This window comes from Microtus pennsylvanicus, chromosome 7 (genome assembly GCF_037038515.1).
Source record: "Microtus pennsylvanicus isolate mMicPen1 chromosome 7, mMicPen1.hap1, whole genome shotgun sequence".
In the NCBI taxonomy this organism is placed as follows: Eukaryota; Metazoa; Chordata; class Mammalia; order Rodentia; family Cricetidae; genus Microtus; species Microtus pennsylvanicus.
This window is the reverse complement of record NC_134585.1, coordinates 79610572-79682660: the sequence shown is the minus strand read 5'-3', so window position 1 is coordinate 79682660 and position 72089 is coordinate 79610572.

Below are 72089 nucleotides of genomic sequence, written 5' to 3'. Positions count from 1 at the left end.
TTGAAGTGATTAAATACTTCTAAATTTATGGTTATGAAAGATAGCCAGGCATATTTGGTAGAACAGGCTTGGAAACGTGGCACGAAAGAAAATGTTTTCTTAAATCACTCTGTGAATGAGGCATTGGCTTAGTGCCTAAACCAGACAAAATATTACAGGAAATAAACATTCTGCTAGGCTAGTTTCTCAAATCTTCAACTATCACTTGAAAATTAAAACATGAAGAAAGCACATAACTAAGTAGAATATCTACCAGATTTTGTTTTAAGTTCTCATGATTTTAATCACAAATAAAACATGCACGTGATCATCTACGTGTTTTTTGGACTGCACAGTTGGTGACTCTGAGTGCCACTGGTGTGTCTTCTTCTACGGTAGCTTTGAGGTTCTTAGAGAAACATCCTCATCACAGAAGGATTCTTTTCAAATCAGCAGCACCTCCAACTTCTTGATGTGGGAACCAGGAATTTCCAGAAGCCACTGGGCAGCATGTGATCTATTTACTTTCTACTCCATAAGCCATGCTGGTGTCAGGTCTGGGTCTTAGATCTTCTCCACACTCTGTTGGTGATATTTCTGGGTTCTGACAGTCACTTAATTTTGACTTATCAGTGTGACTGGTGCCAGATGATCTTCTTAATTTTTTGACCATCTTGAGGGCAACCACAAAGCCATGAAAAGACAGTAGACACTTGGAAGGCAGAGTCAAGAATAAAGAAACTTGACTATCATTATTTTAATACTTATTTTACACACACAAACACATACACACACAAACACATACACACACAAACACATACACACACAAACACATACACACACAAACACATACACACACAAACACATACACACACAAACACATACACACACAAACACATACACACACAAACACATACACACACAAACACGTACACACACAGCATTGAAACATGCAAGAACATGATTCTAGTCATCTAGTTTATCATCTTTATGTAAGTTCATTCAAAGTAGATCATATACTTTAATGTTGGACAAAAAACTCTGGAACTTGCAAAGATAAATTAAGCAAAAACAGGCAATTTTAAGCTTTGGAAATAGCCACTGAAATTCCACGACATGCTTTTCAGAATGACCCAAATCCAAAACACTGCCACTACATAAATCAGAATGAGAGCAATTGGAATTTTCATACATTCCTAATGGGAATGACAGACTAGTTCAGATAATTTAGAAAACTGTTTCTCAATTTCATGCAAAGTTACTCATAATTTTACCATGGCATCAAACAATAACACCCTTTAGGATGTGTTAAAATGATTTGAAACAACAGATGCTTGTAGTAAATTTATCCATATTTATCCAAACTTTGAAGTTGTCAAGGTGTTATTAGGTGAACGGATAAATAAACTAAACCATACCCCCCAAAAAAGCTCCAAAACATGAAAAACATAGGGGAACCCAAATAAGAAAGTAACTAAAAATTGATGCTGTGTTACTAACCTTATGACGTTCTAGAAATAGAAAAATATGGACAGGCTTGTATTGCTGTTTACAGTGAAGGATGGTATATGGTGAGGGACCCAGACACTACACTTATACTATGAGAGTAGAGCAATGTCATGGATTTTCAAAGGAAAATCTTTGAGGATGCAGCCAAGAGTGGCCTGTAACTGTAAAATTCAAACTGAGTTGCAAATAGGTGTCTATAGAATTAGTTAATTGCTACCATGGTGCCAGACCAGAGGGCTACTCTGTTAATCAGAGAAGAGATGTGTCTTAGACAAGAAGTATGCAAGTGACTGTTACATTTTCTTTGTACCAGATTAGCAGTAATGATTTACTTTACAAGGGGAAAAAACAAAAACAAAAAAAACAAGTATAATTACAAATATTTACATTGAGAATATGTTTAGCCATGAAGAAATTCAAGATCTCTACAGTTGAGAACTGTTTTCATTATTATAGACAAGATGGTTTGGAGAAGTACTTAATCCATTTAATAAATTTTAGCTACATTTAAGTGATTTAAGTGTGTGTGTGTGTGTGTGTGTGTGTGTGCAGGGTATATACAAACCATGGTGTGTGGAGGTCAGAGGACACATAGGTCAGTTACTTCTTTCCTTCCATTATGTGAGTACAATGATGATACTTAGGTCATGAGGCTTGACAGCAAGCGCCTTTTCCTGACGAAATGTCTTGCTTACTCCCCTGTAGGCATTTATTCAGTGACAAGGTCTGTGGGTGCTCACACTAAGACCAGACACAGAGAACAGAAGACAGGTATAATATGCTTTCCTTCACGTTTCTGGCTATTAAACAAACTCCTTCTACTCACCCAAAACAACTTTCTGAAGAAACAGGCATAAATTGCCAGGCTATTTGAGTGCCTCCATGATTCTCTTTTTAGGATAAGAAAGGTCTGTCTCATTTTAAAAGGTACTAAAACTACCTTAAATTTTGACATGAGACAGGTTGTTTCCCATTTTCAGTTACTGCTGTTAGCCATGTGACTGAGAAAGTAATAAAACTCTCTTTGTCTCAAATTTTGCATCTTCAGTTGTGTTCGCAGCCTTTCACACACATCTTGGTGAAGGTGTCAATCTTATATTGAACTCTGGATTGCTTGGTTTGCTTTTCTCATCCCTCTCATCCCGTTACCTTCACACTAGGTTCCAATTTACAAATCTCACCAGCGTAGGCAATTTTGCTATCTTTTCACAAGATGACAGTATGCTTGGTTCGATGATGAAGTGTGAAAATTTGTCACTAAAATAATAAACGTGATATAATGTATTGGAGGCTTTCGTTTTAAAACCCCTAACGTAGTTTTTGAGTGTCTGAAAGGTTTTTGAAGGAAATGAACAATTTTGTGCCACTTCCAAAATTTTCAGCTACATTTAATTAAAGAAAATCAAGAAAGAGAACAGGAGAGGGTTTATCTCAAATTAATTTTGCTAACTACAACACACATATGTACTGTTTGCTACACACGTCATTTACATTTTAGGACATTGGAATAATGACAAAACTTGGAACAGATTAACATAGTGAACCATCTAGTGAAAGTACAATGGTTTTACAAATTACAAACATGTAACAGAGTGTGTTTTTATACATTACAAAAACGTTAAAGTTAAGTAATTTTTGGATAACATTACTATACACAAACATCGAGCATTTTCTAAAAGCCTGTAGAGAATGTATATGACCTGTATTATGTAAGCTCTGAAATTATTAAAAACAAATATCTAAGAAGTTTCATCTATAATATTTTTTCAAAATTCTATGGAAAGAAGAAGACAGAGATTTCAGTGATGGTCTAAAGACTATAAAATCTTAGTTTGGCAGAGTAAGTTCAATCAATATAGCAATGTTTTTTCTGAACCTGGCAGTTGGTAGTTTTATTAAAATACTCTTTGTTAGAAAATGTCACAATGGTTTCTAATACTATCTGTGGTAATTTAAAACAAAGTGCTCATCAGAAAGTGAAAATTGTTAAAAGAACAGATTTCATCAACTTCACAGTGTTTAGTACGAGTCAGTTTGTCTGTCTACAAATTCAGATTAAGCCTGGAACTAAGACTACACAGTTCAGAACATGTTTTAGATGATAAAGATATGAAACCATTGCTAAATAATATTTGTATGTTTGAACTGAGGTTATTTTTATTTTCTTTTATTGTGACAAAGCAGGGAGAAGTAACGAGGTTGCAGTGAGGGTACCATTTCATGAAAATATTTCTGGTGAATTTTCTGAAAAATCTTCTGTGAAAAAAGGAATCTCAATCTCTGTGCCTCTAAAGCTTTTGTTTTACTTATTTTCAATGTTCTGCACCTAAGTCTATGTTTCTGTTCTTCCACTCAAGGGAAACCTCATCAAATGGCTTATAAGATTTAGATTCCAACCCTGTCTCCTGTAACAATGCTCAGGACAGCTGTAGTGTGGAAGGAACATGGGGCTGGCAGCTCTGTGCTGTGGGGACCTGCTGGCTCCACAGGAGCATACGCAGGTTGGTTGTTCACATGGGCCAACATTTTCCGTAGGGGTTTTACACATAGTGGTTAGACTTTTTGTCAACTGAACTCTTTAATAACTCAAAATGACTAGGATGAGGTATCACTGGAGAGTAGAAAAAAGCAGAAAGTGGACAAGATAGCCAAGGGGAAGGAGGAAAGAGACACCAAGGAAGAAAAAAAATGAGAGGAAAAGAGAGACAGAGCTGAAGGGAAGGAAGAAATGTAATAAGGGAGGGGACAACTCTGGGTATTCTTTGTCCTCACTACCTCCAAAATAGGTTTTAGATTCAGTTTTGAAATCAAAACATATGGGGTTTAAAAATCCACTCAGTTTTGTGTTCCCAGAGCTACACTGGGCTTAAGTGTTTGCCACATTTCAAAGTACTTAGATTTCTAATAACTTTTATCACCTCTTAATACAAACAATTAGACTAAGAACATCATCTGTCTCTAAAGAGGATGGACATCTGAGTGAACCAAACCGTCATCATGACACCTCTTCCTCATAAAAGGTATCTACACTTTGGAAACAGGAAGTTTATCTTTTCCTGTCTCTACAACTGATTCTCCACTGAAGGAAAAGACCGAGAGTATACCTATTTACAGTGGCATGGCCAGGCACTGTGCAGGCGCTGAAGAGTGGGACACTCCAGAGAGAGGAGAGCCCAGGCAGGCCAGGGCTACCCAGAGAATACCTGTCTGAACACATCTACTTTCCCGAGTCTATCAGCTACTCCTCCTAAATTAAGTCTCTATATTTATAAATGACTCCTCTTTCTATGAATACTGTATGTAACTCAGAAATTTTAAATATGCATCTCAGTTTTCCTCTGACCCAGGCACAAATAGGACCCAAAGACAGCATCAGTGACCATTCCTCATAATTTTGTAGACAGGAGCAGAATATAGCAAATTAATCTTAGAAACTAAGTTTCAGTTAAGTTTTTATAGAAAAAAACAACAACAAAATCAATTTTATTTAGAGAGGAATAGGTTTCTGGTTGTTTATGTTCTGTATATGTGCCTCTGTGAAATAGCAAGACATTATTTGTCTTTTAATGTTACCCCAGAGTAAAAGGGCAGAAGTTTAATCTAGAAGAATCCCTTGTTCAGCCCCTAATTTAATACCTTGACTCATTTTCCCCTAAAGATTTTAATGGTCTCCTTTTGGTTATTCAGTTAAAACTAAAGACTGAACATTTCACTATCACATCTTTGTTTTGTTATTTAAAAGACAAAATCTTTTCATATGTTGCTGAACAACATTCTGTCTCTCAATTGCAGGTCACTTTCTCCAATTGGAAATGTCTAACAAGCAAAGAGAATTCTGGTGAGATGGAGCTTCTTGGTGTGAAATAGGAAAAAGTAGGCCTGTTTCACTCTCCCTGTGCCTAGATAAGTTGTCATCAGATTAGAGACAAAGTGAAAATACTTTAGTTCATTTAATGAAATTAAACCTAATAGGAGCTTTGTTTAATCATCTGAGAGCAGAGAGTGAGACAGCGATGGGTGCTGGGAACATGATGGATCTGCTGAAAGCACTTTAATTCAGTGTTAACCTGCTGGCTCTACTTTTCTTCCCGTGTGTATTAATTGCAGAGGGGAAATTTTATGTATCATTTAGATGGCTCCTTTATAACTCAAGTCTTTTTTTACACAGAGTATAAAATGTATGCTTAGATTTTCCAGGAACACTTGAGGAAAATGCTTTGTAAATGGGTATATAAATTTGCTTAATTAATCAAACAAAAAGGAAAAGCTTTTAGAGAGCAAAATCATGATGGGAACTCTAAAAAAGGGAAATTAAAAAGATAAAGCTTATTACTGCCTTCTAATTTCAATTTATGTTGTAAATAAGATAGGTTTAAAAGCAAAGGCTGTGAAAATATGCCTCTACAGCAGGTTCTCCGGTATAATTGGCCAGAGCCCAAGAATTACCATTGGACTCTAAGTTAATATTGTTCCTTGAATGCCTTTGGACTCTTGGATTTATTACTGGTTTAGATACATTTGAGATATTCTGTAGGCCCACAGTTAGTTTGTGATCTCCAAATATCTAACTACAACGGTTGCCTTCTGATTCACAAGGTTTTTTATGCTTGTATTGGGGAAACATGCAACTTTATAAAAAAAAAAGCAACTAAAAAATTATACTAATTTGGGAAAGGGGTTTTAAATGGCATTCACAAACATATGCTTTAGAATTTGTCCCCTACTTCCAAGATGTGTGCATAATCCTTGTGTGAATCCACTTGAATTAAAGTCCTCAGGCTATGGCATGTGCCGTGGTAAGCTCCACTTTGAATGATCTACAATGAAAGTCCGCCTTCTTGTCTTCAATGTGCCATGCTGGGACAGCAGCGACCTGGACAGTCTGGAATCTGTAGACAAATTCAGAAGCCTGGTGCTCCAGACCGAAGGGTAGGTTTCGGATCTGTGTTTTCAGAGTCTGTTTGCAGAGCACTGTCCGTGCCAATGCAGCTGTGCCACGATAACAAGGACTCTTCCATTACCTCGGGGACGCACATTTTTATTTCTACCTGGCATGATATACTGTCATAATGTTACAGCAAAAGCACATTGTCTTTTTATTGGATATTTTCACAGATCTCTTTCTTTTATTTAATAGCTCATGATAATTTAATGTATTTCAGAAGTAGCAAATGAGAAGCTACTGCTGCCATGGGCATAAGGAGTTCTATGTGAAGATGGTCCAAACGGGGGAAAGCATGGGCTAGAATACTTCTTGACTTGTAAACCTGCAGGTAAACTGTTTTACAGATTATCCCTACTTAAGGAGCTGCCAAGGTGATTTGTTCATGAAACTTTCTAAGTTTTGATTTTCATACAAACAAAATCTAACATATTAGTAGCAATGGTGTGGGTTACATCAAGTTGTCTTGAGTGTAAATTAATTAAAATGTTCTGAAACTGAAAAAGTGATAATCAAAGGCAAAATTTCATTAAGAAAAACAGATTTCAATCCTGGTTGAGTTATTTTAAATTATAATTTTTGAGCTACTTCTTGATTAGAAATTTATCTTTAACTCTATAATACATTTCAGGCATTAACTGTCATTATAATTGTAATTCGAGCTTTTCTGTAGCAATTCTAGAAATAAATTTGTCAGCTATAACCAAAATTGTTGCTAGGAGAGGGCCTGCTTGTTCATCTCAGCCACTCGGCTAGTTTAGCTCCAAAATATCCACACAAAAATTGTACTAATCAAAAGACTGCTTGGCCCATTAGCTCTAGTTTCTTATTTGCTAATTCTTAACTCTTAATTTAACCAGTTTCTTTTAATCTGTATATCTCCACGTAGCAGTGGCTTACCAGAAAAGATTCAACATGTCTGACTCTAGCGGCTCCATGGAAGCTCTCTGACTCTGCTTTCTTCCTCCCAGAATTCAGTTCTATCTTCTCCACCTACCATAATTCTGCACTATCTGTACTAGGCCAAGGCAGTTTCTTTATTCATTAACCAACGAAAACAACATATAAAAAAGAACTTCCTATACTACAAAATAATTGACATTTATTGAGGATTATTACTATTCTACAATTTGGGAATGTTGTAGGTATTTTTTTTAACATTTTTTTTATTGATAAAAGAAGAATAAAGAAAAAAAAACAAATTTCCACCTCCTCCCAGCCTCCCCTTTCCCTCCCCCTCCTCCCACTCTTCTCCCCCTCCTCCCACCCCTCTCCCCTTCCCCCCACTCCTCTCCCCCTCTCTCTCCAGTCCAAAGAGCAGTCAGGGTTCCCTGCCCTGTGGTAAGTCCTAGGTCCTCCCCCCTCCGTCCATATCTAGGAAGGTGAACATCCAAACTGGCTAGGCTCCCACCAAGCCAGCAGATTGCGTAGGATCAAAACTGCGAGCCATTGTCCTTGGCGTCTCATCAGCCCTCACTGTTCGTCATGAACAGAGAGTTCAGTTTTATCCCATGCTTTTTTTGGTAATAGTCCAGCTGGCCTTGGTGAGCTCCCAGTAGATCAGCTCCACTGTCTCAGTGGGTGGGTGCACCCCTCGTGGTCCCGACTTCTTTGCTCATGTTCTCCCTCCTTCTGCTCCTCATTGGGACCTTGGGAGCTCAGTCCAGTGCTCCAGTGTGGGTCTCTGTCTCTATCTCCATCCCTCGCCAGATGAAAGTTCTAAGATGATATGCAAGATATTCGTCAGTATTGCGCTAGGATGGGGTCATTTCAGGTTCCCTATCCTCAGCTGCCCAAGGACCTAACTGGGGACCTCAGCTTGGGCACCTGGGAGCCCCTCTAGGGTCAATTCTCCTGCCCACCCTAAAGTGGGTCCCTTAACTAAGGGTTGTGGTTCCGTGCTCCCCTATCCAACCTTCCTTTATCCCGATCCTCCTATTTCCCCAAGTCCCCCCTCCTTCCCTTCTACCTTTTCTCTCCCCATCTCCCCTTACCCCCTTCCCACCCCACCCCCAAGATCCCACTTTTCTCCCCGGCAATTTTGTCTACTTCCCTTATCCAAGAGGATAACGATATGTTTTTCCTTGTGTTCACCTTCTTACTTAGCTTCTTTAGGTTCGCCAATTGTAGATTCTGTGACCCCTATTTATGGCTAGAAACCAATTATGAGTGAGTACATCCCATGTTCTTCTTTTTGGGTCTGGGATACCTCACTCAGGATAGTGTTTTCTATTTCCATCCATTTGCATGCAAAATTCGAGAAGTCATTGTTTTTTACCGCAGCGTAGTACTCTAGTGTGTATATATTCCATACTTTCTTCATCCATTCTTCCATTGAAGGGCATCTAGGTTGTTTCCAGGTTCTGGCTATTACAAATAATACTGCTATGAACATAGTTGAACAAATGCTTTTGACATGTGATAGAGCATCTCTTGGGTAAATTCCCAAGAGTGGTATTGCTGGGTCCAGGAGTAGGTTGATACCGAATTTCCTGAGAAACCGAAACACTGACTTCCACAGTGGTTGCACAAGATTGCATTCCCACCAGCAATGGATGAGGGTACCCCTTCCTCCACAGCCTCTCCAGCAAAGGCTATCCTTGTTGTTTTTGACTTTAGCCATTCTGACAGGTGTAAGATGGTATCTCAAAGTTGTTTTGATTTGCATTTCCCTGATTGCTAAGGAAATTCCCTTGCTCTTGGATTGGGAGGATCAACATAGTAAAAATGACAATTCTACCAAAGGCAATTTATAGATTCAATGCAATTCCCATCAAGATCCCATCAAAATTCTTCACAGATCTGGAGAGGACAATAATCAACTTTATATGGAAAAACAAAAAACCCAGGATAGCCAAAACAATCCTATACAATAAAGGATCTTCTGGAGGCATTACCATCCCTGACTTCAAACTCTATTACAGAGCTACAGTAATGAAAACAGGGTGGTACTGGCATAAAAACAGAGAAGTCGACCAATGGAATCGTATAGAAGACCCGGATTTTACCCCACAAACCTATGAACACCTCATTTTCGATAAAGGAGCTAAAAGTATACAATGGAAGAAAGAAAGCATCTTCAACAAATGGTGCTGGCACAACTGGATGTCAACCTGTAGAAGAATGAAAATAGACCCATATCTATCACCGTGCACAAAACTCAAATCCAAATGGATTAAAGACCTCATTATCAGCCCGAAAACACTGAACCTGATAGAAGAGAAAGTGGGAAATACCCTACAACAGATGGGCACAGGTGATCGCTTCTTAGGTATAACCCCAGAAGCACAGGCATTAAGGGCAACATTGAATAAATGGGACCTACTAAAACTGAGAAGCTTCTGTAAAGCAAAGGACACTGTCACTAAGACACAAAGGCAACCTACTGACTGGGAGAAGATCTTCACCAACCCCGCAACAGACAAAGGTCTGATCTCCAAAATATATAGAGAACTCAAGAAACTAGACTTTAAAATGCTAATTAACCCAATTAAAAAATGGGGCACTGAACTGAACAGAGAATTCTCAACAGAAGAACTTCAAATGGCCAAAAGATACTTAAGGTTGTTGTAGGTATTTTATATGTGTCAAATAATCAATACACTATTACTATACACAATACCTTATAACAATCTTAATGTGTCATATACTTACACCCATTTTACATTTGTAGAAACTGAGGCACAAAACTGCGTAGTAACTTGGTTGAAATTAAACAGCAAGCTCATGATGTGCCTAGCATATAACTATACTACTCTATATCTAGAGACTAAAATCTTAACTAATAATGTATTCCTATGAACACATATAAATGCCATGACAGAAAATAGTGCTGTAAACTCCTAAGGTCAATGCTCAAATGCCAGTCAAGTCTTAGAATGACATCTGAGCAGCATGGAACAATACTACTAGTCAAGTATTAGTCCAGCTAAATGGCGACCCTGCTGAGTGAGATTGGGAGGCTTCTTGGAAGCCTCCATTGTCTTGAATTGTTGTATGATGAAACCAGAGCCTGTGTTTTCTCATGATCTCTTAGCCAAATATTCTGTCACCTAGTATCTACTTTCTACTCTACTCCAAAGCACGACTCCATGAACTGATCAATCCTTTTCTGCACAGTGGGTAAAAACATGCTTTCTGCAATGAGCACTGGTCCACTACAGTCAGCGCTTCCTCCCACATCCCACAGGAAGGGAATGGGAATTTGCAGGGCTGAAAGATGATTAGGGTCAACTTAATTTTCTTCCTACAAGATCTCACTTTCCACAGTTTTTAAAACCCGTATTACTGTGGAGTTAGCTAAATTATAAATAAAAAAAAATTCGTAGAAAGTCTTCAGTTATCTTTCATGGTAAGTTAATGTAATCAAGGCAGAAACTATTTTGAAATTTGAACTAAAGCCCCTGGTATCTTTTTTTTTTCTTCTGAATATGGTCACTATGTTCTTTTTGTTGGCAACACAATATGATCCATTCACTTTCACATAATTGTGACATTCCTGACTTCCCATCAGTTTATATCTCATACAAACTGCCACCTTGTTAATTAGTACTAAGTTTCAAGGGATATCCTGTTTTCTGCTTGCACCAAAGCCACCCATTGATTCATAGTCATTTCAGGAAACTGCGATGAGGTCAACCTGACAAATGCTAAAGAAACAGGCTTGCTCTTGACAGCAAGGGAGTTAGAGTGCTGTTTGTGGGATGGAGGTTGGGGAATAGGAAGAGATGCAATTTCTGTCACATTATTGACTGGTTCATCTGATCCCTAGATTCACAGGCAAAATAGCTGGAGGCGAGACAGGTACACTGCTCTTTTAAAAGCAGATGGTAGAACTCGCAAGAGATTTGAGCAAAGAGAAAAAAAAAACCTTAACACACAAATAGATTCCTATAAAATGAGCTGTTTTACACATAATACTAGGAATAAAAACACCAAATGCAATCTTTGGTTTTAGGCTATCTTTCTAGAACAGAGCCATGCTATATTTATCAATAAAATGCTTAACCATTGATTTTTAATGTTAATTTGTTAACTTTTATTTTTAAGATCTAATATTGAAAGTGAACTTTCTGAATTTTAGAAATATTTGGATTCATGATGCTTGAATTTATATCTCCTATCTAAGGGCAGCCATTGTCTGGTAAATTCAGGTGTATTTAAAATATTTATCAAATGAAATTGCTGCCTCTATATTGATGTTACATATTTGTTTCATTGTAAAATGTGACATTTGAAACCAGAGTTGAGTTGTAATCTTTGTTCTATTCTGTCTTTATAAATGAAAGATACAAACTTAGCATTTATGTTTTAAAAATATTGTGATATGATGAGGTCAGAGATCAAAACTGGCAACATCATTCTAACTGTATCACTGTAAATTCCTAAGGGAATCCCTTCTGTAAATGGAGACTTCGTTTATTTTCCAGCTACTCATACACAAATAATCACACAAAAGCTATATTGATTACAATACTGTTTGGTCAATGACTCGGGCATATTTCTGGCTAACTCTTACATATTAACTTACCTCATTTCTATTAATCTGTGTATCACCATGAGGCTATTGCCTACCAGTAAGTTTTTAACATCTTTCTCCTTCAGCAACTACATGGCATCTCCCCGAGTCCACCTATTCTCTCTATATACAGCTGTTTGGATTTCCCACCTGGCTATATTCTACCCTGCTGTAGGCCAAAACAGCTTCTTTATTAATCAAGTGTGATAAAACATACTCATTTCATACAGAGGGGAATACTACATCAATATTCATTTTTTAAAGAAAATAACACTTTAAATAAGTCTTGGCCTCTATAAATATGAATATTGCTACTAGTTAATTGGAAAATATTTACTAGAAGTGGATATTCATTTTAAAATCCTTGATTTCTATTGGAAATGCATGTGCTAGAATCCCATTTTAACCTTTGGGCTGCAGATATGAATAGGAGTGAAGTAATCTAATCTTGATAATCAAACACTCAAACATGGATTCATGGCTAGATGTTTGTCAAGAGGATCCAAACAGCTTATCTTTCTTAGTTTGTGTCAGCTTCCTTTTTAGTTAACATTATCATTGTTATGCCCAAATCTGCGGGTCTTCACAGAAGCCCAACAAAGGAGATCGAGTCCCATATGTAAAGAGCCTTTTTAATCAAGTTTGCAAACTTAGTCTCTCTGCAGCATGTCCACACGTATTGGAATAACCAGAGAGCCCCCAGCTCAATTAGAATTGGTTTTTTATAGTAGTAAAAATGGGGGTGAGGGGTCTCTGAGGTTCAGGACCCCTGATTGGCTGACATTTGTCGAGGGGTGTCCTAGTGAGGTGCACTGGCGGGTGATGCATCTACAACTGTTGGAATGTCAGGCATTTCCTTTGAAAGGTCTGCCCTTGGGGTGGGGGGCTTATCACAGCCTGTGATTCTTTTCTGCCACTGGGTATTGCTTCAGGGAAAACCACTGAGACCCAGGCCTCCTATTTAAATTCATCTATGGCCAGAGTCCCAGGTAATAATGGTTGGAAGTAAAGAACTTTCTTTGGGTGACCAATTATCATGGCTGTCCCTCACAATCATGTATTTAATATGTTTAAAAATTGCTGACCATGTAGCAAACAGCCCACTGAACAGCATGGTAGGTTTCTTGTGAGCTCCGTACTATATCTTACCCACAACTCTATCAATGAGAAAGACACTGCCATGATCAAACAAATAAGCTTAAATACTTGAACTATCAGTGATATCTCAGATATTCCATTTTGATTTGGAAATCATGTCATGTCTCTGAGTTTTCCTGTTGATGCACTTTACTCATACCACAAGAGATCTCAAATGTTTTGTCTTTCCCTCACTTTTATTTGAAATGTATTTCTTCTAACAGAAAATAAAGCACAGTTTAGACATGTTGAGCCTGAGTGAGATAAATGCAGTAAGATTGTCACAATGCATTTATTTATCTAGGTAAAGATTACATAAGACAATGGACTTCAGGGCCTCAAGGAAAGCTCCCGTGTGGAGAGTGAAGGGCAAGAGGACATGGTTCCTATCATACAGTAGATATTCAATAAGTAGTTGTTGAGTGAATGAATACATGAATTAAAATTAACTACTGGATGTGAAAGCCTTGAATCAATGAGCCTTTGCCTTGCTTATAGCCTTTTGGTTCATTGCCAAGGCTCCTTGACACAGACCTTTCTCAATAGAGGTGTCTGTTGAATCAGGTTTTCTTTTTCCATTATGTCTTCTTGCTATTCCTTCTTATTTAAAAACCAAGTGACACAGCATTTTCACTTACAGTGAACCACCTGGTTTACCAGGCAACTGTCAAGGATGCAGAGAAACGCTTAAGGCTGTAAAAATTGGTTGCTTTCTGAAAATAAGGGCTCAGTCCACTATTTTTTTTATCCTCTTAGAAGATGCACAACATACAAGAGATTTGAGTTTATTTGAATGGCAATTAGAGATCATATAAATTGTATAAACTCTTAAGAAAATGAATAAGCACATGTATTAAGAACATTTGTAGACAAAGAACACTTGTCTTCAAATATATTCTACAATTACATCTTCTATTTGAGTGGCACAAGTGGAATGAGAAAACTTTTTTCAAGAAGTTCCTTCATCAGTATAATTTTTTAATAACGTATGTAAAAGATCCTTGCCCCCTATGCATCCTTAGGCAGAGGAACCTCAGCTCTATAAGAATAAGATAAGCTTCCTTATCAATAGTTCAATACAGAATCACCAGCCTTTAATCTACATATACAACATCAGCAAAACTTGACTCAAAATGGTATGTGCATATATATAGACATACGTACATTTTTTGTATGTGGCAATATTAATCAAAGGAAAAGAGGCTATAAACTTTACATGGGAAACCTGAGATGGTCTTAAGGAAAAAATGAGAGGGGGATTACTATAATTTTATTTTTATTAAAAACACATTTTTAAAAAGAATATTTCCATATATAATATAATAAAATAGATATAGATAAAAACGAGTTTTAGGGGCAACAATATAGTTAAACGTTATAGTGGTTGCTCAGAATGTACAAGACCCTTGGTTCAATTCTCATAATTGGAAGAAAAATTTAAATGGGAATAGAAAGGAAGGAAGGAAGAAAGGAAGGAAGGAAGAAAGGTAGGAAGGAAAAAAAGAAAGAAGAAAAAGAAGGAGTAGAAAAACAAGCTGAAGTGAATTCTTTTGTCAAGCAGAATGAAACAGCCCCTATCTAATGGCCAGTGTGACCTTGAGGACTCAGTCAAGACAAAGTCTATGCTGATTATAAATAAGCCTCTACTTTTTATTTTATTTTTTTCCCTTTAGTGGCATAGGTATTATTTTAGGAGATTATCTTTTTTTTTTAAATCATACTGAAAATCTAAGTCCGAAAATGATTATAAACTTATTTATATTCTATTTTTGATGGTATAGTGTAATTATAACATTTTCCCATCTCTTCAAACCTTCTCAAGAACCCTCCTTTCTCTTTTTTAAACTCATGCTTCTTTTTTCGTCAATTGCTCTTAATGAACACACACACAGATACACACACACTTAAATACAGCACTCTCATCTTGTAATTCTATGTTATGTATATTTTTTAGGCTAACCATTTAGATAGTCAGAACACTACTATTTAACTTCACAATAAAAACCTTTGGTAGGTTTTAAGTCATTGAATTTTTAGACAGCTGCATAACTTTTATAAAAAGTAACTGATATTTCTAAGAATTTGTATCATAGTCTTCCTTTTTTGCTTTAGATTAATTTAGCAATATACGACAATTTAATTTGTAGCCTAAGCATTTACCATCATAGAAGCAGAGAATTCGATTTCACAATTTTAAACAATTTCTGATTATATGAATTCCTTAATCACCTCAATATTACCACCATACATTCAGGAGATGAATGAGTTTAAGAAGCAGTTGCCTTAAGGACCTGCACTTAATCCCCAGCATCCATATCAAGTATTTCCTTTTTCTTTTCTCTGTGTGGCTGCTTAAGTGGAATGGAAATTTAACATAAAATACACGTAAGGGTCTGGAGAGATGGCTCGGTAGTAAGCAAGACGGTATTTCTGTTCTCAATTTATCTAATTTCTCATTATACATTAATTAAATAATCTGTGGAATCTTTCTTTCTTCACAAATTACATCAGAACAGATAGAGTGCTAAAAGGATCTTACCACATAGTATTCAGTTTACAGTTAGCTCTTAAAAAGATAGACTATGCCTTAAGGCCTCAGAACTAGAAAACAGATTCCAGTTAATACGTAATGGAGAACAGGCAGAGATGGATGGAAGACAAGGGTATGTGTAATGAGTCACCACATTTAATGGAACAGAATGGAGAGCAGAGACCTACATGTCTAATGGAAAGTAAGAGTATAATATAACCTTCCTAATTTCCTGTTTCACCAGTGCAGAATTAATGCCAAGAGAAGAAACAAAATCAGTAAGCCCATGGTTCCCCATTTTGGGAAATCCAGGCATTTCTTTTTTATTAATTATTTTATTGGTTTTATTGAATACATTTTTCTCTGATCCTCTCCCTTCCTCCCATCTCCTTCTACCCTCTCCCAAGGTCTGCATGCTCCCAATATACTCAGAAGATCTTGTCTTTTTCTACTTCCCAAGTAGATTAGATCCATTATGTCTCTCTTAAGGTCCTCACTGTTGTCTAGGTTCTCTGGGATTGTGAACTGTAGACTGATTTTCTTTGCTTTATGCCTCAAAGCCACTTATGAGTGAGTACATATGATATTTGTCTTTCCGGGTTTGGGTTAACTCACTCAGTATGATGTTTTTTAGATCCATCCAGTAGCCAACAAATTTCAATATGTCATTTTTTTCTTCTGTGTAGTACACCATTGTATAAATGTACCACATTTTCCTTATTCATTCTTCAGTCAAGGGTTGTTTTCAGGTTCTGGCTATGACAAACAACGCCACTAAAAACATAGTTGAACACATGTCCTTGGGGTAAAATTGAACATCCTTTGGGTACATACCCAAAAGTGGTATTGCTGGCTTTTGAGGAAGGTTATTTCCTAATTTTCTGAGAAATCGCCATACTGATATTGAAAGGGGCTGTACCAGTTTGCACTTTTACCAGCAATGCAGGAGTGTTGCCTTTACCCCACATCCTCTCCAGCATAAGTTGTCATCAGTGCTTTTTATCTTGGCCATTCTTACAGGTGTAAGATGGAAACTCAGAGTTGTTTTGATTTGCATTTCTCTGATGGCAAAGGATGCCTAGCATTTCCTTAAGTGTCTTTCAACCATTTTAGACTCCTCTGTTTAGGTATATATCATAGTTTTTATTGGATTATTTGTTCTTTTGATGACCAATTTCTTAAGTTCTTTGTATTTTGGAGATCAGCCCTCTGTCTGATGTGGGGTTGGTGAGCGGTGGTGGAAACCCCAGGCATTTGTTAAGGAATAGGGCATATTTCCTGTGGAAATCTTCAAGACAGTACATGTAACTGAATAACAGTTTCAAAATGCTAATCTTTATGTGTATGCCTATCAGGGAGGAAGAAGTGCCTCTGAGTCCTCGTAGATCTAAACACTTTCAGGGTCATTCTCTCCAGCACCTTATCAAATCTGGGATCTCCTTGTTCCCATGCTTTGAGAATATCATATGGCAGCTCAGGGCCTTGTGTGGTCTGTGATTTGGAACAATGTGGGGATCGCAGATAACATGAGTTATGAGCACTGCCCAGCATATCCTCTCATTAACTATACCCCACTTTCCATAAGGATCTGCATCAAGACATGTATTTGAAGCATGTGTTATAGCATGGTGCTGTGTTCTAGAACAATGGTTTACAACCTCCCTAATGCTGAGACCCTTTAATACAGTTCCTTATGTTCTAGTGTCCACCCAACAATAAAATTATTTTGTTGCTACTCTATATCTGTAATTTTGCTTCTGTAATGAATCATAATATGGATATCTGATATGAAAGATATCTGATGTGTAACCCCAAAGGGGTCATGGGCCTTGGGGTGAGAAGCACTTACCTAGAAAGATGGCAAAGAAGCTACCTATTGATTTTTTTTATCATCACTATTTTGTAATCATTACATTGGTAAGTTTAGCTTGCTAAGTTTTCAATGTAAAGCGTACTTCCGCTGATAATAATAGCCATTTAACTGGTGAACTGATTGACTTCTCTATTTAGCAAAAAAATATAACAATGCTGAGGAATATAATTTTAAATTAAACTGAAGTAGCTTTTGACCTCAAGAGCCTGTTTACAGAAATTTCACTTATTCTAAATCTAGGTGAAAACAAATGTTTCTCCTCCTGTGACATTCTTATACTGGGCAAGATATAAAACAGTCCCCAGTTGTGGGTATGAAAGGTGGGTATCCATGAACAATGCTTACTACATACATCTAGGGATACCTCAAAACCGAAATATAGGACTTTCAAAGAAAAACTGCAATGACCTCAAAATATGATGTTAAAGTAAAATATCTTTCCTTGGCTTCTCAGTTAAAATAAAATTAAATGAAACTGTGCAACACAGTGAAAATTGGGCTTTAGGTACAAGTATCCGATTTTTCAAAAGCTTGAGATCCTAAAACTTTGATCTTATTTTTCCAGGAAATTTAGAAATCCAATACTGAGTCAATCAGTGTATTTGTCTTTTTCTACTTAAAAATGAGGTCTTCAAAAATATTTATAATGAAATAACTGTTGCTAGCTAACCCACAGCTGTTGTTGGTTTCCCTCAAAATGACATCATTTTGGGAGCATATTAACATTCCCGAACAATTAAAAGAGACCCGTTCTTAGTGTTGTGTCGTCCTCTGCACGTGTGTGACAGTATATATAATAACTTTACTAAATCATTAATCACTGCTGACCGGGAGACTTAACCATCATTGTCAGTTTAATGCATGATCTTTATTTTCAAGTCTTTTCTTTATTTAAAAAATAGCTAAAATGCAATTACATCTGGCCCCTTGTCGAATAGAGGCACAGGGAAGTATATATGTGACTTATAAATGATTGTGAGCCACTATCTGGTGTAAGAAAACAAATATAAGTCCTGTGCAAAAGCAGCAAGTGCTCTTACCTATTGCATAAACCCCTCCAGCCTTTTGTTAAGTACTTTAAATCCAAAGACTATATTCTAAATCAATTTTTGAGAATTCTGGTGTTAGAAATGGCATTTCTCAATATCATTATCTTCTTAAAATTCCTTTCTGCAAAACATACATTTTTTTAAAAGTATTATTGAATGTATGTTTCCAACATAAAAACATTGCTTTGTTTTTCTAGTTACCATCACTTCAAGTTTTAACTTTGTACAGATAATTTTGAGTCTCTGTATATCCAGTTTGGGATGAGGTTTTTGTGAGAACTGAATGTAAAAAACAAAGATCATGTCATAGAGGCCACTTGATAAATTAATGCTGAAAAGTTTAAAAACTCTATGATGGGCTCCTGGTACTTCACATGTTTTTAGAATAATGTATAAATATAGATGTGCTATTATACATATATGTTGTATGTCGTATATAACACATATGTGTATTGTATATCATATATAACTATATATATATCTTATATCCCTGGACACATTCAAGAATGTCAAGAAATAAAAGAGAAAACATTATTGAAATCTCAGTGTGGTTATGTCATCAGCTGCCACTCAGCAGGTCCTTGGTTTCCTGTTACATTTAGTAACATGTTTGCAACTGGAATTTACTTAAATTTAGACATATAAAACCAACATAAGATAGGTCTAACATGAAATTTTCTTCTCTAATTCCAAATATTCAGATAATCTATTATTAAACCATTTATAACTCTTTAATTAACATACTAGACATGGGTTTGTCTCCTAAATACATGTGTTTGAGTTTGTGACTATTAAGGAAGGATATTAAAAACATCTTACCCTCACTTCCTAATAAATGTGCTCCAAGGCAATCAATAGATATCCAAAACCCCTGTGTTTACAAGACATGGCTTTTTATTATACCAAAACATGACTACCTCCTAACCTACCTTCACCAAAGCTACTGGCACCGCAGTAGTCTGAGTTCAGATGGAATCTCATTCTTTTCAAAGAATGAGAAGAGAAGGAATAGCCACTAGAAGTCTTATTTTCCCTTCATAGCCTGAACTTCTGAAGCATGGCTGCTTCACAGGAGCTGCCCATGCCCTGGTACAGGGCAAATTTAGGCTTCACTGAATTTTAGAAAGCAGATATCCCAAACAAACACAAGAAAAGATATTGTGAGAAATTATGATGACCAAGCATGATGAAAACAGAGATGTCCATGACATCGTAGTGCAGTAAATAAAGCAGATGTTTCCTGTGCAAGGCATAGACAGAAAATCTACACTTATAAAGTATCCATATTTCCCATTTTCCTTTTGCTATGACTGGAAGAAATTAATTACACATCTGCCAATGCAACTTGTTATTTTAAAATAGAAATGACAGTAAAATCTGTGCTTGCCCAGACATAAAATATTTTTCAGTTAATACATATCTACAAGGGGTGCTGTCAGAGGCTTCTATATACTCTTTGATAGTTTTGTTTCAACAATGACTATTTTGCACAACCAGCAAAGTCGTGAAATTTGTTTTTATTGCTATCAAACGTCTCAGATGTTTTGTTAAAAGTCAGCTTTTAATTAAAGTAGGATTGCCTTTTATCCAACCAATTACTTCCAGCTACCCTCCTTTAACACTTTCATATGTGGTTAAGGACTTTAGGGATAGATAAATTCCAATCTTTATGTTAAATACAGAAATAAAGAAAGCAATGATTTTATTTAAGAATGCTTATTTGGATAAACATATTGAGGTTGTGCAATACTTGAATCCTAGCACTCAGATAGGGAGTCAGGGCACAGCTGATCAAGTTCCTACTGCCTGTTTAGTGAGAACCAATCTAAGAAAAACATGGCCTGATAAATAAGGCCTTACTTTTTCATACTCCCCAATATGTCAAAGAATGAAGCCCTGTTTGGTAAATGAAAGCGTATACTTTTAAAATGTAATATACTTTAAAACGATGATTAGTTTAGTATAAAATGTTAAGCTACAATACATTATTAAGTAATGAAAATATACCACACAATTACAAAGCTTAAAAATTTGGTTTTGCTTACAATTTTGAAAGCTTTAATTTTTATCAACTGCCCAAAATGTACAGTGGAAAAGAGGGAATAGATTTGAGGATATGATGGAGGGTGGATAGGAAGCTTGTTTGTTCAAAGATCAGCAGATTTATAATTAAACACTTTTTTAACTATGGTAAAATAATCTTAAGTAAAGAAAACACTAAAGATCTCAAAAGCTGAGATCAACACTGCTTTGGGAAATTGTGTAGGGGAAAATAAAAGTAATCTCAAACAGGTTTCCATTTATAAAACAATGAAAAGGTAAGCATTTCTAATGAGTTTTGTTTTAGACTCCCAGCAGAATACAGAGATCAGAGATCACTAGTGATGGGGCTCTGGAAATGGGAATCTAAATTAGGATACCTCTGAGTGTAAGAAAAATGTAGGAAAGCTGTTCTCATTTCTTCCCTTTTCTGTATACTGCCCCAAAAACTAAATGGTCACCTTCTAACCTACTTTTCAGCTCATGTGTGACACGTTATAAGACCTTCCAACAGGTGATTTTCTCCACATCGCCAAGGAAAGAATCATCTGCATTTCAGAAGACACAGGCTCATAGAGAAAATCTAACAAACAGACTTTGCTATGGTCCACCAACTTCCAGTTTATCATAGGCCCAGATCTCTTTTCTTCAATAATATTTTTAACTACTCATTTCTTAAAAAAAACCTGAAACAAACACACACACACACACACACACACACACACACACACTTTTTTTTTTTGGTACAGCCTTCACTTCTTATAAAGGTGTTTTAGTATAAGATTTTGCTAAATAACTTTCATTTTCTCTGTCATTTGGTACAGTTACCTTATTTATAAGCCGATAATGAGTGATTAAAAAGCTTGTATCAATTTATTAGTTGACCTGATTAATTTCATCATTTATATTGACAAGATAATTAGTATTATATGTTTATATTATGAGCAATGTAAGTTATATATGTTTGTGCACATGTAAAAAAAAAACACCAAAGTGATTTTTTTCAAAAAATAATAGCAGATATTTATGAAGATGAAAAGCTAATAAAAAATTTCAAGAATTAAAAATTACCTTCACTAGTCCTTAAATCATTTTCTTGTCGTGTAAATGTCTAAGATTATTATTTTATATCTTGTCCTTCTAATAGGGAAACTATTTCTTACTATCAGAAATCGTTTTGCTATAAAATTAGCTAGTTGTCTATGTCATGAATTCTAATAGTCTTTCATTTTTATCTATGATATGAAGTTCTTACCTTTAAGCATTAAAACAGACATGTCTTGCTATATCTTCAAAAGGATTCATTAAAGACTTTCATTTTTTTCATGTTACACATTTTCCTCCCCTTCAGCAATATCTAGAAGATTTCCTTAGTTTTGGCTACCATGAACCGTAAATCCTCTAGATTATGCCTTCAGATTCATGAGATTCTTTGAGTTACCAAAAAAAAAAAAATACCTCACCTTCATAGGATGCTACTTCACTGTCCTTGTTTTCCTCTCTCCATCTTCTTGAGAAAACACCACCAAAAACCACTTAAGGGACTTTGGTGATGCATCATCAAAGATTCTTATTGGGAAAGCCTGAGGACCAAAGTTGGAGTCCCTGAAACTAATGAGAAAGGCAGGAACAAATGTGAAGACCTATAATCCAAGTGCCCTGGGACAGGGACTGGATATCTTAAGTCTCATCAATCAGTGATAGAATCAACTAACTCTGTTTTTTTTTTAAATAACCAATCTCAAAAGAGATGAGTGAGATATTAAAGAGGGTATTAATGTCTATATCTCCCCTCCACACACACACATGGAGGAGAAAATGTTAGTGTTCTAGGACTTTCTTCTCATTACTCAACTTTTGTTGAAAGGGGTGTTATCTGTTGAATAACCAATGATGGGGTGCACCTCAGGCAGAGGCTAAAAATTGGTCAGCTCTGAAGCCAAATAGAAAAATAACAAAACAGACTAAGTAGGCTGTATTTATATATTTGTTTATAGTTACACATGCATACACACACACACACACACACCAATAGAACTGTAAAGAAAAGAGTCTATCAGTTTGAGGATATGGAAATATTTGGAAAGAAGAGAATAGGAGAGGTCTGAGAAAGGAAACAAAAGGGGAAAAGTGATATCACAATAATTTTATTTTAAATGTGCATTTGAAATTACATGTAGAAATTTGAAAAACAAACATTTAGAAAGGAAGGGAGATTCAGCACATCCAAAGCTTCCTCGTCTCTATCCAGAGCTTACATGTCAACACCATGTAATCAACACTACTTCAAGAACCTTCTATCAGAAAACTTACTGACAGCATCAAAAGAGAAAAGTCAGATTGTACCATGATCTATAAAAGCCCAGAGACAGATATTGGGGTTCAACCTGAAGGCCAGGAAACCAAAACAGCCAGTCACTGGCTCTTACGTCTACCTCAGTCTGAAATGGTGATCTTGTCTTGAGGAATCTCAGAATGAGGCTCTCTGAGAGCTTTCTCCTCCCATCTTGTACTTTTCTGTAGGGCTGTGTTTAAAGGCATGCACCACTACTTCTCAGTTTCTATGGTTAACTAGCATGGCTACCAGGATTAAAGGTGTGTGCCACCACTGCCTGATCTGTAAGGCTGATCCATGGGTGCTGTTTTCCTCTCTGAACTTCAGGTAAGTTTTATTTATTAATATACAGATAAACTATCACTAAGTCAGACTTTCTGTGATTTAAAAAATAAGAAAGAAGAATGGGTAAGAAGAGAACTCACAAATTCACGACATGAAGAAAGAAGCCAAAATAAAGATAAAATAGGTGTACCAAGACATTTTAGAAAACAAATACATAAGATCAAGAAACTGGTGAGTTCTCCAATACCAGGAAGTATGTTTAATGTAGCTCCCATATTGCTTAGAAATAAATTTAGTAAGTAATTTATGGAAAAAAATTAAGTGCTTCAGCATGAAGACACTCAGTAAGAAAGGCAGGAACAATCTGATACTCGCAAAGAAATCTGAGATGCTTAGTGGTAATTACAGACAGAGTTCGAGTGTAATCACTCCTCTGACTTACAAAAATACGCCTCCTCTCAATAGAAATAGATAAAACTCTTACTCCAGTCTCTATTATGCTTCTGAAACCAATGATGAGACAATTTACTTTCTATTCTGGCTTAAGACTTGGACATCTGAATTTTTTCCTATTCTGCACACAGCAAGGAAAAGATATGGCAATTATTGGTGATATAAGTGATACTAAAATACTTTCTCAAGTCAGATTTTGATAGGACAGTACATTTGGAGACTAATCTGTTGGGCCAACCTGATATCCAGGTTACTTATATCCATATGGATCAGTTGTTAATACTCTTGCATCTCGTATAATAAGATGTAAACAAACTGCTGAAACAGTCCTTGCTTTCTAGCTATTTGTATATTTTCTTAGATCACGGGCACATAAGCATGTGTAACAATGCACAGAATTCTCAGTAATGAAGCCGAGTAAATAAATGAGAGATTTGAGAGCCCTTTTTTATCTTATTTTGATGCTGGAGAATTAGGAATAGTAAAGCTCCACACTACCACTAGAGAAACATTAAATTGTTTTCCTTCATGATGCTAGGTGTCTCATGTTATTATAGTCAAGTTTAGCTTCCATCATCATCATGATTAACAGCAAAAGACTTCTACATGCATCTCTCAAAAACCTCTTAGATATAGAACACAGATTTCTTATCCTCATCAGTACGTTGTGCAATTGGTGCTCTTTTAGTTATTACTACCTTTATTTTATGTTTGTTGACTTAAATATTTTAACATCAAGAGTAGTTTTACTGACCCCGACGTGATAGAAAATTCTGACCATTATAGTCACTATAGTTAGTCTTTCTTCTTCACCCTTCATGGTACCACATGTTCATCTTATACCATTTCTTAAAGCAATGGAGTAAAGAATAATTACCAGACTCAATTGGGTCTATACTCTCATATATCCATTTTTCTGTTCTTAAAATTATTAAAGCTTGCCATGTATAGCAAACAACTGACTTTTATTGAACTGTAATTACTATGAATTTTAAGGGTCACACAGCATACTAAGTGATACTGCAAGTTTACTTTTGTCCAAATAATTAAGTACGCTCTGCTTCTTTGACAATTTTGTAATGACACGGCTATTTTTTAATTTCTTTCAGATGCATATAATCTTCTATACCAAGGCAAAATTTCCTTATATTAAATAATAAATTCTTTTAAAGTATCAGAAATAGGTTTTCTTTTTAAAATCCAAGACCTCACATTTTTTTTTCCTCTCAGTTTTTGCCAGTCTCACAAAAGACTTCCAGGTCCTCTGGCTATTACACTATTTCCAGTGTGCTTCTTCCATGATGGTCTGCAAACCCTAAGTACAGAAATTTTGTTGAAGATGCATCTCTTTGGCCTGACCTCTTCACAGTCTCTTTATATCTACATGTGTTCAGTTGTGATTTTCTGTGATGATCTCAATTAGCTATAATGAGAAACTTCTTTAATGAGAGTGATGGATGTACTTGTTTATGTGTATAAAGATAAATTTTAGAGTGAAGTAGGAAGTATCTGGTGCTGGAAACCAACCAAGAAAGAGTGAGGTCTTTGTAAACAAAGATTACAAAAGCACAAGTAACGTTTCAAAGCTCTTCAAAAGATAAAATATTCTTGCATGAAAGCTAGATGATCCAAAGAAAGCAAGTCTTGAGATCATAGAGGGGAAGAAATGGAATGAGAAAGGAAAAGGAGGAGGCATTATAAGAGTGTAAAGGTAGGAACACCCAAGAGATGATAGATGGGTAGTGAAACATTTGTTGACTAACCATTACAAAGTGTTGGATGTTAAAGTCTACTAAGGTGGGCAATTGAGGAATCTGACATAAACATGGATCACTTCCTCATTTTCTGTCCCTTTTCTCTTATCACTCTTATCCTCCTCTTCTCTCTGTCTTCCTCCACTTTCTTCACCTCCTAATGCAAGTAGTGTCTTCAGCACTGAAACAGCTATGAGCATAACAGAAACATTCTTTTTAAATTTATCAAATGCTGTCTCATTTATGACTGATGAATTTGTAATTATAATGTTCTCTGTATTTTTCACTTTATTAGCAAATATTGGTAAATTGTACTTATATTTCTCTGGGTATATCAGTCTAAAGTATTAATGACACCTCATTAGTTCATATTTTTATATTGTAGTACAAGTTGTTATTTCATTTTTTAAAAAACTCTAAAGCAGGCTTAAAAAAAACAAAATTGGAGGAAGAATGAGTCCTTTTCCATAGCAACTTCTTCTCAGAGCCCAGGAATGTTGACCTCTGTACTTCTATGTTCAGCTAATTGCCATGTTGAGAATAAATTTATTTTTTACATGTACTGATACACACACACACACACACTCACACTATAATTAATGAGAAAAAATATAATTGTGTGTACTCTTCATACATTTCCAAGGATAAATGTTCGAAATTCCTAAAAAGAATAAAAAATGCTTTAAAAGTTTTTTGTTTTGTTTTGTTTGGATTCATAGTTTAGATTCAGTACAATTTTAGGCATCCAATCAAATGCGAATGAGGCAAAGGTCAAGAAGGATGTTACAGAAAATGTAGAAATATTTTTAGTGGTAATTCTTCCTTTGAAAATACATACAGCTGTGCAGTATAATATGATTTCTTCTTTCCAATAAATGTAAAAAGCAATACAATTTTCCTCTGGATTTTTATTTATTATAGCCTTTGGGAAATGTCCTGCTTCTTCAATTTCTTTATCTGTAAAATGAAAATAATGATGTTTGCTGTTATATGAACTGTAGAAGTCACAGAAATGAATGTGTACATAAAACCAATTTAGAGAGGAAATGTCACATATGAATGTGTGTCTTCACTAGTGTTCTTATTATAATAAATTATGATTTTGGCAAAATTGATATTGACACATAAACACTCATGAAAATAATTGATATTATTAAGATTAATTATTATCTATATTTTAAAAGCAAAACCAATTTTTGCCATTAAGCTTTATGTTTTTTAACTTAAGTTTTTAAAAATTACCTACCTTTGTGTACTGCATGCCTATGGCTCATCCATACCCAATCTACTGAGTGCATTATACACCACCATGGGTATCTTGGTGGTCCGTTCATTGTGGTTGCCAGGCTTTATAGCTGGGTAGCATTATTGTTTGTTTTTCTCTTTAGGACGTTTGCTGAGCTCCTTCCTGGTCTTTGAGAGCCAGTTCTCAGCAGCAAGACTTCCTGGTCAGCTCCAGACCAATTCTTCATTCTCTGTCTACAGTGTGTCGGTCTTCACTAATGGTTCTTCCATAATATTTATTATCAATAAATAGGAGTGCCACCCAAAGCTACACTTGTGGATGTTCCAGCAATCCCACATTCTAACTATTTATCTTTAGAGCATCCTTCCATCTGCATGTCTATTCTCCAACATCTAATCCTTGAATAATATCTGGAATTATATATAATTGTTTACTCTGCCTAGAACAGTATCTTTAATTTCTTTTCACTGTCTTTTGGGTAACTTCTAATAATTCTTTGAAACCCAAGTCAAAACACATATCCTTTGTGGGGTTATGTTGTGAATATCTTCAGACAAAAGTAATTTCTTTACTGTTTTTTGAAACTCAAGAGAGTTCTGTCAATCAACAAAGAATAAGAGGCCTCTGACCACAGGGACTTGAGCACTTCCCCTTCTTCCATATGACAAAGTTCATAACCTAGAAATTAGCTTTTCAGTAGATAAAAGAACTAGTAGAAAGAAGTACAAGTTCTGTTACCCAAATAGCTGTAAGCATTCAAAATGATCTCTCAGCATATTGTTATAAAGATTACATTTGTGTTTAAGTGTGTGAGTGTGTGTGATGGTGCATGTGTTTGTCTGTGTGTGTGTTAGTAAAACGTATGCATGGGGTGTGTGCTTGAGTGTATGTGACTGTTAGTGTGTGTATGGGGTTTGTGTGTGGTATGCATGTGTGTTTGAGCATGTATATGTGTGGTGTGTATGTGTGTTTGAGTGTGTTGGTGTGTGTATATTTGAGTGTGTGTCTATCTGTGCACGTGATTAGTACTTGTGTGTTTGAGTGTGTGTGTCTGCATGTGTTTGAGTGTGTCGGCTGTTGATACAGTAGTGTATCCCCATTCATGAACCTTGATTTTCTCACATCACTTGCACTAATGCACAGCAAAACAGATCTCTTCTGGCTTGATGCTCTGACTGGCTCCACTTACTAAAGCTCACAGATCTTCCCTCCCTATCTTTGAGTGACTTCACTGTGGGTTTCTGCTCAAACATCACCTACACAAAAATGAAACTGACAAGTGAAAGAAAGTCAAGTAAATTATACTCCCTGATTTTTACATTGTATTACATCACACTTGTTTTTCTTCTACCATCTCCATCCTGATCTCTCTCTAGTTAGCATGAGGAAAACACCATTACATAGAAAAAATACATATCTTCCTGGCATGGGGAAATTGATATACTAAAGATAATATCTATTAAAAGCTTTAATACATTTTGCCAACTTCCTATCTAGAGGTACTTCATTGCTATCACAATCATTATGTAGCATGTATAATTTTAATACAGATATTTAATTACACCATTTGTTACAGCTATCACTTACTGTGTTCTTACAATATACCAATCATGGTGTTAAGTGCTATAATACATTAAGTGTATCTTTACATGCATTAAGTCTAACAATCTGCACCCCTGCTGGCAGTGTAAGAGTGCCCATTGGAAGGTAATCTCATTTAAAGATCCTTAATCATTGAAAATAATGGTTTTTTTGTGTTCTAATTCAAGGTTTTTAAAAGGAAAGATGATAGAGCAATGATGCATCTTTTTAGTGACCATTTTATTATATTCTAAAAGTATATTCCTATCATTGATGTAGTAAAGTACTACTAACCAGCTGATCCAAACACCAGAAATAGATTCCCTCAGGATTCTGCAGGCAAGTATTCCAAAATAGCTTTGTCAACCAGTCATCATCTTCTAACAAACTCCACAGAAATAAGAGCCCCAGTCCTTTTTCCAGAGGACTAGTAGTTCCTTAATGGTCACTGACAAACTCCAGAGTTCACAGTCTTGCTGCGTTGGCCAGTTCTGTCTCTATGCTGGACTCTGTGCTCAGTCAGCTTAACAAGGACAGCAGTCATGTTGCATTACTTTCCACCTCAAATGTATCATCTTGATTTGATCATCTGCAAAAAACAATGCTATTTTTAAAAGATAACTTTTTTTTTTAATTCACCAGCTCCACTGACCTTCACACTGATGGAACACTCTTTACAATCTGAGAGTGATTTTTGCTTATCTAGTTTTTGCTCAGATGTCACTTTAAAGAAAGGACATGTCACAAAATAAAAATAAATCAAGTAAATGACTTCACACCCCACAAAGATGACAGATATTCCACAGTGACTACCTGTCTGTCACACTGAGACCTCCTGGTATCCTACCATGCTTCCAGTGCTCCAGTTAAGAGTCCTCATGGTCAGGAAGCATTAAAGGGTAGCACCTGAGTGAGAAACTCTGGGTCTCATTTCCTCTATTCACTTGCTCCCTAACCTCCACGTGAGAGCAATCTCAAATTAAAAACCCAGTACACAAGTGTTCTCCTGAAAATAGATCCTCTGCTTATACAATATATCCCGATATAGTGTCTCTTCCCTCTACTCCTCCAAGCTCTTCCCCATCTCTCCTCCCCTTTCTGTATCTCATTAGTAAAGAATAGTTTTCTAAGAGTTAACAACCAAACATGACAAAAGAAATTATAAAAAGATGAAGCAAAAATTATCACATTGAGGCTGAACAAGGTAACCCCACAGAAGACAAACAGCCCCAAGAGTAGACACAAGAATCAAAGACCCACTCCTTGATACATTCACGAATCCCATACAAATGCTACACTGAAAACTACAATATACATAAGGAGGATCTGGTGCAGATCTGTGCGGGCCTCATGCTTTCTTCTTCAGTCTCTGTGAGTTATGAGCCTTGATCAGTTGATTGAGAGGAGCTTGTTATCCTGATGATCAATCATTACCACATTACCATCTAAAACATTCACCTTGCTACAGTGTACTCCAATTCTATCAGACTTTCCATTTAGAATCCTAGACTGTATTTGTGTCTCCTATCTCTTCTTATCTTATTCTGTGTCAGTTTTTCAGACATTCCTTTTTTATCACCTTGAGGTTTTTCAAAGAGAAACTATCAGGAATCACATAGAACAACCATGAGTGTGTATTTATGTGGTATTCTCATAAACAGATTGAGAGACATGATTCCAGAGAGCATGGCCACATAGGGTTGGCATGTCTATATTGTCTGGTGTTAGGAAGGCATCAGGCCAACATCACTTACTTCTATGAACGAAAAGTCTCATAGTCATGGTGTATATGTAAGGTTCTCATACTATATTGTTTCCAGTTTCCCCTGGTCTACTTTACAGAAGTTAATCAGTGATTCTAGATCCCTTCAAAGATATGGAAAGAGAAAATAGCAACTATTATTTTATATATATGTATATATACATATATATATATACATATATACATATACATGTATGTATGTATTTTCAGGTAGGGAAAGGAATTCAGAACGTTGCACATGCTGTAAAATCTCTTAGTCGGAAGAATAGTAGAGGATTTCTTCAGACTGACACAAGTTAAAACAACTACATAATTTTTTAACTGGAGACTTTTGGTGATTTCAAGTATTCAACTTCTCATTTTGTTTCAACTAATTTTTTCATGCACTTGTAAATTTCTATTAGGCTTTGTATTCTGCATTTATTGTTTAGAATTCTGTAAGAGGTATAAATTTCTTTTGCCATGGTTTTATTTAGTCACTTACATGTTTTTTGTACAGATTGTTCATTTTTTTTTTGATTTTTCCTCAAATAATCCCATTTTTGGCTTCTGAAGTTCTTTCAGACTGATGCCTGCATCCAGTTGATGCACTTCATTTCAAACATTTTTGTTTACTTTCTCACTGTCAGTGTGAGATGCTTTGGGCTCATCATGTATTTTCCCTGCTCAATGCAAAAGTAGCCATCCCCACTCCCGCCCAGACCCCTGGTATAAATTAATCTGACTCTTGTCATTATTAGGGAGTACTCCATTATACAGATATTCCTAGTTTGCTAATCCTGTCAGGTTGACAGTCTCTGATATTATTACAATTACTATAAATGTACCTCTAGCTGTTTTTTTTTGGAACATGTTTTATTTAATTAAAAAGTAAACCAAAATAAGATTGTAAGATTTATATAAACTCATGTATAACTCATTGTAACATACCAGACTTTACAAGGTATTTTTTTTTCATGTTCCATTTCCAATACCAATGATCGAAACATTTGCAGAATGTGACTGCAGGAAGATTCAAAACACTCATAAAAGAATGAAAGAACATTTAATCAGCAGAAACATACACAATGTGCATGTAGAGGAAGACATATCAATTTAAGATGACGCCTCTCCTAATTAAATATGCAGTTAGAAAAGTATCCTGTTCCGTATCAGTTCAGCCAATTTGTAGAGACAGTGAATACATTTCTATAATTCACATGGAAGATATAATCATTTAGAGTAGCCAAGATGATTCTAGTTAAGAGGCTCAAAGGAAAAAATTCAAAACCTCTTACAAAGTAATTTAAACTTCATAAGGATAAGTTGAGAGATCAATGAAACATGATGATGTTTATAAACTGCCCTGGAGTGGATCTGAGAGGAGTTAGGGGATAGGAAGTCATAGTCAATTATATGTTATGAAAGAAACTATATTAATTTCCTGTACATGGAGAGAAGAAAACAGGAAGCGTTGAGCTCAGGAGATGGTTCCAACGCGATGGCTGCAGCCAGCACTTCAGTTATACAGTGAGAGACTACCTGAATGAATGCATGAAAGATAGACAAGGATGAGACTTGGGGAGAAACACCTAGTGTTTGTCAGCTTAACTCCAGTGATCTGAAAGAAACTTCTGGTCAGAATTGAAAGAAACAACTCTATAAATAAAACTGTTAAAAAATGTGTCACTGCAGAGAACATCCATTTTCTTGCATTTTGATTAGATTTTAAAGGCACAAAAACCATCACATTGCTTTAAAAGCTATTATGTGCGGCAATACTTAATGACACATTACATTCTAAGTTTCCTTAACCTTCAAACTGCTAGCTCTGCTGTCTTCCTGGTAGGCTAAGCCTCCCTCCCTCCCTCCCTCAGACAGAGGTGAACTCCTTTCCTTAACTAAATTGTTGTCTAGCCAGAAATCTTGACTTTGAGAAAATGGCTGTCTGGAGATTTGCTTGGCAGAGGCCTCAAAAGAGTCTTCATAAGAACAAAGCATGTCATTGGTTCTGAAAGAAATGTATGTTCCTGTTAATCAGAATTTCTGCTGCCAGCATGAGGATCTGCTCCAGAGACATGGAGACTAACAGTCACTACATCCTCTATTTCTTTATGGACGCAGACAAAGAGTACCCAAATAAATTAGATTTGTCAAGGCCTGAGTAGCATTAGGAATGTCATCCAAGTATAAATTAGTCTCATATGGGCAGGAAAGTTTCCATTGCCCTTCCCAGGAGCCTCCTCTGGAAGTGATCTGGCTTTTTTGGGGCTTCTTCCTCACCTGTTTCCCTTAACTGTCTTCTCTGACTACTGTTTCCAGGTAATCTACACCATCTAGTTTATTTTTAAAAGATACAAAGGGACAATCTAGAGAAAGAACAACATATACTGCCTCTCCTATATTGTTTTTGAGTTTTCTCTATCCTTGTAATTCTAAGCAAAACTCACTGTAACAATAGGCAGTCATTATCCCTTAAGTAGGTCAGGAAAGACCTATTTAAATGGATCATCCATTCTTCCTAGTGCAAAGATATTATTAGTGGAATGTCTAAGTCATGTATAAAGTACAAGAATCTTAGAAATCATTATTAATATTACTGACATGCTTTAGATACATAATGTATAAGTTATTAAAATCAATTAAAGCGTCAAGTTGATATTGAAGAAAATGGCTCTCAAAACACAGAAATTAAATTTAACCATAAAAATCTTTCCTTTAGCAATCTTCTGGAACTTACTGTAGACCATGGGAAAATGTCTGGTACATCATGCCACTTAATATGTTGAATACTTGAAATGCAATGTTTAATGAGGGAGTTTTGGATTATAAGTTGGTTTAGAGAAATAGGGTTATGACTTCTACATCACAAACTGTAGAAAGAGTTTTCTATATTTACAGTATAAATTTGTTTTATTATTTGCAAAGCAAAAATTTTAGAACTCTGATGAAACTTTATAAATTAGAAAATGGATTATAAATTTTCAACAATGACATCATTTATTTTTGTAAATCTTTAAATTTAATATATGTACAACCCAAAGAAAATCTGAAAGTATTTATAATATATATAATCTATCTAAAAATCTATAATCTATCTATATATGTATAATATATATATATATATATCTAATATATATAGATAGATACCATCCTACTATGTTTTCTCTCTACTTTTATTTCTCTGTTTTACTTTAATACACCCAGTATTTCTGGGACTATAAAAAGGTATATTGGTCCTGAGGTATATATACAGTGGCTGGAGGCAGGTGAGAAGAAAATGGCAGGGGCATTAAAATTTGCAAAGATTAATTGACTAATAATAGAAGAAGGCAAAGAGAGACCCCATATCCAGAGAGGAGCTAATGCAAGTAAAGTAGAGAAGAAGCCAGGAATAAATACCAGCAATCTCACAATGGAGTAGTTTTTTAAAAAAAGATTTATTCAGACACATAATGAAATCTCAAGCGATATTTTACTAGAAGAGTCCTTTCAGTAACTAAAAAACCCTGTACTTTTGGCCACCGACTAATGTAGCAATGGGTTGGGAACAGGTATTGGGTGCAAATTCAAACACAGTGATGGAAGCTAATATTGTGGGCGATCCATACATGTATGCCTGGCATTTGACTGTCTGAGGTGGGTGAGTCACAAGTTTAAGACCAGTAGGTGGAAAAGAGAATCTACTCCAAAACATAAAGGAAGACCAAGAAAGGGTAGTCAACTTTGCTTTTTGGAGTCTCTCAATATCCATGGATATATAATTATATAATTATATTGCCATGCAAGAGAAGAGAGAAGGAAGGGTATTATCATTGCTGGGCTCCAGGCAGGATTGCTACAAGAGTTATGCCCCGTGAAAGCAGCATTAGGCCTGCTAGGAAGAATACTGCATCCTGTGCTGAGGTCGCAGAAAGACAAATACTCAGACTGAGAAGTTTCAGAAGACTGCAGAGTTCACTGCGATTAGAGAGTAGCAACACTGTGAAAGGAAAGGGCAGTGCAACCTGAGAGCCACAAATAAAACCGAGAGCTTTGCCCTTCACCTTTGCATCTTCTGGAGTTGTCCCTGGGGCACTTGGAGTACAAACGTGGTACCACTGACAGAATAACCAACATTGTGCAGATAGGCAGGCGCTACTTGAATATTTAAAAATGTCCAAGAGAAATTCATCTGTAGCTTTCAGTACCACCAATAACTAGAATGTTTACTAGACCAAAAAGGGACATCGGTGAATCTAATTGACAAGAATAGCAGTCCGTTAGTAGCTTATAGTCTAATGAAGAAGTCAGAAAATGGATTGTAGGATTATATGCAAAACTGTGATAAAAAAAAAGCAGTGTGAAATCCAGTGTAGAGAAGACAAATGGAAGAGCTAAGAAGATTTTAGAAGAATGCTCTGGAAAGGATAACCTGATCAGAGCCAGAAGTGGGGAAGGGGGATCCTTGGGGAGCAGAGGCAGAAGAGTGTGTTGATAGAAAGCAATCTGGTGCCTCTGAGCGCAGAGTCTATGAGTATCATCCAGGGTCATGGGGTGGCCAGAGTACCTGGGGAAACCAGGAAAAGGGAGAGTCTTAGAGACTGTGGTTAAATCTTCAGAAAGACAAAGGATAAAGATATCTATCTTTAATATGAAGGAAAAACAGCACACCTTTCCCAGGAGTATATGATAAACAGCTTTGCAACTGAGAGTTTCAATATTTTAAAGGCATATGTTCTGAGTTTTGCAAATGTGGTACATATTTTCTTTTATGTATGTGCATGTGTGCTATGTGCACCTTGTGTGTGGGTGAATGTGCAAGTGTGTGTGGAAGCCAGAAGACAAGATGAGGTGTCTTCTTTTACTAATTTCTAGCTTATTATTTGAGAAAGGATCTCTCGCTGGCCTTGAAGCTTACCAATTAAGCAAGACCTGATGGCCATCAAGGTTCAGTGAACCCTCGGTACCTCCTCCCCAGCACTGGGATTAAAGGTGGGTGTCACTGATCCCTCATTTTATGGGGCAGCTCAGACTAAAATTCTGGTGCATGTGTTTGTGCAGAAAGCAATTTATTAGTGAAGCCATTTTCATAGCACCTTCTATTTCTTTTATTCTGATCAGATTATGTTGTGTTCATTTGGATGAGCGTTAGAGGATAAAATCAGCCACTTGGGAATTCTTAATGCATTGTCTTGGTGATTCAGTTTTATGAGGAGAACTATTGCTATTTTTGCTGTGATATTATTCATAGTCTATTTTCCCACACAAATACTTTTGATTTATGCTCACCTTAGTAGTGACAGCAAGTTGAAAAGATTGATATTATGGATCTATCATTTCCATATGACTGAACAACACTACACTGATGTGAATTAGATAGGATAAAATGTTAGAGGTTGCTATATATTATAAATCTGTAATATTGCCTCTCATACGGCATAAATACAGAAAGTTAGAAGATATTTCACAAGTAAAGTTTTAAACATCAGATTGTAAGAAACTGTTTAATTACGCAGTTATTTGTAGTTCTTTAATCCATAACAGAAGCTTCAGAGTATCAGTGTGACTCCTAAATGACTGCCTAGCATGGGAACTAAAGAGATAACTCAGCCATTAAAGAGCAAGTATCCCTCATGCGAAGGACGAGAGCATCATCTCTAGCACCAAAGCAGGCTGCTCATAACTGAGTATAGCTTCAGATCTATGGTTATCCAGAAACTCTGGGGGTACCTGCACTCACTGGCTCAAATGTGCACACATGCAAACACACACACACACACACACACACAACTTAAAAAATAAAATGTGTCTTTGGAACAGTCACAGGAAATATATTATTTTATATGTTCTTAAAATACATTATATAAACATAAGTACATAAATTTATTTTATATATGCTTAAATATTTTAAATACATGTGTAATTTAAAGTGGGCTATGCCACTTGTAGTCATTATGTTCACCCTCAAGAGCCATAGACTATTGAGCAAAAAACCTACTTCAGGGCATAGGAAATCATCCTTTGAGGAACTGGTCAAGGGAGTACAAGGACTCTAAAAACAATAGAGGTCATTGCCATTGTCCTTGTTTGCCTTCCTAGAATTTGAAGGTAAGACTTCATTATTGAAAACATCATACACAGGACTTTGAGGAATTAAACTTGAACTGATCTAGATTTGCCTTCTGAGTATTGAATCTCAAAGTATTTTAATGTGTGTGTGCTGTGCATGCTGCCATGGAAGAAGAGAAACCAGTGGTCCTACTCAGAATTAAAGTTTGTGAACCACAACAATGACAGTTTGGACACAACATGCCCATTGGTGCAATAGCGGCACTTTAGCTTGCAGGTAACCAACATCTGTCTAAACCAAAATTACCCACCAGGAAAGAATCCATACCTGGTACTGAAAACCATAGACATCCCCAGTAATGGGCTAGTCTGACTATTCTCCCAAATTATGCTATCAGACAGAGGCATTCTGACACATTAAAGATCATCACTAGGTTTCTTGTTGGAGACTGTCTTGAAGCTGAATGTGTTATAATTTGAGAAGATGTGATGTACTCTTCTTTATCTGCTCTCCATTCTCCTCCATTATTGGTGATATTTCATGTGCTTATATTTAATGTAATGTATGGTTTATCATATATTGTTCATCATTACATTTCTGTGTAAACACAAAAAGTACTTTGTACATATTCCACACATTGTGACACATTCCCCTATTTTCCTTTCCCCCATCCTCATTTTCATCATTTCTCATTACCCCATGGGTATTTTTTACTTCCGTTTTATGGCATGTATCCATATATAATTTATGCATTTATATATGGTCTGTTTTCCTTAAATGCAAGATTCGTCTTTCTGAGGCTGACTTAATATGACTATTTTCAAATGGATCCATTATTTTTCTGAAAATGTGAACTTCATTTTCTTCAAAGACGGACAAATTTTCATTGTGTGTATTTACCACATTCCCCTGTCGGTTGTCACTCGGAATGATTATATAGCTTAGGTATTAAGAATGGCGTAGATACCCAAGGATCTGTGATATGATCCAGGGAGTCCTTCCATTGTAACTAGCATGTTATACCTGGGTCATATTTTTAATGTTGGTGGAGTCTCATTACTAGTTTCTGCAATAATTTATATTCATACCATCAATAAATAAGGTATCCCTTTGTTCACATAATCCACAGTGTTTGTCATTGCTTTGTTTTCATTTATTTATTTGTTTGTTTAGATATTCATTATTTACTCTTCTTTCATGTGTTGCATCCCAACCACAGTTACCTTCCCCTCCCAGTTTATACTCATATCTCCCCTCTCACCCATCCTAACCTAAACCCTAACCCTAAACTTAACCCTGTTTCCCTTCAAAAAAAAAAAAAAACAGACCTCCCAAAACTATTAACCAAAAAAAAAAATGGCATAACAATTTACACTAGGACTAGGCATAAATTCTTGTATCAAGACTAGACGAGGCAGCCAAATAGAAGGAAAAAGGCCCCAAGAAGAGGCATGACTCAGAGATAACCCTACTCTAATTGTTAGAAATCTAATAAGAACACTAAGTTATACAACCATAACATATATGTAGAGAACTTTTGTGAGACCCATACAGGCTTCCTGAATATTGCTTCAATTCTCTGAGCCTCTATGAGTCCTGCTTAGCTGATTCCCTGGGCTGTGTTCTTGTGGAATCCTTAACCACCTCTGGTTCCTGCAACCCTTCCTGCCCCTCTTCCATGGGGTTCCCTGAGCTCTAACTACTGTTTGGATGTGTGTCTCTGCATCAGTTCCCACCAGTTGCTGGATATCGCCTCTCTGTTGATGACTGGACTAGGCTCAGGCTGGGAATTGAGCAGAATAGCAGAAAGAATCATTTTACAGACTTTGTTGCCACATTGTTTAGTTTTTTTAATACTTGATGTTCTGATTGCTGCCTGATGGGATCTCTATGTAACTTGATTTGCATTTCTTTGGTATTGAATATTTTTCATATTTATTGGTAATTTATATTTTATCTCTGGAGAACTATTGTTCATTTCATTTATTAATCACTGGATATTTTTTCTTTCAGGTTTGTTGTTGTCTTTATGTTCCAGATGCCAATCTCCTGTCAGATGTACAGATATCAAAGATAAAGCCTGATTTTTGATGCCATTTCTTCACTTCATGTTTGTTGTGCAGACTCAATTGAGTTTCGTTAGTACCCATTTGTCCATTGTTGGTGTCCCTTTCTAGTACATTTTTATTTTTGTGGCTCTGTAATACTACTTGAAATTAGATTTGGTGTTTTTTCAGGTTGAATATACAGAGTGTGTTTGAGAAAGAAAGTAGTTGGCCTCAAGAAGTAAAATGAATACTTATTAAAAATCTAGGACATTACCTAGAGAAAAAAACATATGTTTTCCTTAGAGGTAGAAAAGATAGATAGAAACTGATGAAAATTCATCCAAAGTAGTGAGTTTGAGAAATATATATATAAAGAAGTTAAGACCATTAAAGTATACATACTCTTGAGTGTTTGGTAGTACATTATCTTAGTAAAGACAGAGATGAAGGGAGAACTGAGGACTAGATTGAGTTTTATGATTCACCTGTATTGATGTGTCTGTGTAGAAGAGGGACCAGCAGTAACTGACTAGTATACCCAATATTCAGAAACCATGTGTATGTGTATGTGTGTGATTATTGTATATTTATTCCATGAAAGTTATACTCAAACTATTTTTCAGTTATGCTAAAATGAATCTCTCTGCCTTTTATATGCATATCCAAAGGGCATTTATTTTCCAGTAAAATTGTCTTTTTTCAATATAATTATTGTTATTATCATTAGGTGAGAAATAAACTCAGTTTTATTGAAGCTAAATTTAATGCATAGTATATAGATACAAAGACAATATAGAAACAGATTATGATTAGTATTCATGTGCTAATTTGTGGGGAAATATGCCATTATTGTTTCATTTTCAAAGAATACCATAGAATTGCTTACAAAATATGTTAATTCTAAAGCCCAGAAATTTTGACATTAAATAATTGCCCATTTTCTGTATTGATGATTATTTTATGCAATTTTTTGAAAATGATCAATGAAAGCATGATTTTTCTTGGATTTGTGTGAACTTGTCATTTCATTGTCTTTTCTAAAATAACATTTATTGGAAGAGATCCTGTTTTAAATTTTATAAAGACTTCAGTCAAAAGAACACAGATGGGGCAGGAAAGACAGATTTTCTTATAGAGGGGCTAAATTTGACTCACAGCACCCATGTCTGGCACCTGATACCTGCCTGTGACTCCAACTCCAAAGCATCTGACAGCAAGTTCATTTATGTCCACATACCAGCTCCTCAAAGTGACAAACTGCACAATGCTATATGAGAAAAAAATAGAAATTGCTTTATTAATAACATTATATAGTAACATTAACTAAAATAATAAAAATATATGATTTATCAATAAAATTCTTTTCTCACTTCATTTTTTAATAAATTACATGCAAACCTTAGTGATTTCATTAAGCAATCGCTTTGCATCTCATTATTCCACTGAAAATTTCATATGTTAAATTAGGTATTCATGAAGAAGTGTACCATTGTAACAAACTAAATAAAAAATAAATATACTACAAGCTAGCTGCTATCAAAATTGGGTAGTTCTTTTAGTGAGTGAGGAGAATTCCCTTTCTAGGGAATATATTTATAGTATATTTCAAACATAGCACACATTCCAATTTTAAGTGGTGCTTTTTTTTTTTAATTTTTGATCTGAATAATAGGATCCCCATTTACTCTTCAAAAGAAGAAACAACAAATACCCAGGATACACTTGGCACTCTAGGTGGCCTGAAGAGGGTGTCAGATTCCCCCTTGAACCACATTTTAAACAGAAAAGAAACATATATTTGGTGCAATCATAAATACAATTATAAAATTAGGAGCTAATAATCCTTGACAGTTGGATCCTCAGGGACATCGACTCACTGTCCACCCTAATGAAATGGCCACCTCCATGATTATCACTCATTAGAGCCATACTTTTTGTCATGGTTTCAGAGCAGCCACATAAAGCAGAGCTACTCCCTCCACACCTCCTTCCAGTGTCCATTGGCAGCCAAATTCCTCACACAGTTAAATACACAAGCAACCTAAGCTGCCAGAATCCATCACTGGCAAGATATTTATTCAAAGCAAACATTTCAATATACTTTGCCAAGTTCAAGGCATGACCTGCAAAGGAGAACACGAGTGGATATCCCAGGTGAAGTACACATCCTAGTAAGTTTTCAGAAAAGCATTTAACTGCCACTTCACATCCTTCATGGAATAATACACAGTGCCAATAATGAAAGAGATGAATTCACGGCGTTTTCTGAATATCAACATGCTCTTCCACAAAATCAGAGTCAGGATAGTGCTATGGTGTAGAGATTAAATTACAGCATCTATACAAAAATGTTTGACAAATATAATAGCACAAAACACATAACTGTTCTGATATCCTCTGTAAGTATCTTTTTATCTTTTTTTTTTTTTTTTTTTTACTTGTTAAGACAGGTTTTCCCAGTACCTGTGGAGCCAGTCCTGGAACTCATTCTGTAGAGCAGGTTGGCCTCAAACTCACAGAGATCCACCTGCCTCTGTCTCCTGAGTGCTGGGATTAAAGGCGTGTGCCATCAACACCCAGTTGTGTAAGTATCTGACATCAGTCATAATTTCTCATTTTAATTTGACACTTTCACTTCATGTTTGGACTTAATAGACTTCACCATTATGTATAGAAGTTTGCTATTTCTATGATAAGTATTTTGCATACATTTCTATCAGTCTATTTTTCATTAAGACTTGTATTTATACCTTTTGGAAGTTTGAGTTGGACTTTTTTATTTCTTTTTTTTATTTTTATTTTTTTTTATTGAGAAAAGGAGAAAAAAAGAAAAAAACAAGTTTCCACCTCCTCCCAGCCTCCCATTTCCCTCCCCCTCCTCCCACCCTTCTCCCCTTCCTCCCACCCTTCTCCCCCTCCCCCCACTCCTTTCCCCCTCCCTCTCCAGTCCAAAGAGCAGTCAGGGTTTTATGCCCTGTGATAAGTCCTAGGTCCTCCCCCCTCCGTCCATATCTAGGAAGGTGAACATCCAAACTGGGTAGGCTCCCACAAAGCCAGCACATTATGTAGGATCAAAACCCCTTGCCATTGTCCTTTGCGTCTCATCAGCCCTCATTGTTCGCCATGTTCAGAGAGTCCAGTTTTATCCCATGCTTTGAGGAGCAGAAGGAGGGAGAACATGAGCAAAGAAGTCGGGACCACGAGGGGTGCACCCACCCACTGAGACAGTGGAGCTGATCTATTGGGAGCTCACCAAGGCCAGCTGGACTGTGACGGACTTTTTTATTTCTATATATCAAGTTTATTTTCAGAAAGTATAAAATACCATTTCAATGGCTTTGTCAGTTATTTCTAATATGTCTATCCTATCTGTTTTAAAATTGACTTTGTTTTTTATTGAGGATGCTTCCCTGCCTCTGTGAATTTCATGAGTCATAGTCTGCTTGGACTGTCAGAATAATTGTAAGTTGGATGGACTTTAAACATTAAGGGAATATATGAGCAAGGGAGGTCAAGATCATGGTGAAGAAATCTACAAAGACAGCTGAACCACGCTTGTGGAAATTCTAAGCTGTGGAACCTCCATGGGACCAAACTAGGCCCTCCATAATTGAGAGACAGTGGTGAAGCTTGAACTATCTTAGGGGCCTCTGGAAGTAGAACCAGACCAGGATCTATCCCTTCCTGCATGAGCTAACTCTTTGGAGCCCATTCCCTATAGGCAATGCCATGTTCAGCCTTAATGGAGGGGAGAGGGGCTCGTTCCTGCCTCCATTCAAAGTGCTAGACTCCACTTAAGAGCCCTTACCCATTGAGAGGAGTGGATAGGGCATGGACTGAGGGCAAGGCAAGTGGGAGGCAGGGTGGGAGGGAAAACTATGATTGGAATGTAAAATAAAAATTAAAAATAAATCAATGTATCTCTTTCAGGTTTCCATACTACTTAGGATCTCCTATCTACTTCATATTGCAGCTCCTTTGTGCATCATCGGGGTCATATGGCATTTTCTATGTATGTCACCATGTCCTGGAAGAGAATAATGAGCATGCATGCACTCACCCTTTTCCAAATGCACAGTCCCATCTAGAGATATTTCTGCCTCATGACCTAATCAGCTCCCAAACCTACCTCCTAAAGCAATCATATTATTGAATAGAGATTTCAGTGTATGAATTTGAGGAAGATTCATCTACAGCAATGATCACTAGAAAGTGTGTCCAAATGTAAATCTTCTAATTGGGGGCTATTTAATTATTATTGTTTCCTTTAAATATACCTGCACATGCATTTTTTCCTGGAATGCAATTGATTTACCAGTAAGAAATTTGATACCCTGAAACTTTCTTCTAGGAAATCTAGGATAGCTAGAAAATCATTTAATCTAGAGTTAATTATCTAAGAACTCACTCCAGTTATCCATGGACTGTTAAGCTTCCAGGGAGGCTGGAAGCAGTTGGTAGTTCTAGCAACCACAGTGTATCTTGGGCTTGTACATCTCACTGTTACGTATCTGTAACACAGTGAGAATTCTTAACACATACTCATAGGAAACACTTTCAAGTGCTTCTTTGTGCTGAGATCACTGCCTTCACTGACTGACCACGATAAATTAGATTACTAGAGATTTGGAGGCTTCATGGAGAGAATCTGAGGCTTGACACCAAGTTTCAGGGTTAGGGTCCCTAAAGAAATCTCCAGAGAGGCTACTGGCGAAGGTGTTAGTACATTTGCAGTGCAGACCCCAGCATAGTCAACATGCCAGAAACATGGGGTGACGTTCAAGGACAGAAACAACTATAGAGTAGAGCTGATTTGAGACTTCAAATCAAGTTGTGTGCTGTTGATGGCAAAGCAGCCTGAGTGGACTTCTCCAGATGATTTGGAGACCAGAAAATTTTGATAAGTTATCAAACATTACACACTTACATTAAATACTGATGAATGTTGGTTGGCTTTAAGTGTCACTGTGTCCTTGTTCTTTTCCCTTGGAATAAGTATGTAACTTACTTTTGTCCCTTTTATTTTACATGAGCCCACAGTTAAGAGACTGAACGTTTTGATGAACTCTGGATATTTTAAAGAGACTGAAAGTCTTTAGATTGTCAAATGTTTAATATTGTTTTATTTGGGGATATTAATATGAGTCCTTGGAGAAAAAGAAAAAGTTTATGGCTTAATGATAATATATTGGTGAGTCAAGCTGACAAGGGATCAGTTGTAATGGTTGATTTTGTTTTGTTTTGTTTTGCTTTGTCAACTTGATATAAGCCTGGGTCATCTGGGAAGAGAGATTTTCAACTGAGAAAATTTCTTTGTCATATTTGCCTGTAGGTAACTTCGTGAGGATGTTTTCTTGATTAATTGATGTGGGAGGGGCAGTACCTTGTGAGTGCACCCCATGGACAGATGAGCAGGGTTTTGTGTGTGTGTGTGTGTGTGCACACATACACACACATTATGAAACGAGACTGAGAAAACCATAGGAGCAAGCTTGAAAGTAGTGTCCATTCAGGTTCAAGCTTGCAGGTTCTTGCCTTAAATTTCTGTTCTGACTTCTCTTCATTGTGTCACTTAAGTTGTAAAGCAAAATAAACCTTTTTCTCTTCAAGTTACTTTTCCTCATGTTATATCACAGCAACAGAAACCAAAATAAGACCCTGCTATCCCCATGCCCTCCCATCTTCTACTTCATTCTCCCATTCTTATTACTGCTTTGTACTTTTATACTATTATATTTGATTCCCCTTTCATTGGATGATCTCTTTCTCTCCCAATGCCTTACTAACTACCTAGAAATATGAGTAATCTAAATTAAATACACATATCTAAATCATAGATAACATACAATACTTGTCTTTCCGTGTCTAGGTTACCACATCATCCATATCCAGGGTGGTTTCCAATCAATCCATTTACCTTCAAATTTAATTATTTTCATCTTGAATAATAGTTCATTTTGTAAATATATCAAATTTTCATTATCCATTAATCAGTTGACCAGCATCTAGGCTTCTTCGTATTTCTGGCTATTTTATGAATAGAGCAAAAATGATATGGATGAGCAAAAATCCCTGTAGTATGATGCAAAAGTACTGTTAATGACACATGCAATATCCATAGATCAGTGTACTGCTCAACAGCATCAGGGAAATTCTTGTAGTATATGATAACGAATACAGAACCCCACAACTGTCCGACATGTAGAAAATAGAGACTTTAGAACAGTCTGCCCTAAATGGAATGAACGTATTACCCCTTCCCTCCACTTAAAGTTCAGGAATCTACGAGGAAGAGAAGGTGGAAAGATTTAAGAGAAAATGGTAATGGATGATTTAATGGAATCTTTGTTTTCTAGAACCTACAAGGAAGTTGCACATGTAAATTCACAAACTGTGACAGTGTGTGTATAAGGTCAAAATCCCAATATGGAGCAGTGTAAGTGGACAGGAATTCCCACCTAGTCAATGAGGTATTCACAGTTGTCTCAATGCTCGGGGAAGTCAACTCACTTTTCTTCAATGGAGTGCCACTGGGTATGTCCCTCAGTTTCCAGGGCAGGCTCTATCTTCAGGACAGTATACACTGCACTCCAATAACAGGAAACAGGAAGTCGGGTATGTAAGGAGGTAGGGAAGCATCTGGGAAGAGTTCAGGAAAGGGGATGAATATAACAAAAATGTTTTATAAAAGTTTCAAATAACAAATTAAAAATAAAAGATAATAGCATTTATAGGTTAAAAATTATGAGGTAAGAGAAGAAAATACCTATATAGATGAAAGAATGAACTCAAAATGCATGTATATATAAATGACTTTCTATTTTTCAAAATATATATCTAAGCTGAATTTTAAAACTAGTAAGGTGGTGGAACGATGGCTCAGAGAGTAAGAATGTTTTCTGTGTGAATCTGAAGATTTGTCATCAGATACAGCACCCACGTAAAAGGCAAGGTGTGGTCAAGTTTGTGTCTGCAATCCAAGAACTGTGAGCACTGTAGATAAGATAGCTGAGGCTTGTCAGTCACCAGTCTGGTTCCTGTTTTTTAAAAAAATAAGGTTACAACACAGTATAATAGATATTTCACACACACACATAAATGTACAAAGAAACCACACACTCATAACCTGCACTCTGTTACAAACATACACAGAAATACACCCCCATACGCATACACACAAATAAAAATTTGTGATAGGATACTTTATCTAAAATCAAACTTAAGGTGTGTTCTCTTTTGCAAATGTTAGAATATATTTAAGGTTCACCTTAAGCCATTAAGACAACTCACTGAAAGTATATTTTATTGTTAAACTGTAAAATTACACACATAAAGACAGACACATAAAATTTAAAATTATACATTATGCAAAATTGTTAATGTGCTCTTGAAATTTACTTGGTTATTGTAAGAGAATCCAGAAAGAATTACAAATTAACATCAATATTCCACTTCTACTGATCAGGAGGTAGTGACAAGTCTATTTTACCAGCATACTGTAAATCAGACAACACCTATAAGGCAAACACAGGGGGAGCATTAAGTGTCTGGAAACAGGAAAATGATTTTCACTTAAGGACAGTTGATATGTACCAGGGAAGACAGAGAGAACAATAATATTCTGGTCTTATTTTGACAAAAGTGTGACAGCACCATTTCTTTCCCTGATAGACAAACATAATCTATGAAATACGTTTGAAGACTCCTTATACTTGAGCTTGTTTCCGTCACATTGTTTGTGATCAAAGCATAAGTCCAACTAAATGGAAAGTAATGTCTATTGTTCTCTGTACATAATAGCTAACCTGATTCTTTTATCTTTCATTACAGAATTTGGATTTCTATTTAAACGAGTATTAGCAAAAGCTTCAAAAGCAGGTATATAGCTCACTCATTTTGTCTCTATTATTACCCTACCATTCATTTATGAATACTGCAAGAATGATTATGTTATGAAAAGTAGCACTGTAAATATTCTTATCATACTTAATCACAAAGTCACTTTTACAATAATCAACATAAGCTAAGTACCATCGTATTATGCTCATAAAACTGATTATAACCATTAAATAGGTCAGAATTTCTGTGCTCCTACAGTGTCGCCATATATATTTCTGTATCCTAGTGAGTATCATATTGCATGCCTTTCAGCATAAATGGAGCTAGGATACACAGTTAATGAAACCCATAGATTAGAGTTCTTGCCATTTCTCTAGATCTTGAGTACCAAACTTACTCTAATATTTTTATTCAGCAGAAACAACATTATAATGTATAATCTCATGTATGTAATTCATATATAGTAGTGGTATTAATTTAGAGTCAGAAAGTAATTGCATCCTCTGTTTCAATATTAATATTTTCTGATTTGTTTTCATAGCTAACCAAGAAAGTAAGAAATGCTATCAACATTTCTGTATACATCAGCTATCTCTAAAATTTATTTTGAAATGACTCAATATCAATGATTCTATGCAAAGTATTACATATGTACACATGTGCATGATTTGTGGGTTGCCAAATAATTTCACAGACTTGTAAGATTCATATTGAAACAAAAAATCATTATAAATAATAACTGTGACAAATCTGTTAATGAAATCCAGGGCCGAGTTTATAAAGAATCCAAATTCAGCTGGGAGGTAAAACACAAATTTAGTGACTAAACTTGAATAGAAAGATATTTTTATTTCATCTGTATTAAATATAATCCAGTGAAAATTTGGGAATTTAATGACTCTCCCCTCATGTTTAAAACCCCTTCTGCCACTGTCTGAGTGATTTAATATATGTTCTCATTTTAACATAAATCATTTAGTTGTAGAATATTTTTTTTTTTTTTTTTTTTTTTACTGTATTATCATAAATTTATTTCTTTTTTTTAATTAATTAATTTATTTATTTATTAAAGATTTCTGTCTCTTCCCCGCCACCGCCTCCCATTTCCCTCCCCCTCCCCCAATTAAGTCTCCCATCAGCCCGAAAAGCAATCAGGGTTCCCTGGCCTGTGGGAAGTCCAAGGAACCCCCACCTCCATCCAGGTCTAGTAAGTTGAGCATCCAAACTGCCTAGGCTCCCACAAAGCCAGTGCGTGCAGTAGGATCAGAAACCCATTGCCATTGTTCTTGAGTTGTCAGTAGTCCTCATTATCCGCTATGTTCAGAGAGTCCGGTTTTATCCCAGGCTTTTCCAGACCCAGGCCAGCTGGCCTTGGTGAGTTCCCAATAGAACATCCCCATTGTCTCAATGTGTGGGTGTACCCCTCGCGGTCCATGGAACTCAGGACCGCGAGGGGTACACCCACACATAGTTGTAGAATATTTTGAAAGTGCCCTGATACTAACTAAAATTGTTCCTGGGATATGTAACTTTAATATTTCATGGTTGTATTTCCCACATGAATGAGGATTGTCAAGCAGCTCCAAAACTTCATATTGCTGTCAATGAGTCCTTGCTACTCATTGCATAGGGCTCCTTTGGCTCATTGCTACAGGTCATGGGCAATCTGACATACTGGTCTCACAGTAGATGGTCTGCCAGTGGAGATTTTCCCAGTGTCCAAGCTAGTGCGATATTATTTTATCTCTTCCCCTGCTGTTAATGTTATGATTAATATGGAACCAAGGTATCTCTACGAATCCAATGAAATGTGTGCTCCTGTTCTACTTGGTAGCTAAGCAGCTCATTGAAATGAAAACCACAGCAAGCCAGATAGCAGTGTTATTCTGTGTGGATGTAGCTGCACGGCACACTACTTTCAAGCTCCTTCAAATCATTTATTTTTTTCTAAATATGTTTTTTCTTTGTATTTATTTTCCATATGAAAATGAAGATTATTAGCTCTACAAATACCATTAATCAGAGAAGATTCACTTATTGTCACTTTCTCGCTTTTTATCATGGTTCTTCTGCTAGCTCATGAAAGTCAGGGTAACTCCTATCAAATCAATGTTATTAGAAGTGTTGGGCTTTGTTTGATATTTTGGCTTCATTAGTACCAGTTCAGTATCAAGATATCAAAACAAAATGGGAGGCTTTGAAAATCATCTTACCTTTTTCTTCCGTGAAAATTATACACAAGGATTTGTACTATTATTTTAATATGTGCAGGTACAATTTTAAACATTTGTCTTATTGTAGTTTAATAAGCAGCCAGAGCTGTAATTGCTCTGCAGCTTTTAGCAGCACGCATTGCTGAGGATTTAAATAGCTCTTTCCACTTCTGATGACTGTAGTGAGGGCAATGATTTTATTTAGAAAAAGTTCAGGCCGCCACCAAACTGCATAATTGAAGAAAATTTTCCCCAAATTTTACAGTAAAGGCAAGGATGATTCATAAATTGTGTATGGGATGAATTTGCCTATCTTTTGTTGGGGCAATCATCAGCTCTCTCAAAGTCTTTTCATGACAGAGTAACTTCACAACAGCTTACTAAACTACACTGTCCCTGTCTCCCATCTTCCTGTTTTCCAAATCATTTATGAATGATGAAGAAAACAAGATTTCATGTTACTCTGACAGGTTTTCCGAAAAAAAAAAAACACATGTATATCTTGTGCACACAAGCACACAGGGTACAATTTATGGAGTCAGAGTGGCTCTGCTGGTTTTGCCACTCGGAATGAGAGTTGGTTTCACTCATCGATTCACATGCCGTCATCTTTCGCCAGCCTCTGAAGTTCCAGGACGCACACTGCATGGGGTACTTGTCATTTGTACAAGGAAAGAAATAAGAAATGATATAAACCAATTTCCCTTGACAGCAGAGACACAGATGGAGATGGCATTTGGACCATATTGTCTGCTTGAGGGTCATTCCTAAAGCCATTAGCTCTCATAACAATGAAACCAGAGTTATTTATTTCCCAGCAATTTTCTGATGTGGTGTAAACAGTGTTACCTTGGGGGCCCGAGTTTCCTTCTAAGAGGTTGTGTTGTCCTTGAGAAGAAACACCACATATGGCAGAATATTTGTGGCTGACAAAAGTAGAAATTACAAATAAGACATGAGGGTTTTTTTTCCAAATTACAGCAATATTAACAAAGATCAGGGAGATGACTTAGTGGGTGGAAGCATTGGCCACCAGATTTCACAACCTGAATTCAATCCACTCCCCAACATGTGTGGGTTAGGGAGAGAACAGACTACCACGTGTTGTTTTCTAAGGTCCACATTCCATACACCTGGCCTTCTACTCAGAACAATTAATAAAAACAAATAAATGCAATTATTAAAGAGACAAAAGGTTTTTCTTTATGTAAAACTGGACTTTCATCTCTATTGGTAGATTGATAAAAAGTGGATAATCATTCTTAGATATAATAATAATTATAATAATAAAATTTTATTAATAATAAAAGTATTAAGAGTTATATCTAATAATTCTTAGATATAACTCTTAATACTTTTATTTCATTCAGTCATTTAAGAATATTATTGAAACCCATTCTTGCATTTGTTTGTTCTGTTGGTTAGACAAGGAATAAATGTTTATGAAAATTGCAGTATCGGCCACACTCACCTTTACATCATAAACAATGCACATCAAAAGGAATAAAAAAAGGAGTCCTGACCCTGAGACTATGCTAAGGTCCACTAAAGATGGAGTTTGACTCTTATCCTAGTCAAAAAGACAGATGGAAACAATAAACACAAGTCATCGACACAGAACTAAAATATGAAAATCACTACAGGAAAAATGGGACAGGGTAAATGAGCACAGGAGTAACACCTGAAGTGTGGTCAGTAAAGAATGTGGCCAGTATTGTAATCACATGTCTCAAGAAGTAGTATCTTGACAATGTCACATAAAAACAAAGTTTCAGTGAAGACAGCATCATTAGTATGTCTTAGACAAGGGTATTCTGAGAAAAGGAATGCTTGAAACAAAATCACTGAGATGGGAGTATCCTGAGCATTCAGGGAGGAAATTGAGTCACCTATAACTGGCCAACTGAATGAGGTAGCAGATAGCATATAAATAAAAACGAACACTCTGTCAAATTTCAGAGGTGTTTTGGGTCTTGTTTTGTGGTTATTATTATTATTTTAGGTCATGTTCTGATCTGTGTCTATGACTTTGAAAGAAGTGAGGGATCTTTGAAGACAGTCGGAGCCAAAGAACAGTGTAACTTTTCAAGTGGCTAAAGAGGAGCAAAGGTTGGAGCTAAGAAATCCTTCTAGCCAAGATAAAGAAAAACAGATATTGTATAAAATAATCAGCACTATCTCTGTGTTCAAGGCATTCTTCATAGGAAACATTATGTATGGGAAATAGCGGTGATCCTATACATTGTCGCATGCAATGACTTTATTTAGGTTATATTCTAGCACCAAGGAGAATAATCACTTTTGACTAGGAGAAGAAAAAATTGTTTACAAAAGAAGTAACAAAATTTCCTCTTTTTGGAAAATAAGTACTTTAAATGAACTGAATTTGACTCTTTTCAAATGATGAACCAATTTTCTCAAATACTAAATCAAAATAAGTTATCAAGGCTCACTAGAGGAGTGAGCATCAAAACACAGAACATTAAACATTGCATAATTTGCAGAGATTGCTGATGGGTGTGTATGTGTGCACTTACCATCTCATTTGGTGTCAACAGGATGATTCACGGAAACTGTATCATTTTAATTTCAAGGCATTAGCTCTATTATAAAGACAGAGTAGGCATGCATTCACAGCTTATACTTTATATTCTAATGTCTTGTCATTTGAATTTGTCCTCTCTCTCTTTTGAGGTCTCTCCCCCCCCCCTTGATTGGTATCAAAATACATACCAATAAATAAGACTTGCAAATATTTACAAAAAATTAAACAGGTTGGAAGAGATGTCAACCAACCCTCATTTTTACAGGATAGAAACAGATTATAAAGAATATAAATTTCATGAACTATGACTTATTGTAAGTTACCATTGAAAAGACTGTATAATTCATTGGCTTCTAACCAAAATTGTATTCCTTTGACTGTAAGAGATGCAAATATGTTGAAATACAAAACCTGAGAGCCATTTTGTGCTTTCCAAAATGCAAAACTTAAAGAATTAAATTGAGTTCAATTACATTTTATTTTCAATTAGCCATATCCATATTCAAAATGTCTAGCTATTTAAGTAGGTGAAGTAAAATTGTAAATTATTTAGAATCTATAAAATCTATTCAGCACATAATTGTAAAATGTCACATAACAAATGAGTCAGATGGCACTATACAGGATTGATTTCCAAGTGTCTGTTAAAATTGCCATTATACCACTGGTCCTATAAAAGATACTAAATTGTATAAAGAACCTCTTACAGCACCCTGTATAGAACTATCAACAAATAATTACCAGAATGCCCCAAAATTTTCTTTCTGAATACTGCATAAGATTTGTGTTTGTTTTAGAAATACACATTACTAATTAAACAGATAACATTTATTTATAACTGACTAATTATAAATATAGTAGACATGTAGAATATAAAACAAAATGTTCCGAGAGTTAAAGCTGATAATAAGTTTTATGGAAAGTATTTCTCATCAAGTCAGTCTTTATCAATTATATTAAAGACAATTTGTCATTTTTTAATGGTAGAAAGGAAAATTTTCTGAGGTTACTGAGAAAAATTATGATATAAAGATAGGGAATTGTAAATCTGTATGCAAATGAATCATTTTCTATGGTGAAGTGGTCTAGCTTGTTAGTCACTCTCTTAACATAGTTCATCACAGGGTTCACTAATGTCGAACATCCTTCTACTGATGAAGGGCAGACTGACGGAAAATTTTCACATGGAGCCAAGACAGGATTCTCAACAAATTAAATTGTACAGAGAAAGCTGAAGAACCTTTCCTTCCAAAAGCACTTCAAAAATGTGTCTAACCTCAAGTAAATATGCAAACAAAGTGTTCTGGTTGGGAAAGTGGCCACTCAGGGTTTGTGCCTTAAGTGTGTAATGGCCTTGTGCAGCAGCAGATGGGATCCGAGCAGCATCCCACACACCATTCAGCATGAGTGAACAAGGAAAGCATTTTCCGAAATCACATCTTGACTGAAGGAGGACATTTTTTCCTAATTAGAAAATAATTTAAACATCTTTGCAAACCCACATCTGTGTCCTCTTGAATTAGACAACACACTTGCTCTAATCTATGTCTTAAAGGCTACTGTTGAAAGGGAGGTTGAACAAAATAGATCTACTTGACAGGCATAGACACCGCTTTGACTGGGACTGCATAAGCTGTCTGTGTTACCAATGCAATGGCAACTGCTGCCAATAATGAAAAATTAAATGCTAAAGAATAAAATCTGTGTCTTTTATTAAGAAAAATGCCCAATAAAGTAACTGATAAGGGAAGGTTTGATATACAGCCTGAATGTACCTATTTCAATGTCAAATGTTGACAAAAAAAATTAGATGTTGTTTGATGGTTTCTTTTTAAACACCTTTCAAATTTGTAGAAGCTCATCTATTTCCATTGGGAATTTTAAGACTTCAAAAATTATACAATTAGTTATTATATAATAGACACAGAAATCTTGCTTGAGATGGTAGGATTCTGAAAACATGATAGTGATGACTACACAGAATTGTCGTTATTTAGTGAATTAAATACTGAATTAAATATTTTAAATGGCTGACATCTAACAGAGAAGAATCATGGAAAGAAGCAAGAGAAATACCCCATTAAAACCATAAAATTGGAAAGCATACATTTTTCCAGAGACAGTTTCAACTTCTGTACAATACTTAGTTATAATGATGAAATCCATGGTTTAGATAAGGTAGCCTTTTCCCACTACGTGGTCTCGCTTTGTCATTTCCATCTCAGAGCTTACTGGTATGTGTTTAGGGGAACTAATGTTTGCATTAATCTTCCAAAACACAAATGCACACAGAAGTGAAGGGGAGTAGAGAAAAGTGGGAAGGAGAGAAAGGAGGGATGGAATAGTGAGGAAAAGGAAAGGAGAGAGAAATGAAACCTTCCATTTATGCTTTCATTGGAGACTGGAGGATGCTTTCTGTGGAACCTATGAAACTAACAAGAATTCTGCATCACAGACAATATTTGCAGCATCTAAGGTATTAAAAGCACCATCACATATTTTAAACTAAGTACATTAATTAGTCTAAGAGGGCATTAGCACTTCAGTCTTCTCTCCTGATTACTGTGAAATATTTTTCCCACATATATAATCATTTGACAATAATTGGAAAGAAGTGTTATAGGAGACTAGGACATTAAAACCTAGGAGATATTAAGTGGCTAAAAAATAGGAAGAGAGAAATGTTGGCTTAATTGCGTGCATTCATATCTTTACATGAGAAGTACAAGTGATGATAGCTATATCGAAGATTGCCTGGAGAATGCTGATGCTTGCATTCTGACACTGTAGGAAATAGATGCACTTCTCTCTACATGCTAGAAACACTTTGCAAGATAAAGTTTGGAAGGAAGAACTAGAAAGTACTCATTTATTGAGAATTTCTGAACTCAGCAAACCAAAGCACTGCCCTCAACAATAGAAATCATCCCATGCGTTTGTGTACCTACCGAATAATGATGTCAAGCAAACAACAAACTTAGTAATATATTTAATAAAAAAATAAGAACTGTGAAATGCTAGATATGAAAACACTCAGGTTAATGCATTCTTAATTTATCCCCCATCTCTTCCTTTTTTTTTTTTTTGTTTCCTACCGCTTTCTTCTCCCTGTTTTCTATTTTCACTTGCTGCCGCTTATTTTTTTTTTTTTTGAATGGACATTGTTTCTCAAATGACAGCTTGATCAAAACACATTTGGAATTGACTAAAGTATAATAGAAGTATATAGGGTAATAAAAAACATGGTACATATTTTAGTTTTGTCGTAAATATGCATGCACCATAGCTTTGATGTTTTGTTATTGTTTAGTTCAGGGTACTGTGTGATGTTTCTGTGGCTATATGAAATTCCCTTCAATAAACAACTTAAGGGAATGTTCTTTCTGATTGTGATTTCAGGACTTCATTCCCCAGCCACTTGTTTTGGTACAGTATTCTGAGGACTGAATATCAGGCCCAGGAAGGGTGTTCATTTCAAGGTAACTGGGATATAAAATGAGAATGGGGGAATGAACCCAATATCTCCACTAAGAGCATGCTGCCAGATTACTTCCCAAAGGTTCAACTGGACTCCAGCAACACCACCTTTATGCTGGGCCTTTCACAAATGGACCTCTGGGGGACTAAAGATCCATGGAGGGGAAATGTGAAGAGGATAATAGAGGTTAATTCATTACTGCCTACCCCACTGTCTCTCTATCCTTGGTCCCTAATCACTTCAACTCATGATGGTTGCTATTTCTGGTTCATCTCTATGTGGTTAGGGAACAATTGAAAACAGAAATGTTTGTTCATCAGTGTAGGAAGCTTCTACTGAATCTTCTACATGGATAAAAATGTACTTACATGAGAAATGCTCCTTCTCTCCTCTTTTCTATATAGTCTCTCTTTTCTTTTTGTTTTTACGTGTTTGCTGAATTTATATTACAGTTGTTGTTAATTTGGTTCTAATTACTTCTGAGATGATTGGTAAATTATATTTCCCCTTTATTGGTTTTATTTTACTTAATTTACAACATTGTTTTTCATTTGATGGTATATTACACAGCAAATAAGTGAATTAAATTAGGAAATGACAAAAAGTGTTGTGTTCCTATAATTCTGACATGAGAAACAGGGTGCTGCCAAATTTACAAAGAAGAAAATGCACTTCACAGTTTTCCACCAATTGTTTGATAAGCTACTTCCATTACTCAGATTTTATAAATTTATTTCATGCCATTTTATACCATTATAAGACAGTCCTAGAGAAAGCCTTTGAGACTGTGCAAAGAAAATCCCCAGAAACCTTTTACTTAGAATAGAGAGCCAAGAAAATCTGTATCCAGCTCCCATCAGCAGCATCAGCAGAAAGGATTGCAGGTCTCCTATTATCCCCTGGAGACTTCTGCTTTTCCCCATATGCTGCGGGATTCGCACAGCACTGGGCAGGATGCAAACATTCTGAGTTAGGGGGCTTGTCTGTTTCCCTCAGACATGAACATTCTCAATTTTAGATCATTTTTCAGCATCCGTTTTGTCCTTCCGAAAAGATCTATCCACCATCTGTGAAAACTGTTCAAACTAACACAACGTATTCTGTAAATGCATATCTGGTTATTAGAAAATCTCCTGGGCTATAATCCTTTCTTCTCAAGATCCTGTTCTAATTTGATAAGCTAGTACCTGAACTGGGAAGCACAGCAAATAGTCCCTCTCTGCCCTTTTGCATATCTTCACTCTCAGGTTCAACATTTTAGGTCTTTACTTCTATTCAAATTCTTAACACTAATCTTCTCGCTTCTCGTTCTGCTTATTAGGAAGATTTCATTTCAAAAGGAAGAGGTCAGGAAACAGCTCTTTTGCATTTCTGCCACCAGGTCTGCCAGGCTATTTGCTCTCCTGTGCCTCCACTCCCTCTGGGTACAAACAGTCTTTCTTGAAGAAGCAAAGAGACTCACAGAGCTCCAGAACCTCAGGGGAAATGCATAGGAATCATGAAAGCCTTCCCTGAGGTGTGGTAATCAGAAGACCTGGGGAGACTTTCAATGTTGTAGGTGCCAACAAGTTGTGCGAGGAGGTGGGGGGGGGACTCTAGAAATGTTGTTACCAAAAATATTTAGTTCTGGAAGAGTCACCAAACTCTACTAGGGGAGTTGGAGCACCTTCTTGGGGTACTTAGGCTCATTAATAAAATATTTATGAATAGATTTAACAGGAACTCTGAGAACATTTTTTTTTTCAGTCTAAAGAAAGACCCTAGGTCAGGCAAGCTGCAAATTCTAGAGCCTACCAGGAAGAGGAAGACAGAGAAGAAACAGTGAAAATAAAATTTCATTTGGATTAAAACTGACACAGATATTAGTCACATGGTAGGAAACCAGCCACATTTTGGGGAGTGAAGCATTGGAAAAAGTTAAAAATTCAAACTACAGGAGAAAGAATGCATAAGCTGTATAAAGCTTCTGGATATATATATATATATATATATATATATATATATATATATATATATATATCCAGATTTTGAAGAAGTAAAGTGTATAATTTCATTAAAAGTTATTTTTTTCTCCTACCTCCTAAACAGGTGGGGCTTTGATGCAGTGATTGGCTGGCCCAACCGGATTAACACTTTATGAGGGGTCAATGGTCATAGAGCAAAGTCTACCTTCCTCACTTTATAAGATCAGCATAATTCCTAACTGCATTCCAAAACTTGCCTTTATTTACCATAAATTAGTGTAGCCCTCATTTATGAACAAAAAGGTTTTCCTTTGCAGCAAATGGAGACTATTGCAGAAAAGCACAATTGGTCAAAGCGATTAAATCATGAGGTGCCCAGCCTTAATGGATACACTGACACCACACCCCGTCCCTTCACACACATACAAGCACAGTCATATGTTTGTAAAAATAATATTGAAAGAGAGGTCAGTGGAACAAACCGGAGGTGGGATACATGACAGAAGATGAATTGAAGCAAGGGAAGTGGAAAATAATATAATTTTATTTAAACTATTTTTTTAAAAGAAAACTTTTAAAAATGCCTTATGTTCCTATCTCCATGAGACACTCTCCTATTTATGATCCTATTCCCCACAACAAACTGCTTAAGAAATACCTGTACATGATTTCTTTCAAGAATTTTATTTTCATTCTTGGTTAAATTCAATTTGAGTAGATGTTTTGTTATATCTTTTTTTTTCCTACTTAACCCCTTCAGGCTCAAATTAAAGAATTAATGATATGTGAAAGGAAAAACTGATTATGATCTGGTGGTATTAACTTGCAGGAACTTAGCAAAAAATGTCTTTCTACTCTCAAAACACTGCTTTAGCTAGCCTTGGCCCTTCTGCATTTTCAGATCTATTTTGTTTTGTCTCTGCAAACTCCTACTCTCATTCTACTTCACTCCCACATTCTTTTTCTAAACGCCAAGGGAAACAGACATTTTGTGGTGTTTCTGCTGCTAAACCCTCTGGACAATGATGATTTCAGGTCCATTTCCTTGAACTTCAGAAGTCCAAATTCTCCTACCTACTTCTTAACTCATATTTCTGATATCAGTCTCCCAAACACCAATCTAGATTTATTCCCCCACTATTTATCAGCAATGTGATCCAAAGCTAAGTGTCAACTTTCTGCTCCCCAGTTTAACTCTGAAAAGGAAGGAAATTACATGTTTTTTACTCCTATTTGGGTATTTCTTTGTGATAACATATATAAGGTACACCCAAATCACAGAGCCTAGATCATGATATAAAGAAAGCAAATATGGATTTCCCTCCCTTCGATTTTCTTTTCTTTTACTCTTAATACAAAGCACAGTGCAGCACCAGCAAGTAACAGTGTATGAGTGAAACAGTTTGGCTGTTATTGTTTTCTTTTCTGTTCATCATACCTAAACTGTACCAAATTTAATGACAAACCCAATGCTGCAATTGCAGCCAGAGCCCAGGACACAGATCAATCATGCAACTGGCATGGATTCCTTGCAAAACGGAAAAAAATGTGTTCTAAGGCCAAAGGTATTAGGGGCAGTTGTGTGTTTTTATTACCTAGCCTAGAAACCGTGCATCTCACAGCTGCTAGGTACTATCAGACAGAACTGAGAAACAAAGGCTGGCTCCTGTTCCAATAGAAATCACTAGCCTTCACCTTTTGGGGAAAGTGATGTCAAATAATTTGCACACGAGTTTAAAGCTATTTTGAACCTATCCATTATTTCCTGTCTGAGCTCATCACAAATATAACAGCTGTAACATGGTTAGGTAAACAGAAAATGAAACAAACCTTGATGAGAACTCCAAAGATCTGGGCAAAACTCTGGCTGTATTCAACTCAAAACTAACTGGGCTTTAATCATAAGCAAGTTCATTCATTTGGAGCCATAGTTTCCTACTTCTAAAGGATATTGATTATTAAACAACAATATCACAAAGCTATGAGACACAGAAGGGGTAACTGGTAAAGCCCCTAGAGCAGGCTGTACAATAGAAGGAAGCTTTGTCGGAAGATCAGCATTGTAAGGGCAACACTCTTCACAGTCGGTCCAGATGAGTTGGTTCTACCCTCATTAACCAAAGATGGGCTTTTTAGCTCCTGGCATTGCAGACTCATTGATTTTTCATTTTATTTTTATAAGAAATAAATTTTAAAAGATGCCACCACTTTTTAACAAGAGAGCATGGTAAGCTTTTAAAGTAAGATAGTTTGCACAAAACCTCCGTAATTTTCTTAACACTACACAGTGATGTGCCCTCTTAAGCTGTCTATTTTAAGAGAGTAATAGTGAGTGACATTTCACAATCCAGGCATGTTCTATTTAAAAAATAAATGATTCCATTGGATGTTTAAAATGTCAAGGTATGAAAGCAATATGTGGTGTTTAAATTACCAAGAACCCCAAACCCCACTATATAAAACAAAAGGAATAATGAATGCATACTCTGTGCAGTAGCACCTTACATTCATGCAGCTTATTATTTAAACTGATTTATTTAATTATCTCACCATATGATTCTCTCATGAAGTTTACAATTCCCCATCTCCACCTTTATATTTCTTCATCATTCAGTCTCTAACAGATAAGGATGTGACTCACACACCCCTTAGCTATAAATTGATACATAGGTATCAATGATGGAATTGGAGCAAATGGGAGTTCACTGAAATGCTTCAAAATAAACAAAAGAAAATATTCTACAAGTCTGATTACCTGAAGTATAAGAAATAAAAAACTGGAAAAAAGTCATAAGACTATATTAAGATACTTTAAGCATAGCGGGCAAAGAATTAAAGCCCATATTTGTCAACTATTGCTAAAAATGATAAAACAATAGTATAAATAAATGACTATTTGTCAACTTAAATCTACAGAAAATAAATTCAGACTCTAAGTACACGTGGAACATACCAAACTTTACTAGAAGTGCCAAGTTATGTATTGAAGACACAAAGAAATGTCATCTCATTTATTTGTTCAAGGTCTAAGATCTCATATAGCTTGATGAGGCACATGATAGCAAAAGCTACACTAGGAATATCTCACACACTTTTTTTAAGTTAGCTCACAATATTCTGTAATGACAAATGAATATATATAATAAAAGTAATTATTTTCACAAGTCACTCTTGCATGTAACGGTTATGATTATTTGTAGAAGCAGAAAGGGTTAACTGGGTGCATTTTATGAGACAGACTCCAGGTTAGTTGTCACTCAGGTCTAAGGCAACCACTCTTTCCTAATGAGATAATGTGTATAGAGTAATTCCTGTTAGAAGTGTTCAGAAAAGAGCATTTTTAAATGGTGTTTCTTTGAGGTTTGAACTAGCAGTTACTGGTGTGTACACAGATCACTTCAGGGTTATAAAATCAGGTCAGTAGGCAAGTGTGTAACATTGGAACATGCACAGAGTCCACTTTCAAGTCTCTCTGTAGGAAGATCTATGTTAAGAAATGAGGCCTCTTGCAGTTTGGAGCATAACGTTCAGTGACAGTTTGAAATGTGAGTTCACAACATGTTAGGGCCCCGAGAGTTTTCATAGAGGCGAAGTGACATGTCCTATAAAAGTGCGTTAGTTGACTCTGATAGAAGCACTAGTTAACTGGGAGTTGCCAGTGCACTGAGGCTGAGAAAGTAGCTGAGAAGGCAGATTACAGCAGAAATTCTGTATTAATATGCTGCTTTATACTTTTTCATGTTTGGTAAAGTTCATGTAAGTGTGTATTATAATATTTTTATTTTTGAAAAGTACATATTTTGTACTTTTGTGTATCTAGCAACTGAAAAAGTAGAGGATAGTTTAAGTGTTGTTTTATAGCTCAACACATAGTATGTGCCCTACCTGCTTCAAAATTCCTCAGGGCTAACTCATTGCTGACAGGTTAGAGTTCAGCCTTTTATGAGAAAATGTGGGGCTTCTAGAATCTAGCTTTTCCCTAACTTTCCCTGTTTTATATTTTACCTTTCCTTAAAGTTCAACAAGAAAGAAATGTTTGAGGTTCTCTTGAAGGGCCAAGCTCTTTTCCCCCGTTCTTTGCTCTGTCTCACCTTAAACTCAAGAAGGTATTTCAAAGCTTTGAGTCTTTGTCATTGCTCTTGTTTGAACAATTCCCTGAACAGAAACACTTAATGCTTCCTCTTTTTCTTGAAAAGCATGTCTCATACTTAGGCAATATTACAATTATCTCTAAAATCCCAACTGGATGACTAAGGGTACAAACATCAAATACTCAAACAGGAATTAACATTTAAGCTTTGTATTTTAAAATGTGTGTGGGTTGGGCAATTTACTTAGCATCTCTGATTGAAAAATGAGGATAATAAAATTTGCTAATGAAACTCATGTCTCAAATGAGTTGCAAAAATGTTAAAGACAAGTCATAGTCCAAAGCAGCTGCCACCAATAAGTGGTAGATTCTAAATATGCAAGATATTTGGTTCTAGCTGAATGTTTCTTTGTATATAATTCAAAGGAAATGCTTTGATTTTTAAACACCACATATTCGGTACTTGAATGAAAAAAATGAGGAAGAATCTACAAGAAAAAAAGCAAATGATTGTTGGTTGCACACAGAATAAGTGAGAGCAACCCACATGTTTTTAAATTTTCAGCACAAATTAGACATCTATACCACAAAGCGTATACATATATGTGTGAGGCATATGTATTTGTTTACATAGGTGTACATTCTTGTTCTGTGATTGTATGTATGGACTATGTAAATGTGTGTATGTACAGGCCAGATTTTGGTGTCTAATTCCTTCCCTGGTCACTTTCTATCTTACTTCTGAAACAGTGTCTCTCACCGAACCAGGGCCTTGTTTATTTGAATATACTTGCTGGCCAGCGAGTTCTAGAGTTAGCTTGTCTGCCTCCCCGCAGTGCCGGAGCCAGCGATTCATGTCAGTGCACCTTACTTTCGCCTAGGTACTGACTATCTGAACCCAAGTTCTCATGCTTGAGGAGCATGCACTATAGTGACTGAGCCATGCTCATTAGAGAATTATAATTGTAAAAAGAACTTGTTTTATCTTACTGCATATTGTTCTTTAAGGCATTTATACTGCATGAGTTGTTGTACACACAGTACATGCTTGCATCATTTTAATGTCAACTGGAAATAGATTAAGCTCTTTCACACAGAGTCTAAATGCAGCCTCGAGGCTCTTGAAATATGCGGACACAAACATACATACTCTGAGACACACAGCATGAGAAGTATGTGTAACTTAGTGACGGTTACAGGACGGGACAAGAAAGAGGTACTTACATAATTTTTGTTCATTTATTTATTGGATGTTTGATTTTACATTTTGGATATTATAAATGTAGGCTTTTCTATACTCCATATCTCCTGCTGCAGCCTCCCAAGCTCACGCATATTATGATTGCAGGTATTTGCCATCCACACACACAGTTAAAGGTGAACTTTTAAAGAAGAAAGTGTGAAGAGGTGGTCTGGAAATTAGTGTACAAGCTGCTGAGAAGTCATGACAGTTCTGGACAAGGTAACAGAGCCTGTATACCCAAAGTGTTTTGGTTTTTGTGTTTTTCAAAAGTTGAGCTGTGGTTTACATATTGTGTGCACTAACATTTGAGTGGGTTAAAGCATTTTGAGCCTATAATACCTGCCTCTTCCCTGGACGAATTACTGAGAAGTCTACTTTAATTCTGGTAAACATTTTCCCAGTGAGGATTGGGAACATTTCCATGGGACACAGTAGAGGAACCACTGAAGGCCAGACAGATATTCTACAGTAAATAAACTGACAGTGCCGTTTATCACTTGTCCCCCGAGAGTTTAGTCAGCAAGGAATCTGCAGAGCTTGTAAGCCCTGGTAGTGCTCAGAAGAAATTGAATTCAGTATCTGTAAGACTGGGAAGTTCCTGAAGAAACATGCTCAACAAAACCTGTGGCACCCTTCTTTGTTATCTTCCTCCAACTTTAGGCAAGAACCGAGTATTGTCATGATTCTCAGCAGCTTATCTTTAACAAGCTCACAGTACTACCTCTCATGTGCATGGATAACATGTACTTGTTCCCTAGGAACAACGCTCCAGAACAATCTGCCTGATGGTCACAGTCAGCAGGAACAAATGAGTCTGTGGCCAGGTCTCAAGCATACAGTACAATGGAAACTCAGAATCAGGGTGTGGGATATAAGGAATGAGCACAGCTCTGTCCATCCATCAATGGTCTCTGAAGACAAATGTTCCCCATCCTCAAAGATGCTCACCCTAAAGGAAAAAGTTTAAACATTATTTTTATTTGCTTCTATTATTAACAGGCAGCTAATCCCAAACCCTTCGAGGGAGTCATACAAAATGGTATTGTTTTTCCTATGGCCAGCCATTTTCTAGTCTGTAATCAGGTCATCTGATACCTCAAGTCATTCTCTGTAATATTCATTATCATCCTCAAGAAGTATATCTCCCCAAGTACTGAAATAAAGACACCCATTTTCTCAATGAATTTCTGAAATAGTTATTTTTCATTTTCTAAAAGCTTCATATAGTGTTACCCTTTCATTAGGAAACAGAAAGATCCTGGATGCACCAAACATTTTGAACCAAACAACCACCTACTTATAGCCTCTAAATATTCTAAAATGCTGACCAAACCTTCACAGGGAAATTTGTCTTTTGAAATAAAAAGTGTCACAAATAATTGTCATGGAAGCAAATACTACATCGAGAATCAGACCTGAAACACTGATTAACCCCCTTCAAATAATTTCACTCCTTACGCAGAACATGAAGTGCCAGAGGGCCCAATTCCCAATGGACACCAGCTACTCAGCTGCTCTTTTTTTCTCTGTCCTGCCTCTTCTGTTGCGGTGATGTTCATGAGGAATAAGCTTGTCTGAAATGCAGCTTCATGTCAAATTAGCATATGGGCATGACATATGGATTGAAAATGGAATGACTGGCTTCTCAGACCTGCGGAGGCAGAAGAAACAGGGTTTCAGGAGAGATACGTCTCTCTGCAAAGGCAGCTGCCCAGCACACCATGCTCTCCCAATAGACCAGCTCTGACCAAGACAAGTGTCTTCGCTGAAAAGAACACTGCCAAGAAGCTGACCTTAGGGGCCTGGAGACAGCACAGTGTGATATTTACATTTCTTTGAAGTTACTTTCAAGCTTTGAAAAGCACTCCAAAAATCCCTCATACTCAACTATGACTTGAAATAATTTTTGTTTCCCGGGAGCGGATCTGAGGCTGAGATGGACTGAAATTGACATGCCTGCCTCACCCTTGTCTGTACCTATGTTTTCCACTCTGTTGCACAGCCAGTCTGAAATAAAGCAACCCAAGATTAATGATATTAAATCTATGCAGCCAGGCCTCCTTTCTCATCTGTCTCCCACTGTAGTTGTTCCAGAGCCTTCGGAGAACATGTGACTCATGCTGTAATACTTTGGTATCCCACACTTTGTGAAGAGGGAATACTGATCCTCTCTAATTCTTTCTTTAATTTAAATTTGTTGCTAAATATTTAAGCATCACACTCTTTGCCACAATCTCCCAGGAAAGAATACTTTGAAGACACTGTCTAATCCTTTCTGTGAGTGACAGGTTGCTTTGAAGCTTTGTGAATTAATCAGCTTGAAAAATCCCATCATCCGGAAACCATATCCTATCTGAAAGGAATGAAATGTGAGAATATCAACTCTGATACACTGTGGAGACCTCCATTAGAGGAAGTAAGATCTAAGGACATCATGATGTAAGCTTGCTCAATAGCATAGAAGAAGTTTTCAGCTCTCATGCACACTTGAGATACGTTGTCCATTTTGGGGACCACAGGTTCCATATAAATCCAGCACTAAAATTCCATTCCCCATAATTTTGTCTTTAAGGGTTTCTGTACTTTTCACTAAATGATTATTCATTCTTATAGCATCGAATAATTACCATTTCTGATCATATCCATGGCTAAACCTGTCTCTTCACTAGTGTCTTGCCCTCCTTCCCATCCCACTGCAGCTGACCTTCAATGACGTGATTCTCTCCAATTGAACCATGACAGTTTTCTAATTACATAACTACTTCCACACTCATAACAGAAGTTCAACTTGCATCTAATGAATACAAACAGTAATATTTTGTGTCTGTCTCAATATATGTACAATTTTGTCTGACCCTTTTCATCTCATATAGTCAGAACTCTAAAAAAACTCAACATATTAAATATGCTAAAATATAATTTGCTTTTGAAACACTATTTATTCATGGATTATTAACCAAGGTCATTCAAGTCCATTTCATTTTTTTTTCACTCTAAAGTTACAAAGTAGTAGCTGGAGATGTAATTAGACTCAGAATTCACATTCTACATAGAGTAGTGAACTTAGGTCTTAACTCAGATTCTCCTGAACTATTTGTCCATTGTCACTAAACTTCAAATACTATTAAAGCTCATGAAGGAACTGGTCCTGTGGAATGACAGCTACAAGATCCCCCAAACTTGGAGTGACCACAGGATACACCAGAGGAGCTCTGGCGAAGATCCAGTGAGAATGGCATGCCAACCCACAGGCCTTGAAGCAGACCGGTGACTCATTGCAATGAATGTTTGCCAGTCAAGATGATGGGGTATAGGGGTATAATATGTGACACACCATACCCTGCAGTGCCACCAGCATGGGTGAAGAGGTGATGGAGTGGGTGAAGAGGTAATGGAGAGGCAGGAGAGAAGAAGCAGAAATTTTTCTGTATCTGTTTTGGTTTATTGGGGTTTTTGTTGTTGTTCCTTTTGTTAGCTTTCTTGATACTTTGTCTGGTTTTCCTTATTGGGGGCTCAGAAGGGATGATGGGGCATGTGGAGGACCAGGAGGTGAACAGAATTGGGGTACATGGCCGGAAACCCCCAAAGATTAAATTAAAAAGTTCCAAAAAATCTGACACTCCACTTTGACCAATATTGTGGTGTCGGTGGGCTTAGACACCAGGAAAATTAATGCCTTTATAACAAGGCATAGGACATAACTGTCTGTCACAAGGTCCTACCCAAGCCAGGAGTGAAGGACGAATGCAGGACTAGCAACCTTACAAGTTTGTTTCAAAATGGCAACAACATCTCTGCGTGCTTTTGTTTTTCTTTTGAAAGTTCTGTCAAGAGAACTCTCAGCCCAGGCCTGAAGCCAGGACACAGCTAGAATAGGGACTTAGGACATGGGGTCCAGGTTCTAGTAGAGTTAAATTTGGCTCTGGTTCTGACTTTCTTACCCAACGTCTATGGTCTCCCCAACTCCTAATGTCCAATCAACTCAGGCATCACTGCAGACACTCCTACATTCCTTTCTGTTGATGCAGCATATCCAAGCTTGTTGCTATAGTGCCCTCCACCATGTTAAAAACATCTCGGAGAGTAGTAGAGTCACAGCACGTAAATATTCATTTTCCATCACATCCTTTCCCTTGCCAAAAAGAAAAACGAGGGTGGAGGGCTTGAGCACAAGAGATGTCCTATCCAGTATGCCTTGATACAGAGCAGGCAGAGGGAGGTGAACAATGCAAAATTGCTGATTTCTCAGTCAAAGAGCATAATGTTCTTGCAGCATAATTCTAAAGTGGAAGCTGCCACCTCCACAGACAACAAAAAATTTGTTTCAGCATTGAAGGCAAAGTTGACTGTGTTCAATTAATAAGTAGCCAATAAGGAATTGGGGGCATACTTGGTACTCATCTTAACTGAATTTAACACCTAATACCCAACTACAATATTTTATGTTATAGCAGTGTTTGAAAATGCTTTCCCAAAACATCTTTCTCATGAGGAGATGACAACCACATTATATAATTATTATTTATATATTTATTATAATAATGGAGTTATTATTAAGGAGCTAAGCCTGTGAAATTCTTGAAGTCTTTCATGTTCTTTACTGTGCCTTTTTTTTATCTTCTTCCTTATTTCTCAAAACTTCTGCTACTTGTCTCTTCCATCTGTAGCTTATACTCTGTTTCCATTGACACTCTACAATGAAGCCTGTCTAAAATGAATAAATCTTCCTTGCATTTTTGTTGCTGCTTTGACTTGGTTTGGTTTTGATTGTGATGCTTATGTCAAAGGCCTGTCTGAGAGCTATAACTAGTCTCTTAACTGGCCATAAATATTGATGCAGTCTCAATCACACAAATAAATCCTCAGTTTCTTTGATTTGCTCACTTTTGTGATTCCTGATTGACCATATTTACCATCTATCATTTAAATCATTGGGTCTTCTAAATCCTTACACCTCTCCATCCACATTACACAGAGCAGACAGATAGCAAATAGTCTATAACTCATCCCTGATCTGGACAGACCTAGGGAGGGGATAGTTAAAGAATTAAATGTTCTTGGCAAATCCACCTGGACAATTCCTCACAAGCTCTTTCATATAAAAAAATAAGTTTTCTATCTAGGTCAGAATTATTAAAATTTGCTGTACTAGAATTCACCTTTGTCTTCTAGATAATTATCAGAGGATATGAACATTAAGGTGTAAAATGAATATATATATATATATATATATATATATATATATATATATTATAGACAAAATGGTAGCATTTGATTGGAAGATGCCATTCTTTTATAACTTGGTAGCTCTTATGGCAATCTGAGTTAGAATATACAGAAAATGCTAACTTAAGACTTTCATTTTTTTCCTGTTCCTTGTGATGATCTGTATTCCTTAAATGAAAAATCAGCAAAGAACAACTCAAGAAGTTTTTAAAAAGTGAAAAATTATAATTAAGAAAAAATGTGTGAAAGGAAACTTGTTTACCTGGTAAAGCCTAAAATATTCAGTATCTAGATATTTTTAGAACTGTTTTCCCACCCTCTGCTTTAAATTGTGTTATTTGGTCTGAGGGCAGTATTTTGGACTCTGGGGAATTTCACTTGACAGTTGACCCTTTATGCATTCATATTTATATCCCAATTAAACCTCTTGGAGGCAACAACTTGGGTCAGCACCATTCTATGTATGCAGAAGCATAATAATTATTTTATTCACCCAGAATTACATCTATTCATACACAGTGATTTGAATTTCAACAGAGATGGGAAATTATCTAATAAGAGGAAAAAGATGCAATAGAGCTAAGATCTGTGAGGGCAATGTAGTAGAGCACTTACTGAGCATGGATATTGCCTGAAGGAAAAAGATCTAAAAAAAAATAGCTATACAGGTAGTTTTCTATATGAATTTTACTGAACCATTAAGACCCAGACACACTGTCAAAGTTGAAAATGTGTCTGTTGAGATTTGTCTTGAGATTTACCAGAACATGTGTAAACAGAGGAAAGCAGATCACTCTTCATAATGTGGGGTGCTTTGTTCATTACACTGAAGACCTGAACAGGAAAGGCTAAATTAGCTGAGCTGACTCTATGGACTTCCAAGGTAGAAATTATACCCTTGGTTCCCTAAGAGTGATGGGTGAGCAAGAGAACCCAGTGCACCACTAAAGACTCTCCCAACTATCCATATTGTTAATTGTAAATTTCTGTATTTCTCAAAACCCAGAATTATACAAAATTTTTTCTTACAATCTATGCATCCCTATTTATCTATCTGTCCACAGTCTGCCTTTCATCTATCTTTTTATTCTGTTTTACCATGGAAACTTTACTAACCCAAAGCTATCCCTCACCTACTTCACATGATACAAAAAGATTCCAATACTGCAGATTGAACAAACCTGAGTAGAAAAAGTAATGCCCAAACTACTGAGAAGAAAATAGGAGAGGCTGCCTTAATGACTCAGAAGTCACGCAGTGACTTCCAAAGAGAAGATACAGAGAGCAGAATCCACGAATGATAAATATTTGTATACTCTAATCCAAAATATCCTGCTGTACTTTAGAATACATAACATTCTTACAAAAAAGGAGTCACTGTCACTCAAAAATGAAAAGATTTGACATGGGATGTGTTGTTTTTATTGGTTAATGAAGAAATGTATTTGGGCCAATGACTTAGCCAGGTGGGAAATCAGAAGAGAGAGAGAGAGAGAGAGAGAGAGAGAGAGAGAGAGAGAGAGAGAGAGAGAGAGAGAGAGAGAGAAGAGGAGAGGAGAGAGAAAGGCAGAGTCAAATAGATGACCTAAGGAAAAGAAAAATAAATTTCCATGAAATTCTCTATAACTTTTCAGAGTAAGTCTACTCATGATAGCCATGTAATTAAAATGATTCAGCTTTCTAGCATTAGAAAAACTGGTAAATAATCTGTAATCTAGTTTAAATGATACAATTAAAGATGTTTAACAATGGCTCTAATAACATATATGATTCTCAGTAACATATAGCAAAGAAAACATTATACAAAGGATATGTTACATTATGCTGATACCTCCTGCACCTAAGATTCAGAGATTATCATTGAAGAGAGGACAGAAAGATTGCAAGAGTCAGTGCAAGAGAAACTTTTTCATGAAATTGTATCTCATAGAAATGCCATAGAAGCTGCATCCATGGAGTCTCTTCCGCATCACTGCCCAGTCAAACCCTGAAGAAGGATAAAACAAATAAACATGCCGCGCACCGCGCCTCCGTGTCTGTGTTCTGTGCGATTGAATCCAGTTAACGAGGTTAGGGCAAGGGGCTGGATGTTAAAATACACAGACACACACAGACAGAGAGACAGAAACACGGGTCATCCTTGAATTCCCCAAGAATGCCCCCTTTATTGTGTTCAGGGGCATATTATATAGAGATGGCCATGCCCCAGCCAAACCCACCAGAAACCACTCTCCTGCCATCAGGAACTCCTGAAGGTCTCGTGCTCAGAGCAGCTCTAGGCACTCATATCAGGGGAAAACAAGAAATTCAGGATCTGGGGTCTCAGTGTTCCCAACATAAACATGTTAACCTGAAATTACAGATCTCATATTTAAAAGTTTCTTTAAATAGATCACAGTTGGAAATCTTTCTTCATATGTATCAGTATTTTTGCAAGACTGTTGACCACTTTGCAAAGAGTTATGGGTATTCAATTTCCTTTTGATCTAAACCTGCTTTATGTTCATAAGAGTGATAAAATAATTCATAATTATGGTGTTTCTATTGATCTAGACAAACAAAAAATATAGTTTGAAAGTATTGAATAAATTTAACCTTTGTGAAGGACCGTATATTAGCCAGCACTAGAGTACTCAAATGCATCTAAATTTTGCCTCTGCATGGCTGAAGCTTATTTTAAAGGGGCACTCTAATAAATAAATATATCAGGAATTTGTCAATAACATAGCTAAAAGTCTTATTTGCTGTACTAATAGCCTCAAATGATAGACTTTACATACCTTTGACTTGGGTAATGGCCAGCACTTTGATGGAAAAGAAGTGTTGTGATCAACAAATGGGTCTGAGCTTAGAGTCTCTCATTTAAGCTCAATGGAGACTTTTCCTAAGCCTCATCATTTGTATAGATTGATTGCTCTGATTAGCTAATCATTTAATTAGAAAATAGATAAGTCGTATTATCATAACTTACTCAGGGCCTAGTTTAAAAACTTTGGGGCACAGTCATTCTAGTTTACAAAATATAAATTTGAGATTTAATACACAAAGAAATTAAATGCACACAGTTTTGTTATACACCAAATAAAATATCTGTTTTCAAAACAGATAGTGAATACCTGTGTTTTGTGAGTATCCGTGTTTATTCACTATTTTAACCTTTAGAAAAATCTGTAACAGTAATGAAGGTCTGTTATCTTGAATTATTTTTACATAGTAATCACTTCTACTGATACCATGTAGAAAAAAATCTTTTGGGGACACAGTTAGGACAGGTTTACATTATGTAAGTTCAGGGAATAGCTAAACTATCATTGTTATTCCTCGAAGAGCCTCCTCCATTGAAAATCACCAAGGTATAAGAAAAAGGGCAGAAAATTCTAGATAAATGATAATAAACTATTCTGACGGTATGAGTAAGACATGGGGACCAGTATCAAAGGCGAGCCCAAATACTCCTTGATAGGAACCTAGGAGCCCTTCCTTTTCCAATGAGCTCAATTAGCCCCTTTGCTCCATGACATCACAAAGTAACTGGTTTCAATTGTGCTTCAAGAGCCTTTTACACACAAGAATTAAATAAGACTGTCTCATTTAATTTCAGTTAATGTAAGTGAGCTTCTGAGATGGAATTGTTCCGTTCTAACACTGAGCTTGGAGACAGGCTGGCTGATTAATTCCTAGCTGTTTGAAGTGCTTTCTTCTCTTATCTTCAGCTCTGCAGACCTAACTATAGCCTGAGGAGAGCCAACCTCAGGCTGGGGGAGATTTTTGTCTGCTCTCCATAGAGAAGAACAGAGAACAGATAAGCTCCATGGCAGGAAGTGAAAACAAGCCAGAAACTTGTTGCTGATTTTGAGAAATATCTGGGATGTCGGACTGATTTGCAAAACCCCAAAGTATAAAATATAGCATATTAATATCTGATTTTGAATTCCTTGTACATGGTGCAATGTTAATTGAAAACTACTATTGCCTAGACACTAACATTACCCTAAAGATGTCCTAGTTAGCCCAGTTGAGGTTTTTACAGAAAATGAGCATTAGCTGCAACAGGAAAGGGAGGGAGAGGATGAACACTGTGACTCATTATGATCTGATTGGAACACTTTCCCAGATTTTATTGTAACCTTTCAATTTTTTTGGATAATATGATTTGCAATTCCCAGGAGAGTTCTTTTATGATCTTCAAAAATACAATATACCTCAGCCTGAATATCCTAATCAACATACCACGGCATACCTTCCAGCCGGAGCTGAAAACTTACAGACTTTCGGGAGGTAATTTAGTGACTACACTCCCTTATTTCCCATGCACATGTAAACACAGCCTGCCTCATCTCATGCACACTTTGGATATGAGCAACTGTCTTTTCAAAAACACATGTCCAGTTAAGCACAGACTAAGCAGGCAACTTTCGGACATATTAATGTCTTTCCTTATTCACGGGCTATGCTGCCAGAGAAACGACCCACAGCAGCATCAAATCCCAGTTTGTAGGCACCTTTGATGCTCAAGAGTCAAACAGCAAACTGAACCTTTGCCAAGGAGCTTACGAGAGCAGACGGGAATGGCTTAGCCACTTGAAGGAACAAAACTATTAAAACTAAGCTGGCTTCAAAAGTGTTCTTCTGTGAGGTCTTTAACATTTGCTCAAATAAACATCCAAAGAGCATAAAACTCAAGAAAATCAAGCATCCAAAACTCTCATACAGAGAGTGGCACCAGTACTCATAACTTCTCTTTCCTTTCAGAGAAACTTGAAACGAGTAAATTCAGATATTGACAGAGCAGAAGATAGGCATTTATAATGGGTGTTTTTTGTCAATGCTTGATCATCAATGTGCTGGCTTGTACTGAGAAATTTTCATGATAGTGATGAGAGGCTATGTGATTTTATAACATAAGAGTGCTTCCAGAGCGATACTCACCATAGCAACGGAGATCTCCAATTATGTTATCCAAATGTGGGTTGCGTGAGGAAGACAGAAAGCCCCTCATCATTATCAGGATTGTGAAAGAATAAAATGGTGATGGCTAGGTATGGATCATGGTATGTGGAGACACAGGCATAACGAGGCAGTAGATCTATTTTATGTAAATTTCTACATGTTCATTTATAAAAGATATTCTATACTTGAGGTATTTGTTCGAATTAAAAATCATGAACATTTGCCTTTGTCATAGCCACAGATAAAATAAAAATCATGAATTATAATTATTAACTAATGAGATGACTTTTACAATTTTGTTTTTAATTCTAAATTTGTTGTTTTGAAATGTAGAAAGAATATTGCACTTTGGTATATGTGTATAATAATCAGTTACTGTTGATTGAGTACCCGTTATATAAGCAACTCTACACTAATTTTCTCCTTCAGTGTAAACCGTTGGAAGGCAGCTAGTGAGCATAACATTTTT